This window comes from Zingiber officinale, chromosome 2A (assembly GCF_018446385.1).
Source record: "Zingiber officinale cultivar Zhangliang chromosome 2A, Zo_v1.1, whole genome shotgun sequence".
Classification (NCBI taxonomy): Eukaryota; Viridiplantae; Streptophyta; class Magnoliopsida; order Zingiberales; family Zingiberaceae; genus Zingiber; species Zingiber officinale.
This window is the reverse complement of record NC_055988.1, coordinates 99,776,278-99,848,366: the sequence shown is the minus strand read 5'-3', so window position 1 is coordinate 99,848,366 and position 72,089 is coordinate 99,776,278. Positions and strand designations below refer to the sequence as shown.

Genomic DNA, 72,089 nt, shown 5'->3' with positions numbered 1-72,089 from the left:
GTCTAACTATAGGAACGGTTAAAACCGCTGCTATTATTGAATTACCAATTTTATAGAAAAAATCTTATTTTCAAATACTCAAATTAAATCAATTGACAATATTCATATTTTATTTCACAAACCTAATTTATTTCCACAACACATAAATATAAATTGGATTACCAAATTAACACATACAATTTGTATTTCATTTCAAAATATTCATAACATATAACATTTAACTCCACACTATAACACAAACACAATATTTTCTTCAATCTCCAAAATATATACAACCTTCAATAACAAATTTTCTCCACCAAAAAAACATCAAAAGACATGTGCTCCAAACAACAAAAGGCATGTGCTCCAAACGACAAAAGACATTTGCTCCAACCTTCAATAGCAACCTTCAATAGGACCACCAAATTATAGTCTATCAACATATTTCAATATTTAATGAAAAAAATATTTAACAAAAGCTTGTATCAAATTAAAAAGGTTGAATTAAAAAGGTGCTCCTCCCCACCTACAACACCAGCCCACAACTTCCATAAATGCGATAATCTTGTTTGATAATGCATTAATGGCACATCAGTTTAGTCCCCCCCATTGCAAGTTGATGCTTTATAAAAAACACCTTACATTTTTCTTCATTGTATAGACAGAAAACATTAAACAAAGGTCCTGGCTATCGAAAATGCATCAGAAAATAATGCATTGCACCATATGTTAGCTTGTACATGGAACAATTATTGCACATCTTTAGCAAAGTACTTCCAAATACCACTATGTAGCAATTTGTGATGGTCATACCTTCATGGATTTGAAACAATAACCAAATAGAGCAGTTGCAGCTCTGATGACATTAAAAGATATTTCGTTTATGGCATCTTGTCATTTTCAACTTCAAACAAGTAATAAAGAGAAAAGATTATATAGGTGTACTACACGCTATTAGCCAGATGTATATATGCTCTTTCATACAGTGAACTTGCTTACATGAAAGAAAAAACATGGCAACAAAACAATGGCCGGATTATATGAAGTTCAAAGAAACATAGCAACTTAGAGAGTGTTGAAACTAGATGCAACAGGCAATTGGCTGTATGATTTTTTTAACTTTGAAAGGAAAGAATGGAAAATCACATATCAAAGAAAGCACATACATTTTTGCTTCATCCAAGCTTCGACAAAATCTTGCCTTCTTGCACTTCAGATGCAAAGAGGAAAAGACAAATACAAAATTATGATATTCATGATAGTAGTCCCAACTGTTGGTATTTCAATCTAGCAATCAAATGTGAAGCAATGTATTAGAAGCTACTTAGATCAAGAAAAAAGTTGGCCTCATAATTCATTAACGCAAAAGCATATCTGTATTGTGCTCCAGTTTGAGCAAACGTATCCAAATCCTACCAGTGGCAGATTTAAAATGTTCAAGCACAGGTGACTAAGATAAATATGAAGTAATCACACATATTTATTATAGTCTAGCTTCCTCCATGAAACTACATTATAAGAATAGCATATTCAATCATGTTAGAAATTCCTATTATAAAACAAGAATGAAATACTCAATGTTGTGCCTTCATGGCAACTGGTCCTTTTTTAGTACATTATTTCAACTAAATATTACTAGCACCAAAATGTGGATTTAATAAATAATGTCAAAGATAGATTTGAGAACAGATGGTCATAGGGTGAGAGCAAGAGAAAACACAAAAAGACTATGTTGATGGATCTTGCAGCATCTTGATGGATCTTGCAATATTCAGTCTCAAGATAAATTGAGGATATAGTAAGTTTTTACACAATTTTCATGGTTGTAGCCACTAGCTACAAAGCATGTAACGCAACAAAGTAAAGTATTAAATAATAAATTTACATTACTATCATATTAAATCTTCAAATAGTGTCGAGAACTTTCATCAAATTTAATCCCAACATCTACAATACTAACATTTTAAATAATTATGAAGATAATCATAACGAAAATATTTTCAAAGTTCAATCAATTTACTGCACATAAAAATACCTAATTTGTCATCAGCAAGAAACATATAAGATAACTACACCATAAATTTACACATACCTATAAGTTTTGCCCATACAAGTTCACCTGGTTCAAGACCTTGACAATCATGAAAGTTAAGTGATAAAGGCAGCAATTCATTGTAATTGAGGCCTTTCTTCTCTAAGTTGGGGACACCACATTTCCAACATAAATCCTTCATTTCTACACAAGATAAATGAAACTTTATTTTTTCATTTGAGAGAATCAAATGCTCGACATCATCATCCACATATTTAACCTGCACTAAGTTGAGTTTGTTTGAGTTAAAAGATAAGGCATAATGTGTATTGAGTAACGATTTAGGGATACGTAGGAAAATACATATTAACTGTTAACATATCAACAACTAATCATGAAAAAAAGAAAATCAGAAGAACGAAAGAATATAAGCAAATGAGCTTTCAAACTTCCATAAGCGAACTAGAACATATAACAAGCTCCTTATTTCATTTAACGGAATACCACGAAAGAACTAAACAAGAGAAATGATGTACAGCAAGCAAAAGGTGAAGCTTCCAAACTGATGGTTTTTGAGAGGTGTTAGGAGATTAATGAACGATTGACCAGACAAAATTCAATACATACTCTATGATGCTTGGTGTCTGAATTGTACTCCGTGATGGAACCCTTGTACCAATCATCATCTATAGGCCAGAGAACCTGAAAAGGCTCAGTTAAAAGATGATATCCACAGAAGATCATTTAGTCGGATACTCGCAGTCATGGGAATTACTTGCCTTGCATTCCAACCCAATCAATGCATGCGGATCTACGCCTTCAATTTCCAACCTACAAGAACAGAGGAAGCACCTAACTTAGCTTCCAATTACTCAGCATCTTTCAATTCCATTATACCAAGTTCTGTTCAAACATTCCCTTGCCAGTAGCATGAACTAACTTAGCTTCCAATATCAGTCATCATCTTTCAAATTTACTTAACAAAGCTACATCAACAAACTGACCCAACATTTAAGCTAGCCATGCATACATTGTTAGGATCCTTCGTACGGAGGCTAGAGAGGGGGTGTGAATAGTCGACCCCAAATCGTCGCGTTTCTATAAACCGTGTTAGCGCAGCGGAAAATAAACACAGAAACGAAAGGGAAAGAAGACAAACCTCAAACAAACCGATGTAACGAGGTTCGGAGATAAACTCCTACTCCTCGGCGTGTCCGTAAGGTGGACGAAGCCTATCAATCCGTCGGTGGATGAGTCCCCGGAGAACCGGCTAATAGATGCTCCTTGTGGGTGGAGAAACCTCGCCACAATACTTGTAACAACAAGAAAGGAGTACAAGGAAAGCAAGAAGCAAATACAAACAACAATATGAATGCAACACTCGCTTGCCTTCTCTGTCGATCGGAGGCGATGAAGCAGCAACTTCCCAACCCAACGCAAAAACCAGCTCGAAGCTCACGCGAAGCTTCGAAGCGAGCTCAACAAAACTCAATCAAAGAAGCAGAAGCTTCAATCCAATGGAAGAAGAAGAAGAAGAAGAAGAAGAAGGCTCGCAGCAGCAAACCTGCGAAGAAAGCGAAGAAACACAGAAGAAATCTGGCCGTTGCGTCGCAACGGCTAGTGCTGGATCGGTCTACGGACCGATCAGGCATGGATCGGTCCACCGATCCATTCCCTACCGTTATGTTAGTCTCGATCGGTCCATGGACCGATCAGAACCTCCTGATCGTGGACCGATCAGGAACCTCCGATCGGTCCGTAGACCGATCAGCTTCTCTCCGAACTTCTGCGCCTCTTGATCGTTGCGATCGGTCTCGGGCCGATCGGATAACCCTGATGAAACTCTTGGATGGTTCGATCGGTCCGATGGCCGATCGGGCTATCCAATGTATCACCGATCGATCCCGGCACCGATCCAAACTCCCGACCCTAAACCTCATGCTTCTACACCAACATCCCAACCTTGACATGTTGGTTCATCATTCCTAGCATCCGGTCACTCCCTCGACCGCTAGAATTCTCCACCAAGTGTTCGGTCAATCCTTTGACCCACTTGGGCTTTCCTCTTTGTGTCAAGTCACTCCCCCTGACCTACTTGACCTTCTCAACACCGGATGTCCCGATCACCCTTGATCCATCTGGATTTTCCTGCCCGGCTTCACTCACCGTGACTTTCACCTAGCTTCACTCACTAGGGTTTTCACCGGCTTCACTCACCAGTTTTCAATCTGGCTTCACTCACCAGGACCAAATGGCTTCACTCACCGGGACTTTCAGATGCCTGGCTTCACTCACCGTGACTTCCACTTTCACCTAGCTTCACTCACTAGGATTTTCACCGGCTTCACTCACTAGGATTTCCACCGCCCGGCTTCACTTTTTTCTCCGTGCCAAACTCCCTGTTTGGACTTTCCCCGTGCCAAGTCTCCATACTTGGACTTTCCGCGTGCCAAGCTACTTGCTTGGACTTTTCCCCGTGCCAAGTCTCCGTACTTGGACTTTTCCAGTGCTAAGTCTCCATACTTGGACTTTTCGCGTGCCAAGCTCCCTGCTTGGACTTTTCCCGAATCAGGTCAACCAGGTCAACCTTGACCTAAGGTTGCACCTACAATCTCCCAAACACCTATTCTTGTCAAACATCAAGAATACAACTCTCTTCTCGTCAAACATCGTCAAACATCAAAACACAACTCGAGTCAGGTCAACTTGAGTCAGGTCAACCAGGTCAACTATGACCTAATGTTGCACCAACAATCTCCCCCTTTTTGATGTTTGACAAAATCCAAAATCAAGTTAGGTTAACCCGATAACCTAACTTAGGTTTTCCAATGTTCTTCCTTGAACATTCTTCCAAAACCTACACTCTCCCCCTTGGGACATCTCTCCCCCTTTTTGACACACATCAAAAAGAGGGAATCAAGGTCAAGAATTTCTTCCTAATGGAAGTCTCATACCTTTCATTGAAACCCTTAATTTCCCCCTTGATACTAAACTCAACACTCAACTTAGTGACAATCTCATATCACTGATCCTCAAAAGTCTTAAAACTAAAAACTCCCCCTTGACAATTAGTTAAGACTCCCCTAAAGGTTAACTCCCCTTGACCATTGCACCAACAATGTCTTGGAGAGTTTCAAACCTTTAGAAACCCGAAACTCACTCCCACACTGAAATTTCAGACACCGAAATTCAGAAATTCACGCACTGATCGGTCCACGGACCGATCAGAACCCCCTGGATCGGTCCCCAGACCGATCCAGCTTCCTGATCGCACTGGATCGTCACTGATCGGTCACCAGACTGATCTCCTTCCCGAAATTCAGAAACTCACAACAAATTCCAGAAAATTCAAAAAATTGTGAAATTTTGAGGATACATTCCTCATACCATATACTATCAAGGAAAAATAGTTTTCTATGAAAATAACTTCCATTTTCAAATCTTGATACAAAGTTCAAAAACTTTGAAATAGTTCAAAGTTAAGTCAACTTTGTATCAATTTGCTCAATGATGAATGCTATCACTAAAATGGCTTCATCAAGGTTTTTCAAATCAATTTCAAAATGATTTTAAACCTTTTAATTTAGGACCATAATCTTAGGGCTAAATGTACATGACTTGTACAAAAGCTTTCCCTATGATCCCCAATATCGAATTAAGCTCATCTAGGTACAAGAACTATGCACCTTGATCCTAACTCATGATCCTAATATCTCACACACATCTAAGGTGTATAAAACACATCCAAGTTAATTTTGATGTGAGATATGGGTTTAGGTTATCTTAGGCTAAGTTTTCATGCATTTTCTAAAATAACAACTTGATCTCCATATCAAATTGTGTTGTTTATCCTTAGATCAATTTCATTGATTATAGATGCAAGAGATGATGACATGACATAAAATGATGTCATAAATAGAAGCATATTCCAATTTCATGATGTCATGGCATAAAGTATAAAACTTAAAATAAGCATGACATATAATTAGCCTAAGCATGATCATGACATTTCGAATGATAATAAGTTAAACATGATGTCATGGCATGGCATATGGCAAACAACCATGGTAAGTTAGCACAAATAAAATACCTAGATTACCTATCTAAGTATCCTTAACACCTTAGCTAACTTAAAATCTAAACCTAGATTGCTCAAAGTGCTTCAAGAAAATGCCCAAACCTAAGTTGGCATTCCTATTTTTCTTGATTAATTTATGCCACTTAACATTAAGTATATCCTCAAATATTGGCATATTTCATATTTCCTCAAGAATAGCACCTTTTTAATTAAGGCCTAGATTGTCTTAAATTCCTAAGAGAGTACCAAGACCCCAACTTGGTATTTCTCTAGGTTTTCCTAACTTGTGCCAATAAAGGTTAAAGTCGATTTTTTTTTCAAATATGGCACAATTTACTCTTCAAGGAGTAAATGATAAATCCATTTCATTTTCAAAGATGGGTTATTGGGTTCCTTGAGTGTCAATTTCCTCAAAGTTGGGTTAACTACCCTTCTAATCGGAGTTGACACTCTCTAACCCATTTATGGGGTAGAGAAGATGCTCCTAGGAACCCAATACCTATTAGAGCTCATTGGGTTCACTAAATATTCACTAGTAATAACTTCCCTAGCAACCCTCCTAATGACCCTCTTAGGCTTTAAAGCCTTGGCCATTTGGGACTCATCAAGATCAACTCTAGGGGTGACTCCCCTTGTGACCTTGGTGTTGGTCTTCCTAGCCCTAGGTGTTGTTCCATAATCGAATGGAACATTATGATAGGTGGGCTTGACCATTTGGGACTTAGGTTTGTGACCCAAACCTTTCTTGTCCTTGGGCTTTGAAATTTGACCCTTAGACCCTAGAGTTGACTTCTCTAAATTCTTTAGGGCCTTTTCTAGAGTGTCAAGTCTTGACCTCAAGACTTGATTTTCTTTCTCTAAAACCTCAAGTTTTAATTTATCATTCTTTCTTGAGGTGTTCCTAGGCATATGTCTAGTTGTCTTGGGGTTTCTACCTAGATTTTCCTTAACCTTAGATGAGTTGATCCTAGGGTTGGCTTTCCTAGTGTTATCCTTATCTAGGCTAACATGTTTAGCACCTAAGCACATATATTGGTTCCTTAAGTTAACATGCTTATCATTATTAGCAATTGCAATAAAACTACTAGCATGTGTCTTATTAGAATTGCAATAATGAGCTTTAAATGTTACCTTAGGGTTTGCCTTTGCTCCCCTATTGACGTGCTCGGTCTCTTGTTCTTGTGAGGTTGCCTCCCCCTCGGACATTGACTCCTATAGTGTCCCCTTCGCTTGCATTGGAAGCACACCACGTGCTCCTTGCCTTTGCGTATCGGGACTCCGGCTTCCTTGACCTTTGGCGCCGGTGGAGACTTTCTAATCCTCTTTGGACACTTACTCTTGTAGTGCCCAAACTCCCTACACTCAAAACACATTATGTGTAATTTGCTTGAAATTAAAGTGCTTGAGTTACCTAGGGTTGAGGATGAATGTAGACTCTCTCCTTCATCCCTTCCGGAGGTAGATGCTTCTTCTTGCTCCAATCTTGAAGAAGTGCTCTCCTCCTCTTCTTCCTTAGATGTTGAGTAACCCTCAACTTCTAATTCCTCTCTTCCATGGTGTGAGCTACTTAGCTCACTTGACTCCTCTTCATGGCTTGAAGTGGAGCTCTCCTCATGGAACTTGGCCAAGTTGTTCCACAACTCCTTGGCATTGTTATAACCACCTACCTTACACAAAATGTCATTAGGTAATGAAAATTCAAGAATTTTCGTTACCTCATCGTTGATTGTGGATTGGTGGATTTGCTCCTTTGTCCACTTTTTCTTCTCTAGGGTTTCTCCGTCTTTATCCACCGGATGAGTAAACCCTACCTGCACACAACTCCAATTTTCAAGGTTAGTCATAAGAAAATACCTCATTCTTACCTTCCAATACTCGAAGTCGCAGCACTCGTAGAATGGTGGAAACGTGATGTCTTCTCCGAGTCGATCCATTCTCTAGCTTGTGCTCCCCCGGGTGTTAATCCGACGAAGAGCAACCTTGCTCTGATACCACTTGTTAGGATCCTTCGTACGGAGGCTAGAGAGGTGAATAGCCGACCCCAAATCGTCGCGTTTCTACAAAACGTGTTAGCGCAGCGGAAAATAAACACAGAAACGAAAGGGAAAGAAGACAAACCTCAAACAAACCGATGTAACGAGGTTCGGAGATAAACTCCTACTCCTCGGCGTGTCCGTAAGGTGGACGAAGCCTATCAATCCGTCGGTGGATGAGTCCCCGGAGAACCGGCTAATAGATGCTCCTTGTAGGTGGAGAAACCTCGCCACAATACTTGTAACAACAAGAAAGGGGTACAAGGAAAGCAAGAAGAAAATACAAACAACAATATGAATGCAACACTCGCTTGCCTTCTCTGTCGATCGGAGGCGATGAAGCAGCAACTTCACAACCCAAACGCAGCAGCTGATCGACGACTGGAAGCTCACGCGAAGCTTCGGAAGCGAGCTCAACAAAACCCGTGAATCAAACACAGAAGCAGAAGCTTCAATCCAATGGAAGAAGAAGAAGAAGAAGAAGAAGGCTCGCAGCAGCAGCCCTCCTTTTATAACCTGCGAAGAAAACGAAGAAACACAGAAGAAATCTGGCTGCGCAGCTGGTAGTGCATCGATGCGTGGACCGATCAGTTTCCATGGATCGGTCCACACCGATCCATTCCCTAGCCGTTTCGTTTCTCGATCGGTCCATGGACCGATCAGAACTCCGGTCTCCACGACTCAGTAACCTCTGATCGGTCAGTAGACCGATCAGGCTTCTCTTCTCGAACTTCTGCGCCTCGATCGTTGTCGATCGGTCTCGCCGTCGATCGATAACTCTGATGAGGGCTATCGATGGTTCGATCGGTGCGGTGCCGTCAGCTATCGATGTATCATTGGATCGGTCCCTGCATCGATCCAAACTCCCCACCCTAAACCTCATGCTTCTACACCAACATCCTACCTTGACATGTTGGTTCATCATTCCTAGCATCCGGTCACTCTTGACTGCTAGAATTCTCCACCAAGTGTTCGGTCAATCCCTTTCACCCACTTGGCTTTCCTCTTCATGTCAAGCATCCGGCCACTCCCTTGACCTACTTGACCTTCTCAACACCGGATGTCCGATCACCCTTGATCCATCCGGATTTTCCTTTCCCGGCTTCACTCACCGTGACTTTCACCTAGCTTCACTCACTAGGGTTTTCACCGGCTTCACTCACCAGATTTCCAATCTGCCTGGCTCCACGACTTCAAACCGCCTGGCTTCACTCACGGACTTTCCCAATGCCCGGCTTCACTCACCGTGACTTCCACTTTCACCTAGCTTCACTCACTAGGATTTTCACCGGCTTCACTCACCAGATTTCCGCCTGGCTTCACTCACCGGGACTTCTCCGTGCCAAACTCCCTGCTTGGACTTTCCCGTGCCAAGTCTCCATACTTGATCTTTTCGCCAAGCTCCACTTGACTTTTCCCCGTGCCAAGTCTCCGTACTTGGACTTTTCCAGTGCCAAGTCTCCATACTTGGACTTTTCGCGTGCCAAGCTCCCTGCTTGGACTTTTCCCGAATCAGGTCAATCAGGTCAACCTTGACCTAAGGTTGCACCTACAATCTCCCAAACACCTATTCTTGTCAAGCATCAAGAATACAACTCTCTTCTCGTCAAACATCGTCAAACATCAAAACACAACTCGAGTCAGGTCAACTCGAGTCAGGTCAACCAGGTCAACTATGACCTAATGTTGCACCAACATACATAACAGAAGTAAGTGCAAAGCAACACTAGAATCAAATCCTCAATAACAAAGATAATAACAACTAAAAGCTTGCAATACATAAATGAGAGCTAAAGGAAAAGAATTCAGCACCTATAACAGTTATCAAACTAGAAGAATCCCCTTCGAATTCCCATCACAAGGTGCAAACCACAGAAACATTCATCCATGAAAGAGAGCGATAAGAAATGGAAATTCAGCACCTAACATGTATCAATATTTGAAAGGAAACAACCGAATTATGCACCTAAATAAATACTTGCAATGAAATCCGAAACTAGCCCTACCCTACGAGAGCAATCCAAAGCCTTCACAAGGAGAAAGAACTACATTGAAATCAATTCATAACCCACTAAAACTATCCACAAAACCAAAGATCATGATAACGACTTCTAATTCAGTTCTCAACACACACAACTAATCAAAGAACAACACAACGAAACCGAGGTCATTCACAGGAACAAAATAGCATCAAATTGCATCCCCACCAAAACCACAGCTATCTGCAAAACTGTACAACCTGGCAATGAAATCCTCATCATCCCAAGTTATGAAATAAAGCAGCACACCTCGAATTAAATCCACAAAAAAAACCACAGTTAACCAGAGAAACAACACTTGATCGAATTGAAACCACACATTCCCAAATCCGTTCAAAGTTACCGAAGCAATAAATCACAAGAACATCATTGATCAAGGTCCCAAAATCTGTTCAACATTTCCGAAGCAATGGGTCAACAAGTACCTCATCGATCGAGGCTTAAAACTTCCACAACAGGAATTAACTGAAACCCAACCAATGAGAACAACACGACACATCAAATTCGTTCAAAAGCCCCCAAATCATGGCTGGAAACAAAAATGGATCGCAAGAGGAAATGAGAAGTTACGGAAATCTGCAAGGAACCGCACGATATGACAAGAACAAGCATGAACATAAAGAACATCTTTGGAATGCCTATCAAATCCTCCCTAGCTCTTATCCTCTACCTCACAGTACCCAAAATCCATTGCCAAAACTCGAGAAGAAACCTAGGGCGGAGCAAGAACAACACAGAACTTCGATTCGCAGCTCATTCAACCAAGAAACCATCATACCAGACCATCACTATAAATCCGAGGATCTATCCTCTACTTCATGGAGTTCATATCAATATATAGGATGTACTTGCCTTTCGCTTCTTGTGCCTGCAGCCGCAATCCTCGCTCTGTGTTACCGTGCGGACGGTGATCTTGCCGGATCAGTGTCCTCCACGGAAGATGTCTACGGGTTGCCAAGCTCAGCCCACGCTTGAGCTGCGGTGAGGTGCTCCGTCGGTGTGGCGGAGAAGACGCGAGGCGCAAGATCGGCAATTTCATGGAGAGGAGCGATGGTTTCGGCGATTTCGGGGATGTGAGCTGGTGGCGTGATGTCCCGTATATACCTATACCTAGGTTACTTCGGGTAACTGAGGTCAATTAACTCCCGGTATATGATGTGTTCATCTATTATTGTTCTATCATCTTAAAAGGTGTCATATCCATTCCGGTTAAATCTTAAAATTTTCCTATAATTCATATAAAATCTTCCGATACATTCCTTAGTTGTTCGTGTGACCTCTATTAATTTTATTTTTAATTAAATCCCTTAATTAATGTTTGGGAGACCTTACAATTACATATTCCCACAAGCCCGACATCCGAGGGCTTATCCTTCCAACCCGCCTCCTCGCCCCCCGCCCGTCGACTTGTCGGTCATCCTGGCCTTCACCTTCTTGGACGTGACGGAGGAGGATCCGTTAGGGTTAACGCAGGGAACGGAGTAGGAGTACACTCGGTCGAGCGACAGGTAGCGCACGGGGTGCTCGACCTCCTCCTCGTGGAAGAACTCCTCCGCTGCGAGCACCATCGGCGATGGGGCGAAGCAGAGCCGAAGGGTTTCGGACCGCCTAGGGTTTCCACAAGACAGAGAGAGGGAAATAGGAGGTTTCCTAATTTTCACCTTCAGACCTCCCAAAATCGCCCGTTTCCCGCCCCGACTGAAACTCGGGTACACAAAGGCATTGTCGCAAATATTTTTTTCAATATGCATAGGGTCCAAATTATATCGGATCAAATTAAATTTCCAGTATGGAAGGCTAAAAAAATATGCTTTGTTTTCTCCACATTTGTTCAATTTATCCTGTTTTTATTCTCACATTTGGTTTTGATTCATTACTCTTACCAAAAATCACATTCTTATTTAAGGTACAATTAGTTTTTCTCCATGAAAATTCCAGATGTGATAATCTTGTAAGATACCATTTATCAGCAGATGTTCGTGTACTGTCTCACGATCATGACTCAATGAGTTTATGCATTTGCAACAAGGACATGGTCTCGTGACTTCTAGAGCTGCATCGCCAAATGCATAACCTAAAAAATATAGGATTCTCACCCGATACTCAAGACTATCATGTGGCGCAACCATCCATTGCTTCTGCATAATTTGATGTTGTTCAATAATTTATAAAAGTTAACACATTGAAAAAAGATTTATCAAAATTAAAGAAACTTTGTAGATAAAATTTCAAAGAATTCAACAAACATATATATAAATACAATTTCTAAATATAAAATTTTAAATATATAAATAGAAGGATTTTAAAAGAAAAAAAATCATATATATATATGCTAATGGTCTTATGAGAAAGCCATGATATTATTCAACTTAGAGAACAAAAATATGAAATGAAGTTTAGCATCATAGACACGCTGTAAGCAAACTACAATAATAAACTTTAAAAAAATAATACGAATAACTTATAGAAAAAGACAAATTAAATTAAAGGGATTTATTAGAAAAATTTACAAATCTACCGGCCAACACAAATTAAATCCTAATTGATTATAATTTTTATCACCATTAACATATAAAAACATTGTTACCATATGAAAACTAAACCAAGAAATTACCTCGAGAAACAAAATCAAAGGTGATTTATGATGTGGATGTCGAAGGATGATGTTAGGGTATAATTAATCTGATGGGTCGCTAGAATAGAAAGGATCGTTGGAACATAGATGATTGATAGAAAAGAGAAGGTCGCTGGAACAAAGAGGATCGCCGAAATAGAAAGGTTTGCTGAAATTGTGAAAATAATATGAGATGCGAGCATGTTTTTTTTATTAATCTCGTATGTACCCTTTAGAAGCGGTCGTATGTAACATTTAAAAGCGGTTTAGAACCGCTTCTAAAAGAAACTTATAGAAACGGTTCTAATAACCGGTTCTATATGTGTCCAATAGCAACGGTTTACCAACCGCTTCAAAAAAACTCAATTGAAGTGGTTTTAAGAGCGGTTACACTTGACCGATTCTATTGGGTATGCTTTTACAACCACTTCATTAATCGCTGCTAATATTTTGGTCCTAATGTCCAATTTTTTTGTAGTGGCACTCGGACTGGTTCGAGCATCAGGACCGTTGACATGGGCTAGCCAACCAATGAGTGCCACGTCAAGCTGTCGTCCGGGGCACCTATCCATTTGTCCTGGTTCTTTGAACACCTCCGGGTGCCTGGACGTCCGGGCGTCTGGACAAAGTCCGAGCACCTGGAGCCCCGTTTTCCCCCTTTTACTTTCTTGTATCATAATATTAGGTCGACAAGCAATAATAAAAAAAAAGTAATATATTTGATAGTTTCTGGACTGTTTGATCCTAACTTTGAGTTTTACTAAATCCTAGGTCAAACCAACGTCTACTATTCTCTCAACCGGGAGTGCGTCCTCACTGGATCTCTCCTCTAGTTGCTTACCTCCACTTACCAATCGCAGACTTCCTTGATGTTAGGTCCCTTGACCCACCATGACTTCCTTGCCAGATCTCAACTAATCTGGAATTTAGTCAATCGTCTAGTCCTCCCTGACCCAACTAAACTTCTTGCCAACTGTCTAGTACTCTCTAACTCAGCTAGACTTCATGCCAATCGTTTGGTCCTCATAACCCGACTGGACTTCAACCTAGTGTTTGGTCTTTGATACGGTGCATGATAGTGGGGTCGGACAGCAGACGTGGTCGGAAGTCAAGCCCACGGGGTGGTCAGAAGTCAAGCACACGAGACAGTCAAAAGTCAAGCTCATGTGGTGGTCAGAAGTCAAGCCTACGTGGTGGTCAAAAGTCCGGCCTACGTGGAGGTCAAAAGTCCGACCTACGTGGGGTGCAAAGGGCTAGGTTACAGGATGGTCCTGGTCGGGCACAAGTGATATTCCAGAGTTAAACCTACATGTCAAGTAGGAACTCTGAAGGTAGGACATGCAGAACAAGATACACGGATAAGGCGTACAGGTCAGGATAGGCAAACCAAGGATTACAGGTCAGGACTTACGGACTTGCGGAACAGGATACACGGACGAGGCGTATAGGTCGGGATAGGCAAACCAAGGATTACAGGTCAGGACTTACGGACTTGCGGGTCGGGATACCCGGACAAGGCGTACAGGTCGAGATAGGCAAACCAAGGATTACAGGTCAGGACTTACGGACTTGCGGGTCAGGATACGCGAACAAGGCGTACAGGTCGTGATAGGAAAACCAAGGATGACAGGTCAGGACTTACGGGTCGGGATACCTGAACAAGGCGTACAGGTCGTGATAAGCAAACTAAGGATGACAGGTCAGGACTTATGGATTTACAGAACAGAATACACGGACAAGGCGTACAGGTCAGGATAGGCAAACCAAGGATTACAAGTCAGGACTTACGGACTTGCAGGTCGAGATACACGAACAAGGCGTACAGATCGTGATGTGCAAACCAAGGATTACAGGTCAGGACTTACGGACTTACAGAACAGGATACCCGGACAAGGCGTACAGGTCGGGATAGGCAAACCAATGATTACAAGTCAGGACTTACGTGTTGGACCCCGTGGTGTTTTGATGTGATCAACCAAGTTGGTTAGGTCCTGTTTTGTGTTTGATCCATGTGTCTGAGTGTGCAGGAGGTTAGGAGCACAGGAAGTCGAGCGGAAGACGCAGCTAGCGAGAAGGACGGCACGGGAAGGGAGCCAACGGGCTCAGTGCGTCCGAAGGACGAGAGAGCTGCGGAAGAGTACTCCGGTGGGAGTGAAGAGTGTGCGCGGCATTCGAGGGACGTTAAGCCGGGACGGAAGGCTGCTTGAGGAAACGGCCGGGAATTGGGTTCGGGTGAGCCCTATTCCGGTTGGCCGGAATCACCAAAAAGAACGAAGCATCGGAAACCCACGCAAAGGAGCTGGAAAAAGGAGCTGTGTTGGGAAATCCAGCTCAAGGCGCCTTCAATAGTCTTGAAGGCGCCTTCAAGGCTTGTTCAAGGCGCCTTCAACAGTCAAAGTTGACCGTTTGCGCAGCGGATAAAGTTTTATCCGCTGACCGAGCTGGAGGCACCTTGAACCCAATTGGAGGCGCCTTGGACTCTCGGGATAAGATTTCCATGACCTATATAAAGACCCCTGGACCTAGGAAAGAAACAACAACTCAAGCAATCAATTGTGTGGCCATTCCTAGCAATAGTTCTAAGCTTCCAAAGTATAAAAGGCTTCTCCGCCTTCAGTAAAGGAGATTCTTTTTAGTGCGCTTCTCATTGCCCTGAATTAACAACCTCCTTGGTTGTAACCAGGTTAAATTTCTGTTTCTTTTCTACTTGCTGCTTTAATTACTTTACTGCTTTATTTACTATTGCACTAATTGAGTTGAAAGCACGAGGAAGGTATAGTTTATTTTTGTTTTCAGCAATTCACCCCCTCTTCCCGGCCTCCGCTGCACCAACAATTAGTATCAGAACCTGATCGCCTCAGAAGGACTAACCAGCAACTGAAGCACTACGATCAAGACGATGGCCTGAGCGAATATCCATCCCCCGAAGTTCGACGGAGATTTCGCTACATGGAAGCGAAAAATGAAGGTATTCTTTAAAACAGACTTTCATATTTTAATTACTATGAAATATGGTTTTGCAGCTCCTAAAGACAAAGAAGAAAACACGTGAAGCAAAAAGGAGCAAGCCGATTTCATCGCCAACGGAAAAGCTGAATTCCACCTCCTCAGCGTTCTGCCACCTCAGGAGGTAAGTCGGATCGGAAGCTACGACTCAGCGAAAGATCTCTGGGAGAAATTCCTGGAGCTTCACGAAGGTACTTCTGAAGCGAAATTGGCGCGACGCAATATCCTCCGGACACAACTAACAAACCTCCAGATGAACAACGACGAGAAGGTAGCGCAACTCCAAGCGAGAATCAAGGAGCTGATAACGCAACTAACGAACCTTGGAGAAGAAGTAACCAACCGGGATTCCATCCGATACGCGCTCAATGTTTTCCCGAGAACTCCAGAGTGAGCCTCCTTAGTAGATGCGTACTACATCTCTAAGGACCTCGAGGTAAGTAGTTTAGAACAATTATTTTCCACTTTTGAACTTCACGAATCTCGAGTTTCAGAGCCCAATGGAGTAGAGAAAATCAGTCTGAACATTGCCCTTAAACGGTTATGACGAACATTGCCCTTAAACGGTTCTGACGAACATTGCCCTAAAGGAAAAAGTAAACGGTTCTGACTCTGAAGCCTCAGTCGACGAATCCGAAGCGGCACTACTGGTAAGACGCTTCAATAAGTTTTTCAGTACTAATAAATTTAAATCGCAGAGGCATCATCGAAAGAAGAGGACGGTTCGTTGCTACAACTGCAACGAAGAGGGGCACATCAAAGATGACTGCCCAAAGCTAAAGAGAAAGGAAAAAGAAAGAGAAAAGTCAAAATACAAGAAACCAGAACCCTCCAAGCACAAGAACCTGAAGGCTACCTGGTCAGATTCGTCATCCTCTGAGTCAGACATCGAAGAATTCTCGGGGTTAGCGCTAATGGTGAACCATCAGCCGGAAGAAGACTCAAGCACCGAGATGAGCATCTATGAAGGGGGAGGAATATCAGAAGAAGAGAGCAACAGTGAAAGGGGAGCGTCACCAGATCAGGTAAGTAAGGTACGCAATCTAACCCCGACTCAATCTTTTAAATTTATTAAAGTTCTTTCTAAAGAGTTAGATCAATTAGAAAAAGAAAATGAGCATTTGAAATCAAAAAATGAAAATTGAAAATTGAAAATTGAAAAATTGAAATATGATGCATGCTTAAAGATAAATGTTTTTCCAAAATCAAAACTTAAAATTTATGGAAAATTAAACTGGTATATAAGGAAGCATCAGGGTCAACTTAGGAAAATTTCTAAGAATTATATACCCCTAAGTTTTTGACTAATTCTGTAGGAAGGAACCTTTATTGGGTTTCAAAATCTTTGCTAGTTTAGATTTCTCTTTTAGTTAAAAACTTACAGTGAGAAAATTAAACATTGAAATTCTTTATGGAAGCTTTGTCTAAGGAAGTGGTTGTTGCTCCAATAACCAAAAAGGTCTAGTGCCTCGCCACGACCTGGAAGCTAAAATATTGAAAGAAAATGTTTAATTAACTTTCTGAAAAAGAATTAAAAACAAGAATTAAATAATGTTTTGAAAGTTTATCAAATATTTTTTTAAAAAGAAGCAAAAATTTCTTTTACTTAGAATTTTTTAAAAAAACTCTAACTTAAAATTTTTTTTGTTAGAATTTTTTTTTTTTTTGGAGAAATTCTAGAAACTTCATTTGACTTAGAATTCTTTTGGAACATTCAAAAATTAAAATTAACTTAGATATTTTTTTTTAATTCTAAAAATTCATTTTTTCTTAGAAATTTTTTTTATGCTTAGTATTCTCTTATTGGTACCTCATTTTTGCTATGATCAAAGGGGGAGAGAGAGGTACAAGTTTAAGGGAGTTAAGTTTAGGGGGTGTTAGGAAAATTATAATTTTACCTATTTTATAAAAAAAATGTGTTGCAATTTTATTTATTGCAAAAGTTATGCTTAATTGTTTAGTTTAGTAATTTTTTTTTAAAATTACTTTTTATGTCTATTTTTTCCCTAACTTGAACTTGAGTTGATGCACATCAAAAAGGGGGAGATTGTTGGACCCCGTGGTGTTTTGATGTGATCAACCAAGTTGGTTAGGTCCTGCTTTGTGTTTGATCCCTGTGTCTGAGTGTGCAGGAGCTTAGGAGCACAGGAAGTCGAGCGGAAGACGCAGCTAGCGAGAAGGACGGCACGGGAAGGGAGTCGACGGGCTCGGTGCGTCCGAAGGACGAGAGAGCTACGGAAGAGTACTCCGGTGGGCGTGAAGAGCGTGTGCGGCGTTCGAGGGACATTAATCCGGGACGGAAGGCTGCTCGAGGAGAAGGCCGGGAATTGGGTTCGGATGAGCCCTATTCCGGTTGGTCGGAATCACCCAAAAGAACGGAGCATCGGAAGCCCACGCAAAGGAGCTAGAAAAAGGAGCTGTGCTGGGAAATCCAGCTTAAGGCGCCTTCAAGGCTTGTTCAAGGCGCCTTCAATAGTCAAAGTTGACCGTTTGCGCAGCGGATAAAGTTTTATCCGCTGACCGAGCTGGAGGTGCCTTGAACCCAGTTGGAGGCGCCTTGGACTCTCGGGATAAGATTTCCATGACCTATATAAAGGCCCCTGGAGCTAGGAAAGAAATAACAACTCATGCAATCAATTGTGTAGCCATTCCTAGCAATAGTTCTAAGCTTCCAAAGTGTAAAAGTCTTCTCCGCCTTCAGTAAAGGAGATTCTTTTTAGTGCGCTTCTCATTGCCCTGGATTAACAACCTCCTTGGTTGTAACCAAGTTAAATTTTTGTTTCTTTTCTGCTTACTGCTTTATTTACTATTGCACTAATTGAGTTGAAAACACGAGGAGGGTATAGTTTATTTTTGTTTACAGCAATTCACCCCCCTCTTGTCGGCCTCCGTTGCACCAACATTACGGACTTGCGGAACAGGATACAAGGACTAAGGCTTACAGGTCGGGATCTACAGGACAAAATACATAAAACAAGATACATAGACCAAAGACGTGCAAGTCAGGATATGTGGACGAAGGCTTACAGGGCGGTAGGTGCAGACCTAGATCTACCGAGATAGATCTAGTGGCAAATGCAGGGTGAGACGTACAGGTATGGATTTACGGGACAACAAACAGGCTAGGGAATGCGCCAGGGAGAGCAGGTCTGTGCATACAGGTCAAGATTTGCGGGTACAAGGACCAAGTTGCAGGTTAGCAGATCTGAGCGAGCCTACACTATACGACAAGCAAGCTAGAGAATTGTAACAACCCGTCAGAGAATAATCAATGTATGCCAGGGAATATGCTAACGGTCTGGGGTTCACTGCCCACCGATTCCTCCTTAAACCTATAGGAAGATGTCATGTGCCATTCACCGCCAGACAAATTCTGACACCCGACATTCCCTGACACCCGTCAGACTCTAGAAATACCCCCAGCCATATAAAAAGGGGGCCTTTGTCTCTACGCATGTATGCTCACTTGTCTTTCCATTCTCGTCTTTTACTTTTCGTCCTTTCACTGTGCTTCTGGGGAAAAAGTACCTAACTTGAGTGTCGGAGAGCCTGACCCGGGGACTTTTTCCTTGGTTCTTGGTCTCTAACGTAGAGGCGGCTTGTCTGAGTGTGCGCAGGACCCTCGCGTCGTCGCCCTCGTCATCACCCCCTGTCATCCGCTCGTGGGAACCTTTCTAGGAGGTACCCGGTCACTCAAGCGTCTCAGCGACTCTCCGTCAGCACCAACGACAGCGCAGCCAGCCTCTATCCGACTCAGCTTCCGGACGGGATCAGTCTTGTAGACCCATCAAGTTCATATTTTGTACACTTGGTAAAAGGATTAGATCACAACATAATCTAACTTTAAAACATTTGTCATTCATCAAAACTTGAGTTTGATCATTAATAATAATTGTAGCAACAACCCGGAGAAGGTCAGAAGTGATCGGATGCTCGCGGAGAGGTCTGGAGCATGTTAAGAACGATCAGATGCTTGTAGGGAAGGCTCGGAATATGTTAGGGTGACCGAATATTCGCGGAGAGACCCGAAGTAGATCAAGAGTGATAGAATGCTCGCGAGGAAGTTCGAACCATGAGAGTAATGGTGGTCTTTTATTTGAGAGGAGGATTGTTGGGGATACAATCAAAGTCCCACATTGGAAAGATATAAAAAAGATTATGAGTTTAAAATGATGTAAGATATTTCTATTAGCATAAAGCCTTTTGGTTGGAGACCAAAAATAAAGTAATAAGGATTTAAATTCAAAATGGACAATATTATATTATTATGAAGATATCTGAATATCCTTTGTACATAATATATAAATTATTGATTAGAGATGAACGACCATATTATAAGAGTTATGAACTATTCTTGCTACAACACAATGCTGGACTTAAATACATGAACAATTTATTTTCATAAAGATAAACAATTACAAAGATGTCTAGTAATTGATCTTTGTGCTTGTCGTCGAAAAGACTATTACGAGTGAACATCCCTTCACAATATTCATGAATTAATCCCTTAGCACTTAGTGTTCTTCTTTATTGAGAAAATAGAGAGCCTTCTTTTTTCATCTGCTTGGACGTTTAAATAAGGAAGATGGGATGTTCTCCCAACCGCACATTGCAATTTTTATCAACTGCACGCCTACTACCAATATCTTTTACTCATCCAAGAAGAGCCATAAAGACGAAGAAGAATATCCAATTCATACTCAAGAAAAAATATATGACTCATGCAATAACAAATATATTAAGTGATTAATGCTAATAAAATTATTACACCTTACATAGTCACTCTTCAAGACAAATTTGAAGACATCCGTAGGAGCACTAGAATTAAACCTGAGTTTTGATGTTATCAAAGGTTTAAGTTAAATCTTATTGTGATTTGATGATTTTAACAGAGTGTGCAGGCTGCTTACTCAACTGAAAAAGTCCTAGTCGCGGCTAGGTAGGGAAATCTTAACAGATTATGGAAGCCAGACAAGAAGTCCAGGTGGGTCGAGGACCTAACATCTGGCAGTTGGATTCGATAGGTTAAGAGGACCTGATATCGAGAGGAAGTCCTGGTGAGCCAATTTGATGCTAGGCTGAAGTCCAAATAGGTCTGGGGACTATATGTTTGGCAGGTAGATTGAAGTAAGCAACTGGAGTGGAGCAATAGAGAGGTCGTGTCCCGGGAAGGGACAAACTCTAGGTCGTTGATCCAACTGAAGAAACCGGGAGGTTTTCAAGTTGAGATTAAGATAGGCCTTACTATCTTTTCCTATTCAAGCATTATTCTACTAAACTAACTCTATTTTACAAGAATATTTTTATACTTGTCAAACTAACTATGTTTTCCATAAATCAAAAGGATCAGTCGACCGAACAGGAGGTTCGGTCGATCGAACAAAAGGTTCAGTTGATCGAACTTAGCTGACTAAGCACAAAGTTCATGTTGAGTAGAACGAGTTTGGTATACATGAAGATTGGTCGACATAACTCATTTATCAGTCGACTGAACCTATTATGGCAAGCACAGTGGTAGATCATGATCTCTACAACAAAGGAAATACAGGGATCGATCAACCAATCAAGGTGATTCGTCGATCGATCATTAAATGCTCTTAATTATGCGAAGATCAAATCTCAGTAAAGAAGGAAAGGAGTGTGTTCTGTTGACCAATAGTGAGATCAGTCGATCGAAAGGATCAGTTGACAAAACGACTTTTTGATCGACCGAACCTGACTTATAAAAGGACCTCGAGATTTGAGTCAATAAATCAACTTTTTCAGTGAAAACCTCTGCTACACTCTATTCATGCTTCTACTATTTTGTGTCATAACTTCACGTGCAAGCTGCTACATTGAGAAGTGCATACGAGCTTCATCTGTTGGCACAGCGAGGCTGGCAAGAGAGGAGTGAATTACCTACAAAATCAATTAACCTCTTCTCGATCTTTCAACTTGATTATAACACAATTAAATCTAATAATAATAAAACTAAACTAAAGAACTTAAAAGAAAGATTAAGAGGCTAGAATTTTACTTGATTACAATCTAGATGGTTGTTAATCCAAGAGAGTGAAAGACACTAAAAGATCTCCTTCGTTGTAAGTGGAGAAGCCTCTTACAATCATTGAAGAGCTCAAAGAAATGCTAGGAAAGTGTTACAAGAGTTGTAGTACCAGTTGTTGATTATTTCCTAACTCCATGGGTCTTTTATAACCTTTGGAAAACTCTATCCAAGGCTGGAAGGCACCTCCAAGATGGTCCAAGGCGCCTTCCATGAGATAAGTTTTATCCATCGAAGATAAAACTTTATCTCCGCTAATAGTCACTAGAAGACACCTTCTATGGGCTGGAAAATGCTTTCGCACTGTTCATCAAAGGCTCCTTCCAAGCATTTGAAGGCACCTTTGACACTGTTCATCCGAGAATGGTTAACTTCCCTTATTACCCATTTTTCACTCCGCTCACTTGGGTGATACTCCGACCGTCCAGAATTGAGCTCACTCGAACCCAACTCCAGCCTTCTCCTCTAACAGCCTTCCTCCCCAGCTTCTTGTCTCTTGGACCGCCACGCGCGTCCTTGTCGTCTGCTAGTGTACTCATTCGTAGCACCTCGTCCTTCGAATGCACCGAGCCCATCGACTCCCTTCCCGTGCCATCCTTCTCGCTAGCTATGTCTTCCGCTCGACTTCTTATATTCCTAAGCTCCTGCACACTTAGACACAAGAATCAAACACAACAGGACCTAACTGAACTTAGTTGACCATATCAAAACTACCCTGGGGTACTTACATCGTCATCTATTTTTTGTTTATATACTTTATGTTTTAGCTTGCATTATTTACAAGAAGATAGTAGGGTGTTACTCTTATTCTTTTTTCTTTGTATGAATTATTTTTTTTCCAAAGATTTCAGAAAGAATGATTATAGTGAATTGCCCAACGGTATGATCAAAGATCGTTGATCTTGGAGTAAGAATTGACATAGGCTCCGAATTAAATAACCAAATGAGTCACTTGTATTGCTTTTACTATTTTATTCCGCCACTTACTTTGATAAAAGATAAAAGTTTTTAAACGAACGATATTCACTCCCCTCTATCATTTCTGTTTTATCCTTCAATTGGTATTAGAGTCTGGTAGCTCTAAAGTAACTTAACAGTTTTTTCAAGCAATTTCAAAATCTTTTTCTTTTTCTTTTCCTTGAAGATGTTTCTTAAATCATAGTCATATACTTTTTCCTTTTATCTTGCACTGCTAATCCCAAGACGAGAGTTTTGGAAACCTTCCTTTGTTAGTTCCTTTATATAAGAATGTCAAACTCCTACCAAAAGGGCTACAACATAGTTCGTCCCCCACTATTCAAGAGAGAAAACTTTAGCTATTAAAAGAATAGAATGGAGTAATACCTCAAGTCTGGCATCAAGCTCTGGTTTTCTATACTAAAGGGATACACACCACCAATGCAAGATGGAAAGCCTATAGAGCTGGAAGATTAGACCCCCCCCCCCCAATGATCAAGAAGGCACAAATGAACTACAAAGCCATAAATGTCGGGACACTTCGGAGCTAGGGGAGGGGGGGATAGCTCGCTCGCTTTGAAAGACGATTTGCAATTGAATACTTGAAGTAAACTTCTCCAATACTAACAAGATAGATTTACTTGGTATCCACCTCAAACGATGTGACTAATCCAAGGATCCAGTCCTCTCTCACACATCCACTATTAAAGAGCTCCTTCTCAGAAATAATGTGGAGGCAGAGAAGTGTCATACAAGCTCACACACATAAATGATACAAGAAGAGAAAGATACAAGCTAATACAAATGAAATCTTACAAGATTTTCAATGATGAAATCCTAACTTGCTCTCTTCTTGTTTGTAGACACTTCTTGATCAACTTGGAAGTACAGCAATACTTCTTTCTAAGTCTCCAAGAACTGGTGTGTAACTGTCAAGAATCTGTGTATGGAGCTCTGATGAAACAATGCATGCAAAACCCTTTTCTAGGGCTCTTCGAGCGCCTTAATCGCTTAATCTTACTCTTAAGCGATTACCACTTCAGCAACCTGCTTCAAACGACTATATTTTTACAGCTTGATCGACTAACCCAGTCGATTATGCATGTCTAATTGGTTAGCCTAATCAATTAGGCATGCTTCTATTTGCGTGAGAATGACTCGTAGCTTAATCGCTTACCGTAGCTATTGTTTTCAACAGAAACAACCTTAATTGATTGGCCTAATCAATTAAGGCTTGCTAAATTAATTACCCTAATCAATTCAATTTCATTCTGTTTCTCGCGACAATGAGCTTAAGCGATTATAGTAATCACTTAAACTATGGTAATTGATTACCAAACTCTAACTTCCAAACCTAAGTCTAGAGTTCCTTTACCCAACATCCGGTCAACCGTGACCTATTGGGACTCCTCCTTGCCTAGCATCCAGTCAACCTTGATCTACTGAGACTTCTTCACCAAGTGTCCGGTCAGCCCTTTGACCCATCTGGACTTTTCATCTCGTGCCAAGTGTCTGATCATTCATAACCCACTTGGACTTCCACTTACCAGATATTCGGTCAACCTTGACCCACCTAGATTTCAATTGTCTAGCTTCACTCACCAAGACTTCCTCATTGTCTAGTTTCACTCACTAAGACTTTCACTCACTAGATGTCCGGTCAACGTTGACCCATCTGGATTTCAACTGCCTAGATTTACTCAGCAGGACTTCCATATTGCCTAGATTTACTCACTAGGATCTTCCATAGATCTAACCATATCTAGAAGAATTCGATTTCTTCTTTCAGCAACCCATTTTACTGTGGAGTGTCTGAGATTGTTAATTGACTAATAATTCCTTTATCATTACATATTATCTTGAACTGATTAGACTAATATTCATCCTCACGATCAGTGCATAAGGTTTTAACCTTATGATCTAGTTAATTCTCAACTTCGTTTAAATAACGTTTAAAGCAATCTAATATTTCATATTTATAAGAAATCAAATACACATGACCAAAATATTTAAAGTCATCAATAAATGTATTGAAATACAAAACTCCATGTCTAGCATTTACATTCATTGGACCACAAATATTTGAATGAATTAATTACAATAGTAATTCAACACTAATAGTCTTACCAAATGATTTTCTAGTTGTTTTTTCAATAAAATAATACTCACATACAAATAAGTTAATCTTAGCATGAGTGTCTAGCAGGATCTCTTTAGTTAATCTATTTATTTATTCTTATTTGATATGTCCTAAGCTAGCATGTCAAACTTGAATATTAATATCAACATCACTAGCAACAACAATATTTGAAAAAGTGTTGGATCAGGTTGAGCAACTAGACAAGGGTGAATAAACAACCTCCAATTGAGCTAAACAATCTCTTGCTTCTATCTTAGCAAGGACACACAAATTAATTAAGTAGAAATAATATAAAAGAAATAAGAGACCAAGAATTACTTGGTTACAACATGAGTAGTTCTTAATCCAAACAATAGAAAGCTCACTAAAAAGAACTTCTTCAATCAAGATCGGAGGCGGAGTAGCTCCTTACAACAGTTGAACGTACAAGAAAGGAATTCAGAAGTTTAAGAACAAGTGTATATTTTACAAAAGGCTTTTTAGCTTAACAGTGTTGGAACCCCAAGGTTATTTTTTGTGTGATCAACCAAGTTAGGTTAGGTTCTGTTATGTTCTAATCCCTGTGTCTAAGTGTGTAGGAGCTTATGAGCATAGGAAGTCGAGCGAAAGACGCGGCTAACGAGAAGGACAACATGGGAGAGAGTCGACGGGCTCGATGCGTTTGAGGGACGAGATGCCGCGAAAGAGTACACAAGTGGACGAGAAGAACGTACACGACGTTCGAGGGACGAGAAGCCAGGGAGGAAGATTGCTTGAGGAGTAGGCCGAAAATTGGGTTGGGTGAGCCCTATTCCGGTGGTCGAAATCACCCAGGAGATCGCAGCAGCAAAGGAGCGAAATGGAGCTGCAAATGCTGCTGGAGGCACCTTCAAAGGTTGTTGAAAGCACCTCCACGCCTTCTATGGAAGACATCTTCTATGAACAGTGCGAAGGCGCCTTCCAAGGCAATGGAAGGTGCTTTCGACCAGGCTGAAATGAGTCATTGGTCATGGATAAAGTTTTATCCACGAGCGCCTCGCTGGAGGCGCCTTCCAGCCCTATGGAATGCGCCTTCAGCCTGCGGATAAGATTTTTCAAGGACTATAAAAAGACCATTGGACCTAGGAAAGAAACAACAACTTGTGTATTCACTTTCCTAGTCTTTTCTGAGCTTTCATTGTGTGTAAAAGGTTTCTCCGCCTTCAGTGAAGGAGATTCTTAGTGAGCTTTCTACTGCATTGGATTAACAACCATTTAGGTTGTAACCAAGTAATTATTGGCCTTTTACTAATTTTATTTAAGTCATTATTCCTGTTTAATTTTATTTGCTATTGCTGCTAACCTGAGTTGAAAGATCGAGAAGGTGTTTGTTTTAGTGTTTCAGGCAACTCAACCCTCTTCATCCTGCCGACCTAGTCCAACAAACGGTCAAAGTGACCATTTTATTGACGTGGTAGTTCGGGGCACCTTAAACAGTTGAAGACACCTCCAAGTGGATAAATTTTATCTACAGACTATTCATATATCTGTCTAGCGGCATTGAAGGCACCGCGGTTGTTACTGACGTGGATTCCTGCTTCTTATCCATATCACAACAGTTTTGATCATTGGAGGTGCCTCTAGTTGATCTGAGATGTCTCGGCTACTGTTCATCCAAGGCGCATCCAGTTACCTGAGGCACCTTAAGTCTCTTCTATGGCAATTGCTCAGCTAGGTATCCGAGGCACCTCAAGACAACTAAGGTGTCTCGGGTCTTCATGGTCAACTATTGAGTTAACCATTTTCGGTCTCCACTCACTTGAGTGATTCTCTAGACGTCCGAAGTTGAGCTCACATGAACCCAACTCTGATCTTCTCCTCGAGTGGGCTTCCTCTCGACTTCTCGTCCATTGGATGCGCCGCACGCGTCCTTCTCGCTCTATCACTGTACTCTTCGCAGCTCCTCATCCTTCGGATGCACTGAGCCCGTCGACTTCCTTTCCGTGTCATCCTTCTCAATTACTTCACCTTCCACTTAACTTCTAATATTCCTAAGTCACTGCACACTAAGACATAAGACATCAAATACACATGACCTAACTTAACTTGGTTAATCATATCAAAATTAATCTGAGGTACTTACAAAAAAGAACCATCAATTCCATAATCAATATCAGATTCTACATTAAGATTTTTCAAGGAATGCGCCTTCAGCCTGCGGATAAGATTTTTCAAAGATTATAAAAAGACCACTGGACCTAGGAAAGAAACAACAACTCGTGTATTCACTTTCCTAGTCTTTTCTGAGCTTTCATTGTGTGTAAAAGGTTTCTCCGCCTTCAGTGAAGGAGATTCTTAGTGAGCTTTCTACTGCATTGGATTAACAACCATTTAGGTTGTAACCAAGTAATTATTGGCCTTTTACTAATTTTATTTAAGTCATTATTCCTGTTTAATTTTATTTGCTATTGCTGCTAACCTGAGTTGAAAGATCGAGAAGGTGTTTGTTTTAGTGTTTCAGGCAACTCAACCCTCTTCATCCTGTCGACCTAGTCCAACAAACGGTTAAAGTGACCATTTTATTGACGTGGTAGTTCAGGGCACCTTAAACAGTTGAAGACACCTCCAAATGGAAAATTTTATCTACAAACTATTCATATATCTGTCTAGCGGCATTGAAGGCACCGCGGTTGTTACTGACGTGGATTCCTGCTTCTTATCTGCATCACAACAGTTTTGATCATTGGAGGTGCCTCTAGTTGATCTGAGATGTCTTGGCTACTGTTCATCCAAGGCGCCTCCAGTCACCTGAGGCACCTTAAGTCTGTTCTATGGCAATTGCTCAGCTAGGCATCCGAGGCACCTCAAGACAACTAAAGTGTCTCGGGTCTTCATGGTCAACTATTGAGTTAACCATTTTCGGTCTCCACTCACTTGAGTGATTCTCCAGACGTCCGAAGTTGAGCTCACCTGAACCCAACTCTGATCTTCTCCTCGAGTGGGCTTCCTCTCGACTTCTCGTCCATTGGATGCGCCGCACGCGTCCTTCTCGCTCTATCACTGTACTCTTCGCAGCTCCTCATCCTTCGGATGCACTGAGCCCGTCGACTTCCTTTCCGTGTCATCCTTCTCAATTACTTCACCTTCCACTTAACTTCTAGTATTCCTAAGTCACTGCACACTAAGACATAAGACATCAAATACACATGACCTAACTTAACTTGGTTAATCATATCAAAATTAATCTGAGGTACTTACAAAAAAGAACCATCAATTCCATAATCAATATCAGATTCTACATTAAGAACCATGAAGTCAATCATTAAAAAACTATATACCATTAACATAAAGTTAATAATAAGTTCTACACACCTACCATAGAAGTTCAAATTGTATCCAATTCAAGAATACATGTTACAAAAATCAAATTCTGTTGAATTTTAGTAGCATAAAGGATATCATATAGAAACAAAGTATATTCACCACATAGTTTGCATGTGTCAACTCCTTTGATTTCAATTCTTACATTATTTCCCACATATATCCACTTATTATCAATCGGTATCGGATAGTATTCCACGAATGTAGCTCGTAAATGAGCTACATAGTTTGTTGCTCTGAATTTATAGTTCATAAAGAATAAGAATCAATTAACAACACTATACTAGCAACATAATGTTCATAAATAGAAGATAAACATGGATTTACCTTTTTCGGCTCAATACATTTACAAGCAAAGTGACTCTTCTTGCCCTAATTATAGCAAGTTAATTTTCTTTTAGGTTTCTGTCCATACTTCTTCCCTTTGAATTTCTTCTTGTTTGGGCCCAACCCAGTAGCAACAGTATCAACTTTCTTTCCCCTTCCCTTCTTGAACCATTTGTTCTTACTCTTCTATCCAACATAACCTTCGGCTACCAAAGTCTATTAAAAAATCCTTGTAATTATATTCTCTCCGCCTCCAGTTCAACATGGCATGAGACATCAGTGAAAGTTTGATACTTTCACTTTTAGTAAGATTCTGTTTCAATGTTTCCCAAGAATCAAGAAGAAAATGAATTACTGTCTGAACTTGTTGTTTATTTGTCAACTAATAACCAAATTTTATTTCCTGAATCATATTCGTCATTTCGCACAAGTGTTGGGTCATGGTGACATTCGAGTGCTTCTTGCAACTATCAACTTAATAGTCAGTTGTCAAACTTGCTTGGGCTCACTCTACTATATTTCTTTCGAAGGGCAACCCAGACAACATGAGTCATTGGTAATTGCACATACTCACAAAATAGGGCATCATCTATGGAATTGATAAAGATTCCCTTAGAGTAGAGTCCTTCCTTATAGGCATCAAGATTGTGCCCATGTTATGTGTAGGATCATCAGCAGATTCTTCCATAACCTGATTGACAACCTCAAAAATTTTCTAATCCTCAAGTATATATCACAACTTGAGGTGTCATATTTTATAGTTATCTCTATTTAATTTCATCATTTATTTAGTTCAGCTATGATATTCTTAATATTCATAATCTAGCATAAATAAACACATTATTTAGTAATTTAGTAATGTATGTATGTAATTCATGTTTAATTCAATGTTAATCTAATTTGATTATAAAATCAAATGATAACTATATTTCTACTCATCATTTGTACTATCATATCTAACTAACATTGTTCAATCATACTACACACAACCCATCTAATTTATGATAAATGAACAAATCATTTATAATAAATATGTAATTAACCCCCAAAAAATGAATAAATCACTTTCCAAAAAAAATCATAAACCTAATAAAGTACGAAGATGAGAGTTGGGGGTGGGCGCAATTGCTTGTGCAACCCTATGAGATATTGCAAGGCAGCGGCCACCTCACGAGGTGTAGACAGTGTTGGTGCAACGAGGTCGGCAAGAGGGGGTGAATTATCTACAAGAAAAATAAATCTCTTTCTTAAAAAAAAATGATAATCTCACTTAGTCTCATTGACTATCTCTGGATCTTTTGATTAGTAGCACAATAACAATAATAAAAGAAATAATAACTTAAAAGGAGTAGGTAAAACCAAAATTTTACTTGATTACAACGTAAGTGATAGTTAATCCAAGGCATTGAAAAGCACTAGAAGATCTCATTCGTTAAAGGCGGAGAAGCCTTTTACACACGTTGATAGCTAAGAATGACTAGAAAAATTAATACAGAAGTTGTTCAATATTTCCTAGGTCCAGGGGTCTTTTTATAGCCCTTGGAAAAGTGCATTCAACCCTATTGAAGGTGCATTCCTACAGCAAGGTGTGGAGGCGCCTCCAACCAAATTGAGGATGCGTCTAGTAGCTCCGCAACTCCCCGTTAGCTCTTTCGTTGCTCCAATCGCTTGGGTGATTTCGTCCATCCGGAATTGGGCTCACTCGGACTCATCTTCCGACCTTCTCCTCGAGAAGGCTTCCTCCCCGGCTTCTCGTCCACAGGTGTACTCTTCTGTAATATCTCGCCCCTCGAAGGCATCGAACCCGTCAATTCCTTTCTCATGTCATCCTTCTCGTCTTCTGCTAGACTTCTTATGTTCCTAAGCTCCTGCACACTTAGACATAAGGATCAAAAACACACAGAACCTAACTTAACTTGGTTGACCATATCAAAATTATCACGGGGTACTTACAAACAGTGACGTCGACAATCAAATGGGTAATGATGGAGTTGATCAAGAACCCCGACGAGATAAGGTGCATATAAGAAGAGTTGGTCGCCGTCATCGGCTTAGACCTATTGGTCCAGGAGAGTGTGTAAAGAAATAGGGGTGTTCCATCTTGCGACAATAGTGAGGTAGCAATGGCGGACTTCAATGGGAACTTCATCGAGTTCCTACCCTTCAGGTCGGAGTGGTTGTCCTACCTAGGGATGTAGTTGGGGCATTGTGAAATGAAGCTGGTGGTGGCACTGATGACCCACTACTTTGAGTGGGTGTTGGTCGACAGCATGAGCCTAGTGAACAAGACTTAGGAGATGTCTCTGAATTAACCTCGGTCATGGTGATGCGACTAGTTGATGCCCCACCTTGCACCACACCTATTTTCTTTATTGATATTGATAGTGAGGATTACAATGATTAAAATATTAAGGAGGAAATATCTAGTTGTTTCTTCTATAGAAAATATGATTATTATAAATAATTATGTGTAAAAAGGTATGTAATATATTTTTGTATTTTATGGCATGGTGTGGGCAACCCCCCACTGGGATGGGTCAACTAAAAATAATAAATAATAAAAAAATATTTATAATAGCAATGAATAATATATATATACTATTCCACTCACTCAGATAAATGGTCGACGTTAAATTTTAGTCTTCATCGACCGTCGGACAACGACGTTAAATCCTAATATTCGTCAACCGTCGAGCGGCGATGTTAAACCGTAGTCTTCGTCAACCGTCGAGCGGGGACGTTAAACCCTAGTCTTAACCGACCGTTGAGCGGCGACGTTAAACCCTAGTCTTCACCGACCATCGAGCGATGACGTTAAACCCTAGTCTTTGTCAATCGTCGAGCGGCGACGTTAAACCCTAGTCTTCACCGACTGTCGAGCGACGACGTTAAACCGTAGTCTTCGTCAACCATCGAGCGACGACGTTAAACTGTAGTCTTCACCGACCGTCAAGCGACGACGTTAAACCCTATTCTTCACCGACCGTCAAGCGACGATATTAAACTCTGGTCTTCATCGACGGTCGAGTGGCGACGTTAAACCCTGATCTTCACCGACGGTCGAGCGACGATCTTAAACCCTCGTCTTCATCAACGGTCGAGCGGCGACCTTAAACCCTCGTCTTCGTCAACGGTCGAGTAGCGACCTTAAATCCTTGTCTACGCATGTCAACAGTCGAGCAACGACCTTAAATCCAAGTCTACGGCTCCAACAGCCGAGCGATTGCTATAAACTCGAGACCAACGAAAAACCACTTATCCAAGCGAGTAGGGATATAAATGAACCAAACGGTTCGCGAGCTATTCGGAGCTCGATTCGGTAAAAAGCTCGTTCGAGTTCATTCGTTTATCTTATCGAGCCGAGCTCGAGCTCGATTTCGAGCTCGACAGTTTTATCAAGCCGAGCTCGAGCTTAAGAATATTCGGCTCGTGAGCTCGCGAACATGTTCGTTTATAGGCTCGCGAGCCAAAAAAACGAGCCTTAAAATGAGCCTTAAATCGAGCCTTAAAACGAGCCTTAAACAAGCCAAAAAACGAGCTCTAAAACGAGCCAAAAAAACGAACTCTAAAACAAGTCTTAAAATGAGCCAAAAAATGAGCTCTAAAATGAGCAAAAAACGAGCTCTAAACGAGCCCGAAAACGAGTCCGAGCTCGCTTAACGAGTTAGGCTCGTTAACTTTGATAATTGAGTTAATAACGAGTCGAGCTCGAGCTGTTCACGAGCCTGATAATTCTAAAACGAGCCGAGCTCGAGCCTTGTGATAAAAGCTCGATTCGAGCTCGAGCCGAGCTCGAGCCCGAATATAACTTAAACAAGCCGAGCTCAAGCCTGATACTGTTCGGCTCGGTTCGGCTCGTTTACATCCCTACAAGCGAGTAGTACGACGTCGACCGGTGGGTCAAGACCATTCATTAACACTTGCATAGTTTTTACAAGGTCGGAAGGGTAATACAAAAAATAAGGTATGCAGGAGTAGGCTCACTCGAGGTAGTCGAGCACATCGTCGGACATCGATTCAGTCATCTTGTCCTAGCTGATGACCTTGTTCGTCAGGATGGTCAGAATATGGCCGTTGCTCTTCAGTTGGTCGAGTGTCCCATCGATGGCAAGGTTGAAAAGACGGAGCGCCCGATCAGTGACCTTGTCATTGAAGGTGTCTGAGCGGAGGTAGGCCCGCTTCATGAGCTCAAACCGGTTGGACTCACCATCATGATAAGTCTCGAGGGTTGCTCGGGATGCCTCCAGCCCCGCCTTCAACTTGGTCAGCTCCTCATCCTTGGCGTCAAGTTGGGCTTCCGCTGTAGACCGATCGGCCGACCTGCCTTCTTGCTCGGCGTTCAGCGAAGCCTCCGCCTCCTTCAAGTTATGAGCCAACACCCGAAACTCTTTATTCTTGATTTCCAGGTCTTCGATTGCCCGAAGCTTCCTAGTGTTGGCCGAGTCGATCTTCGCCTCAAAGGAGGTGGTTTGCTTATTAAGTCGAGCCAATTGTGTAGCCTGCTCAACGCTTTTGCCCCTCTTTGCTTCCAGCAACTCGGAGCTCTTATTCAGATTAGCCCTTATCGACGCTCATCTACTCCACTTGCGCTTGTGAAGCGGCAGATTGGCCGCTCGAAGCACGTAACTGCTGGACTTCGTGCTCCAAATAAGTGAGGCCGTGGCACATGGTTAGACTCTCAACCTAAAACTAGAGCAACAAGAAATGTGTAAGAGTCGAACGGATGAAAAGTAAATATAAAAGCAGCATACATACCCCAATGAACATCTGGGTGTGACTGTTGGTGAGATCCCTTGGAGAGATGACTGTCGCGTGAGCCCGAGCATTGGCCCATATCGGTGCGAGCGACCATTGAATCCTGATCTAATACATGGGGGTGAGGGGCGTTGGGGCGTCTGCGCTGCGATACTTGTCCGTGGGCAAATGGATGATTGTCGTTATTTGCCTCTGGCTACTCGAGCTAGAGGAGTCTGAAGTCGCCCTGCCAGAAGACCGAGATGCTGAAACTGGTTGGATGCGGGATACCTATGCCGCTGGCAAAGGCGATGGTATGAATGCAATCAGCGACGCGTAAATCATCCCTTGAGGCAGCTCGGATGACGATGGTGTCCGGTCGGATTATATGGACGGAGGGAGTTCCACAATTCCCTGCTCGAGAGGCAGAAGCGAGGTCTCACCCCGCTCGGAGGAGGGTCGGGAGACGGCCGAAGTTGGGGTCTGCAGGGTCGAAGTCGTAGATCGGGAAGATCCTTCTACTCGGCGTCTCTTGCGTTGTCGTAGGGGTTCGTCGAAAGCGACTGACTCTGAGGCGACCGCGATAAGGACCATTGACGGTCATTCCGGAGGAAGGTTAGCAGTAGTTGCTGCTCCACTGGCTGCCGTCTGGCTAGCTCCACCTCCATTCCCCAACACTTGTGTTCCCTCCTCGTCGCCGAGCGGATCTTTGTTGGAGTTGACCGGCTGCAAGCCACGTCTCTCCAGCTCAGCCACAGTCATAGATCTTTGCGTCCACGAGCTTGCACTTGTCGGCCAGACGCGCTTACAACATGATTCGAGCTGCACAAAAGGAGAAAAAATCAGTTAGATTCAAAGGTTGGGAGAAGAAAGAGCATATCTAGGCTGAACGGAAGCTTCATGCGGATCGGGCTCAAGCCGAACACGTAGAGGACGTCCTCCAACAGCAACTTGTGGATATGGTACTTATGACCAGCCAAGCTTAAAGTTGCGTGGAGGTAGTCCGATCAACTCTTGTACTTCTTGAGCTCCGGAGGGTTTGGCACTTCTAGCTGCCAACTGGTCAGGAAATCTGGTCGCTCGGGAAAACGTACAAAAAAAAGTAGTTTCTCTAGTGCTTGTTGGAGGATGACATTTTATCAAAGAAGACTAAGCCCACTCGGGATTGGAAGAGAAAAGTCTCCGGCTCGAACAATTTTGGATAATAGAAATAATGGAAGAGCCGAAGAGTCAGAGGAATGTTGTGCAGGCGGAACAGGACAACAACCCCGCACAGTAGCCGAAAGGAGTTCGACACTAATTGATGAAGAGAAATATGAAAATATTTACAAACTGTGAAAAAAAAGGTGGACTAGGAACCGCAGACTGACGGTGAACTAGTCCCTAAAGAAGCATAAAAAATCGGGCGGTGGTTCATGCGACCGATTAAACGCGGAAGGAAGACCAATTTGATAGTCGGGGGAAAACTCATAAGCAGATTTCAAGCTTTCAACGTCGCCCCCGTCGAACCTAGACTCGGTGGAAGTATACCAGGGTCCAGGGATAGGAGCGGGGGGTTGTGAGGAGCTTGCCATTGAAAACAAGGAGGATGACGAAGAACAACGAAGAGATTTGAATGCAAAGATGAAGAGTCTTACAGGAAGGATCGCCGGAGAAGTAGAAGAAGCGAAACGTCGCCAGGAAGCTCGAAGACGAAGGCACGCGATGTGAGGAAGACGGCGAAGCACGCGGGGTTTATAAACCTCACGGTCGATCGTCCGATCTAGGGTTGTGAAAAACTAGGCGAAGATCTAGCCGTCGAATTCGAAAAGTCGCCTATCACGTCGCCAGCGGATATCCAACTCTCACGTCAAACGTGTGACGACAAAAAGGAGGGCACGTGGCGCTCAATCACCAGACGACATTAATGAGGCTTAATTAAAAGTATGGTCGCGTGCTCAACCATAATGATCAGAGATTTGTACGATTTTCAAGAAATCTGGATGACGTCAGGGCACTCGGCCGAGGAGCACAAGAAAAGGAAAAGGAATTGTTTCGCCAAGTGTTGCCGCCCATTGCCCGAGCGGCACAGATAAGCGATTATCACATAGCCGAACGGCTGAAGCACAGTTTACTTCGAAGGACTTGGGCCGAGGCGATTGTATACCCAATCTGGCAATGTGAAGCCGAACGGCAAAGGCGTGGAAGCCATCGAAGATTCTACTAGTCCAGTCAGTCGGACTTGCAGCCTCCTTCGACTAGACTTGAGAGAGAGTCTTGTGATGCGGCGATGGAGGGAGGCCTACCTGGCACGAGATCAACTGCTAGGGTGGAGGTCAAAGTCAAGGTGGTCAACACCCGGGTGTTAAAGGGTCAAACAAAGGACAATTACAATGGTCGTCGGGCGATCAGGCCCCAACCGACAGAAGATGGGTCCGAGCCAACCCCCATTCCGGCTCGGGATGATATGCAAGACAGTCGACGCTCAATACGGAACAGCAGAACGTTAAGGGAGACCATATAGTTGGTCTGAACGGGGAAAAATATATTACTACATGGTCACCGCATAGAAGAACCACGGAGGCCGACAAAGCGGAAGAGTCTCAGCCGAACGGCTACCCCGCTCAGCCTAGCAACAGGACCTAGCCATGGACGGAGCGAAGTCCCGATCGAGCGAAGTCCCGATCGAGCGAAGTCTCGGTCTAGCGGAGTCCCGGTCGAGCGGCTAGCTCGCTCAGCCAAGCAACGAGACCACTGTAGTATCTCTTGACATCCTTTTGGGAGATGGTGTCACTAACACGAGGCATGGTCGACAGACAAATCATACGACAAAAACTCCTACTATCATGTCATGGATAGCATGCCCTGTTAAGGTATGTTGTCAAAGGTACTTTCCTGACAAAGACTTTTCATGGGACACATGGGAGAACGTGCTCATGCCTTGAGAAGCGCGCATGTTACTACCAGGACTCTATATAAAGAGGGTCCATCACCGACGAAGGTACGCATTATCTACTGTTTGTGCATAGTGCTATTGTTGCTCTACTTCTCCACATTTTCCGATGACTGACTTGAGCGTCGAAAGGCCAACGTCGGGGACCCCTTCCCTGACTTGACAATGATGTTAATTGTTTTACAGAGAAGAGCGAGGTCCACAACCGGTTAACGTAGTCGTCACCTCCTAATTTTTTAACTTCACGCTTTCGGACAGGATCGATATGAAAATAACAGTCGGAATACAGTCACAGAGAGAGTTTGCAGCATAACATCCTCCAATCCATGGATTCAAGAAATATGAGGCTCATAGATGCTGGGAATAGACTTGGCTCGGATGAGCTGCTTGAGGAGAGCTTTCTCCTCTTCAATTTTCTTCTTCTCATCCAGAGTATTCGGTTTGACCTTTCTCTTTTCCTCGAGAATCCATTCAAATAGCTCTCGTTGCTCCTGCTCTGTGATCGGAGGCAGCACCTCGGTTGGAGGTGTAACGGTTGCAACCACCGTTTTCTTATCAGGAGTTGCAGGTTCAAGGGTGACAGAAGCAGCAGGAACCATTTTCGCAGCTTCTTCCCCCTCCTTCTCGGATGGCTCTTTCTTTGATGTTGTCAAGAGGGCATATACTGCACAGAAAGGATTTGTTGAGTTGGAGAAGACGATGCAAGAATAACAATTTCAGATGTTCTAACTGTGGGCAACATGTTATCCACCATTGAAGAAGACGCGCTAAAGATAGAACATTATATATTCAAGCAGCCATTGCCGTCGACAAGTTTGAGTGGCTTAATAATCAAGTGGATCAAAACTCCTTAGTCACCAACAACCATGATAGATGAATCTATCAAAATTTTAGTTCCATCATCTTTAGTTAGAATTCTCATTTCCAAACCATCTCTAGCTCCTTAAATAGACCATCAACCTATCCCTTCGAATGGGTCTAGTGGCTAGCACATGAGGTGTTGCTACAATGAGGTCTGGGGTTCGAATCTCGGCAAAACCGAGGTAAATACCCTCCTTATGTGCTAATCACTATTCCAAAGGCTAGTAGCCGCCCGTGATTTACCTCCTCCATGTTGGTCTTGGGACGGATTGGCGGAGGCGCTGGGGGCGAGCATATTCGCCTTTTGCCACAATTAAATAGACCATCAACCAGGAAGAAGAAGTTATAGGCCTCTAAAATTTGATATGGAAGCTTTTGCACATTAGAACTAAGAAAAGATTAGGCTGGGATAACCGAAAGGTGTTACTAACAATAGCCAAGGAATTTAAAAGTAAAATACTAAACCATTTAATTTTCAGGATCATACATCTATATTTTTCCAAAACTTTAAAAAAAAAATGCAATTAGGATGGAGTCAAAAGACCCAAAATTATCTCACAAAGTTACACGAGTCGATAACAAAAATTAGCAGTGAAAACCACAATGCTGCGTGAATGAGTGCATATCTTTTTTCTTGCATAGTTGCATTCACTGTCCCTTCCAACTACATTGAACTATGATGAGCACTTTGCAGTCTTGGTAACGAAGTGACGACAATGCAAAGAAAAACCAGACATTTGGTAACAACTATAACGGAGAAGAAGATGTACATCAATCAACTGGCTTATACATGAAGTCTTATCAAGGAGTCCGATAGGAATATGTAAATAGTTCATGCTTACTGAGACAAGTGAAGAACTGCTGAAAAAAGCCACCTTTCATTCTTCATATTAAACATTAGCATTCCGTGTGAAAGAGTTTGTTGCATAAGCCGCAAACTACAATTCGTAAATATTTCTATGCATGAAACTCAAAATACCTAAGAAACCACAAATTAGGGCTTAAGGTAATAATTGAGAACAATGCACTAAATCTACGGTTATTGGAAAAATTTCTCATCTTAGAGTCTTTTAAATATAACTAGTGCTTAAATCTAGATAGGATTTCGATACAACCAGGCACACTGAAGTACTAAACCAAGCTTAATCATACCGCAAAATATTCGACAATGACCAAATAATCATGGCAAAGAGGAAAAGAGGAAAGCAGCCAAACCATTCCAGTCCAAAGACCGAATTCTTCGATGAAAACGAAAAAAAAAATACCACTCTAACAGTGAACAAGATCCGCTTAAGAGATCAAACCCAGCATCACCATGGATCGCCAAAGGAGGATCCGACTCCCCTCGATCTTGTAACGAGCAGAAAATAAGGCGTTTAAATTGCAGATGGAGAGTTGAGATAGAGAAAAAACCTCCGAAGGCGATATTAGCGGCGAGAAAGAAGCGCAGGGATCGGCGAAGGAATCTCTTCTCTGCTGGCCCAGGCGGCGACGGACGGTTAGGAGGCGCCGGCGTGACGGCCATGGCGTGAACGATCGGGTTCGCGATGGGAAGAGCAGCTTTTGACGGTGGGCTTTCTTCCGCGACGGATCTTATCCAATGCTAGCTTCATTTTAAAACGTAAAGTTTACGTATGGTATCAGAGTCTCTTGCAAGACTTTTTGGAGAGGATCCTACAAAACATTTCTTTTTAATAATTATTATTTTGGCAAATTGGCAGCTGCTGATTTTGAATAAAAATTACATCTTTAAATTAATTTTTTATTTTATTTTATTTTTAATAATTCAAATATCACGGCTAATTCCTTCATTTGTTTGGCCTAAATTCAAAGCACAATTTACACACTCAAAAATGTTTTATTCTCATTTAAAATTCAAATTTTATTTTCTTATTTATTCTTTTAAATAGTTTATCACTGTACCACACCTAAAACCACTTAGAAGAAGAGCTAGAACATGATATCATTCGTCATTGATTTGTAAATTGACAGAATTCTACAGAAGAAAGTTTGGAATAAGTTGCAGAGAGAGCAACATATTAAGCAAGAGGAAAGTGTTTTGGTAGTTTCATGGAAGGAACTAGTGTTCCCACATTGCATATGTACAACCTAAAGTAGTGACCAGGGGACGGTGCAATGGTTGCCAATGTCTTAGGCAGTAGCAGCTGCATCTTCTTCAGCCATTTGCGACACAGGAAGAAGAGTGCAGATGAGGTTTCGGTCGCCGTACACATTATCGACACGCCCTGTTAAGTAAACCACAGCAAACACTGGTCACAGTCTGTTTCTCTTGATGCCAATCAAAGAGATGACTGGGTAATCAAGTACCTGTAGTTGGCCAGAACTTGGCGCCTCGGAGCCATGCGGCAGGGAAAGCTGCGTACTCCCTCGAGTAGGGTTTGCTCCAGGTATCGGCCATTAGCAATGAAGGAGGATGAGGAGCACCCTACAGATAGCATTTGTTGTTAATATCAATCTCAAGGGAGAAACGATTACTCAAAATGCTCCGATACCTTCAAAACATTGTTGTTAATATCAGCTTTTCCACTCTCAATCTGTGCAATTTCTTCCCTGATGGAAATAAGGGTGTCGCAGAACCTGTCTAACTCTGCCTGAAGGTATATGAACATCATTGCTTAAAGTGATGGTCTATAAGATACATTTGAGGAAGCAAGAAATGGTAGTAGATTGATACCTTGCTTTCGCTCTCTGTGGGTTCGATCATGAGTGTCCCTGGCACTGGCCAAGACATCGTTGGCGCATGGAATCCGTAATCCATTAGACGCTTGGCAACATCTTCAGGCTCAATACCAGCAGTAGTCTGCAATGGTTGGAATTTATAGACATCAGAATCAAACGTATTTTACAAGTTCGTATGGATGGCGATAAATTCATTTTAAGAACCTTGAACCCCCTCAAGTCTACAATGAATTCATGAGCAACGGTTCCATTGACTCCTCGGAAAAGAATAGGATAATAGTTCTGCAGTAAATATAAAATGGTTAGAGAGCCTAAAACAGAATGGCTGAAACAAATATAATTTGGAAAAAAATGATTTTTAGTCATCATCTAGTTTCTTTACATTTCCTTGTAGAGTTTCAAATAAAATCAGCATTCTTTGAAGGACATGAACATTCACACGGCTTAGCACTAAATAGTGTAAATCAAAAGTTACCTCGAGGCGCTTTGCCATGTAGTTCGCATTGAGTATCGCAATCTTTGAAGCTTCGGTTAACCCCTTGGAACCCATCATGGCTATGTATGTGTATGAGATTGGCAGAATGAGTGCAGATCCCCATGGTGCTGCAGATATCGCACCAAGTGGCTGGGTCTTCTCAGGGAGAGGTATCCCACCAGTAGGCACCTAAGGTCACAAAAAAGAGGGAATCAATCAAATATCGAGTATTATAAAACAACACAAAGCATAAATCCCTTTATTTTACTCAGATGTCATCAAGAGAATACAGAGATGAGACATAGAAAACGCAGTGTCTCAAACAACTGTGCAACAATAATACAAAGTCCAATGCTGAGAGCTGAAAAAAGCATACCACGGGGTGTGATGGTAAAAATGGAGCCAAATGCTTCTTCACTCCAATGGGTCCCATTCCTGGGCCACCTCCGCCGTGTGGAATGCAAAATGTCTTGTGGAGGTTAAGATGGCAGACGTCGGCTCCAATAAAGCCTGGACTAGTGAGGCCGACCTGAATAAAACATAAGAATGGACATTAAGATTTGCAACTTCCAGAAATACATACCGTCAACACCTAAGAAGGCATGTATTAATCCCAACTGATCCTTTTTTAAGCATTATGAGACGGAGCTAAATTTTTATCTTAATTTCTAACATACTACATTAAAACTAACTAATTGAAGAGAATAGTAGGCTTTACAAAAAAATTAAACTACTGGACCAAAATGATCAAACTTAAGATAGTCATATTGTTTTAACTTATCGCCATTTTTTCAGATGTCTAGGAAGAAAGTTATCTTAAGAGAAATTGAACAAAAGGAGAATTAGCAATCCTCATTTTACAAAATAACTTAAGTAGACTTCCAAAACATTACTGAATTGGAATAACAAGTAGGGCAAGGCATTGTCACGCCATGAGCTATGCACAATGATCCCAACTGTGCATTTGCCTAGAAGCCATTGGCCAAGGCATTTAGCATACAGTTTATCTACAACTACGTTATATTACTTTCTAGATAATAGAAACTCGAACAACTGGCTTCAGGGCATCCAAGGATTGAATGACAGACCTGAGCATTCATGTTAGCACCATCCATGTAAACCTGTCCGCCATTGTCATGGATAATCTTGCAAATTTCATCAATGCCTTCTTCATAGACTCCATGAGTAGATGGGTAGGTAACCTGGAGCGAAACAAATCAATACGTGAAGCACAAATATAATAAAATAAAATACTTCTGATAAATGATAGAATTAAATCCTCTTAATGCCTAATATTACAACATGCAAATCAAGGGTACATCTTTCTTACCATCAGAGCAGACAAATTGTTCTTGTTGGCCTCAGCTGCTTTTCTTAATTCTTCTATGTTAATATTACCCTTGGAATCTGTTCCAACAGCAACAATCTTCATTCCACACATAGCTGCACTTGCCGGATTTGTCCCATGAGCAGAAACGGGAATGATGCAGACATTACGATGGCTATCTCCTCTTGACTAAAAGATTTTACCAAGGAAGCACATAAATGATAAAGTCTAAATCTTAATAGTTAATTTCTTAACTTAGTTGTCTCAACTTCCAGATGACATACAAAATGGTAAGCACGAATGACCATGAGCCCAGCATATTCACCGGCAGCACCAGCATTTGGTTGCAATGAGAAAGAATCAAATCCAGTGATTTTACACAGAAGCTGACCAAGATCATCAAACATTTCCTGTCACAAACCAAACAACAAGGGTAAGTAGAAAGTTGGGCTCATACTTCAAACAGGATAGAGAAAATAAAATACATATTACTTGGTATCCTTGAGTCTGGTCAGTAGGGGCAAAAGGGTGAAGATTCGCAAAGCTAGGCCAAGTCACAGGCATCATCTCTGCAGTAGCATTGAGTTTCATTGTGCAAGATCCAAGAGGGATCATACTGTGGCATAAAGAAAGATCTTTGGATTGTAGCTTGTGGAGATACCGCAGTAGCTCATGTTCTGTGTGATACCTGAAGAATAAAGAAAAGAATAAGTGTGAATAAACTATATGAGGCAACTAATTGAAAGGGAGCTTTGGCGTAATAGTAAAATTGTTGTCATGTGACCTTGACTTGAGGTCATGGGTTCGAGTCACGTAAATAGCCTTTTGCAAAATGCAAGGTAAGGCTGTGTACAATTGACCTAATATGGTCCAACCCTTCCCTGGGACCCCGCATTAGCGGGAACTTTGTGGGGCTGCCCTTTAAACTCTATGAGGCAACTAGCTTTTAGAGAAATAATAAATTGCATACAAGTTAAAGATTTGGTGTGTCAAAAATGGACTTTCTCTGACAAGGCCCTTTGGAATAGATGTCTGTATTTCTGGAGCTAGTGACTCTGCAGTGAAGTTGATCTGAGAATTTCAACCAAAATTAGTTACGTAACTCACATAGGAAAAAGTATTTTCACTGTAGATACTTACAGGCTTGCCACGATTAAAAACTTTGAGAAGCCTATCAACATCCTCAATGGTTGTTGTCTCATCAAAGGACACAGTTATCTGAAAATATAGAAAAAATACTTAAGAATTCAGTATATAGAGTATGTTGCATACTTATATCTAAGTGTCATATGTTCAACTAACAGATTTGATGATAGAACATACCGTTTTGGAGTTGACGACCCGGAGATTAATTTCATTCTTGCATGCCTCTTCAGCAATTGCATTTGCATCAGAAGAATGGACTTTTACTGTATCAAAGAATGGAAGGTCTTGAACAGTCACAGTCCCTAGCTTCTTTAATCCAAGTGCAAAGGCTCCAGCAAGACCATGGACCCTCTGGGCAATAGCTTTGAGGCCTTCAGGGCCATGGTAGACAGCATACATTGCGGCCATGTTTGCAAGCAATGCCTGTTACACAGTTCAAGATTTGCATTACAATAAATATATTAATAGATGAAACATGTAAAACAAGAACAAAAAGAAAGCCACAAACAATTAATCTGAATACATTTGGAGGTTCCTATAATTCTAGGTAAACTATATCACTGGAATCCTATACTGAGCTCTCATTTGTCATTATCGACAACATTGAATAATTATTTTCATGAATGAAGGATTGCAATCATGTTAAGTGAAATGGAACAAATATTTATGGGAGTAGCTTGAAGAGATTTGAAACCTGAGCAGTGCAGATGTTGCTGGTGGCCTTGTCTCTCCTAATATGCTGCTCCCTTGTCTGCATTGCCATCCGCAGTGCCGGCTTGCCAGTGGAGTCAACACTGACTCCAATGATTCTGCCGGGCATCATCCTCTTATACTCCTGCGACGTCGCCAGGAACGCTGCATGTGGACCACCGTAGCCCATCGGAACTCCAAACCTCTGTGCAGATCCAACGACGATGTCGGCCCCGAGCTCACCCGGGGGCTTAAGCAAGGTCAGTGCAAGCAGGTCTGTCGCCATCACCACCTTGACGCCGTGAGCGTGCGCGTTCTTGATGAACTCCCCGTAGTCCAAGATCTCACCTTCAGTGCCGGGGTACTGAACAAGGACTCCGCACACATCGTTTGACCTGTAATCGAAGTCCTTGAGGTCGGAGACCACGACCTTGATGTCGAACCCGTCGGCCCTGGTCTTGCAGATGTCGATAGTCTGTGGGTGGCAGTTCGAGGCGATTATGAAGGTCTTCTTCTTAGCCTTCTGGATGTTGTTGCACATCGCCATGGCCTCTGCGGCAGCGGTGCCCTCGTCGAGGAGGGAGGCGTTGGACATCGGGAGGGCGGTGAGGTCGGAAATCATGGTCTGGTAATTGAGAAGCGATTCGAGGCGTCCCTGGGCTATCTCGGCCTGGTAGGGGGTGTACTGCGTGTACCACGCCGGGTTCTCCATGATGTTGCGGAGGATGACGGCGGGGACGAAGGTGTTGTAGTATCCCATCCCGATGAAGGACTTGAACACCTTGTTCTTGGAGGCGAGGCGGCTCATATGATCGATCATCTCAGACTCCGTGAGTCCAGCGTCGAACTTCGAGAACTTCATTCCGGGGAGGCGGATGGATTTGGGCACGGTTGCGTCGATTAAGGCTTCGAGTGAGGGGAAGCCGCAAGATGTCGCCATGGTGGATTGCTCCTCGGGCGTGGCGGAGTTGTGGCGGCGAGGAAAGGTGTCGGAGGGGCGGAGGGCTTCGACGGAGATGGACCGGGATTGGCCATTGCGGAGCAAGGACTCGGCGGCGGTGGGCCGGAAGAGAGAATTTCCAGCCGGAAAGACCGAAGACGGCGCAAGCGAAGATATCTGGCGCGTGCCGGCGGGCGTCCCCGTCGACGACCTTGTCTGCGAGATCAAGCCCCGTAGAATCCCCCGACCAGCCAGCTTTCGCGCGCGCTCCATCGTAAAACCTAGAAAACACCGACAAAGATTTCCTTTTTACACCACACAAGATTAAATCTTTCCTCCCAATAAACAACAATCTCCCTGCCCCGCTCTTCTATAACACTCAAGAGACAAGCGGTGAGAAAGAAGAAAGAGCGATAGCCACAGAGCTCTTCCTCTCCTCCGACTCCGCCTGCTACAATATCGCCAACGCCCCTCCTTATATTTCGGCAACAACAAATCCTCAAAATCGCCATTTTTAAGAAAAAAATACCAATTTTTGAGGTTTCAGATCCAGATCTAACTCGAATCTGGGTGAGCAAGTAGGTGTGGAGCGGTGGTGGGGTTCAACCACTGGACAAAGCAAGTGGTAGGCATTGGCGACAGAAGGCGACGAGGAAGGCTGACGCAGAGCGACATCACGACATGCGTGTGCGCGCTGCGTTCGAACGCATGAGGCGATATGCCTCGTGCGGAACGGGAGGCGGAGCGAATGGATGGGAGATGGATGGACGAGGAGCGACGGGAGCCGAACGCCATGCACGGAACCCGTCTGCCAAAATGCCGAGCCGGAAAAAACCAATCTAGTGGACGGGGGCCGGGGGGAGCAGTGGGGTGGTGGCGCGGCGAGTGAACGATCACAGGCGGCTTATCGATTTCGAGAACCGCACAAAATTTGGGTGGAGGAAAAATCCTCCCATGGTCTATCCCTGGATTGGGTGGAGCCAACCCAAGCGAGATCCGAACAAAATCCAGTGGTGGCGCACGATCGTGAAAATAAAAACGATGTATCTATCTTATTTTGGGAGAAAGTTTCAGTATTAATTGCCCGTGAACAAACTTTCATATTTCTAAAAACATTTATCGTTATATCCCTCCTTTCAATTTTTTTTTATTTACCAAATTTTTTATTAGCCCGTTCAAATCCAGACTAATGCACTTCTGCAAATCTTTTTAATTTATCTATGTCCTGGTATCTAAATTAAATTTAAGAACAGTACATTTTTAAATTTATTAAGACTTAATAAATTTTATCACTAACTCATTATAAATCTAGGACACTGATGCTTATTAATAAAAAATAATAAACTTTAAAAAATTTTAATTGTATAGGTCCGTTAACTAGTCTAGTCCGAAATTAATTGATGATCTAGATGATTCTGAATCAATTCAAATTAAAATTAATATATTTTTGAAAGCCTCAATAATGTATTCATGCCCTTTAACATAAATTTAATAGCATAAATTAATAGCAATGAATTTTTAACCTGATAAGGTCTTGGACAATAATGATTTCTTAGCACTCTCCTGAGTTCAAAAAAATATTAAACGTTTAAAATTTTAAATTGTGTAGGTTTATCTATCAATAATTTCAAACTAAATTGGTTGATGGACTTAGAGAATTTTGAATTAATTCAAATCAAAACTAATGTATTAATAGCCTTAAGTCACGATCTAAATTGAGAGCACTAAATTTTTGAACTAGTTGAGAAAAAAATTTGAACATAGCAAGGAAATTTTGAATGTGAAAAAAAATGAGGGTATAATGAAAATATGATACATATTTTTGGAATTATGATAGTGGGGTACGTAAAATAGCTAATACTAAAACTTCCTCATGCGGTTAAATAAAATACTGTATTTTTATTATTGGCACACAGAGGAGGTAAATCACGGACGGCTACTAGCCTTTAGAATATTAACTAGCACATAAGGGAGGATTCAAATCTCATACCTTATTGTGACAACACCTCATGTGCTAACCATTAGACCCATCCGAAGAGACCTAAAATATGACATCTTATTGAATCATATTTAGGGATTTCTCTTTTCATGTATCTAACTTTCATAATATCCCAATCATGTAGCATATTCTCAAAATACCTCTCCTCTTTCTTTCGTACTATTAGCTAATTTTGTCTAAGCTAATTATGAATCTAGAAAACTCAATAACTTCAAACTAAATCAATATACTTTTGGAAATCTCTTTAATGTAATTTTGCCCATGGACCTAAATTCAATAATTTTTTCCATGAAATAATCATGGGATTTTTTTATATATTTTTATTTTACTCATTCAAAAATTTATTGTTCTCAATTTGCACTATCAAATTCAAATCAGACCGCATAAATATACGAAGGATGTTTCCGAGAATATATTGATTTTGGTTTAAAATAATTTAGAGTCCTTATGCCTATCAACTAGTTTCGGACAGAACTGATTTATGAATCTACATCATTCAAAAATTTGAAAATTTGATTCTCAGGAACTGACGACCTGGGGTTTACCCCGCCATGCGCCTATGTCCTGTGTACCTGCATGAACCTCCCTCCATATCCGTGGGGCCGACACTAGGGGGGCCGCTAAGGTAGCGGATCTACCTTTTTTTGAAAGTTTGATATCTTTTGAAACAGGGGAATCCTAGGAACCTGTTTGATGGTTGATCCGGCAGTAAGGATGGGGGCCCCCTTTGTGGGGAGCCAATGACACATGAAGGTCAGAAGTCAAAAGGGTCAGCATGAGGTCCATCCGATCGGAGAAGGATCGGGTCAACCGGCCGAACGGATCCGGGCGGAATCAAAGACAACCCGACGGGGAGTCGGGTTTCCGACGCTTATGGTGAACAGGATCGCCGGGCCGAGCAAGTAGCGGCCGAGGCGTAAAGCATCAATGCTGTGAAGAAACAGTCTCAGTCAAGCACGCGATGGAGTGAAATCTTTCCGGTCGGACCGATACCTATGCCCGGTCGGACCGATACCTATGCCCGGTCGGACCGATACCTATGCCCGGTCGGACCGATGCCTGCCAAGCGGATGGACGCTCGGCTCGGGTAAAAAAGAGGCAAGGACAAGGGGACATTGGGAGCATCTTCTGACAACATGCATGTTCGACGACCAAGCCATACGCAGAATCCTACGACGGAAGGTTCTGCTGTCCCATCAGAGAGGTGCTCGGACTGTAGCAGTATGGTGTCAGGCATGCTCCTCTGGTAAGCCCATACTAAGGTATGGTAAAGGACATGTGCACTATCAAATTCAAATCAGACCGCATAAATATACGAAGGATGTTTCCGAGAATATATTGATTTTGGTTTAAAATAATTTAGAGTCCTTATGCCTATCAACTAGTTTCGGACAGAACTGATTTATGAATCTACATCATTCAAAAATTTGAAAATTTGATTCTCAGGAACTGACGACCTGGGGTTTACCCCGCCATGCGCCTATGTCCTGTGTACCTGCATGAACCTCCCTCCATATCCGTGGGGCCGACACTAGGGGGGCCGCTAAGGTAGCGGATCTACCTTTTTTTGAAAGTTTGATATCTTTTGAAACAGGGGAATCCTAGGAACCTGTTTGATGGTTGATCCGGCAGTAAGGATGGGGGCCCCCTTTGTGGGGAGCCAATGACACATGAAGGTCAGAAGTCAAAAGGGTCAGCATGAGGTCCATCCGATCGGAGAAGGATCGGGTCAACCGGCCGAACGGATCCGGGCGGAATCAAAGACAACCCGACGGGGAGTCGGGTTTCCGACGCTTATGGTGAACAGGATCGCCGGGCCGAGCAAGTAGCGGCCGAGGCGTAAAGCATCAATGCTGTGAAGAAACAGTCTCAGTCAAGCACGCGATGGAGTGAAATCTTTCCGGTCGGACCGATACCTATGCCCGGTCGGACCGATACCTATGCCCGGTCGGACCGATACCTATGCCCGGTCGGACCGATGCCTGCCAAGCGGATGGACGCTCGGCTCGGGTAAAAAAGAGGCAAGGACAAGGGGACATTGGGAGCATCTTCTGACAACATGCATGTTCGACGACCAAGCCATACGCAGAATCCTACGACGGAAGGTTCTGCTGTCCCATCAGAGAGGTGCTCGGACTGTAGCAGTATGGTGTCAGGCATGCTCCTCTGGTAAGCCCATACTAAGGTATGGTAAAGGACATGTGCACTATCAAATTCAAATCAGACCGCATAAATATACGAAGGATGTTTCCGAGAATATATTGATTTTGGTTTAAAATAATTTAGAGTCCTTATGCCTATCAACTAGTTTCGGACAGAACTGATTTATGAATCTACATCATTCAAAAATTTGAAAATTTGATTCTCAGGAACTGACGACCTGGGGTTTACCCCGCCATGCGCCTATGTCCTGTGTACCTGCATGAACCTCCCTCCATATCCGTGGGGCCGACACTAGGGGGGCCGCTAAGGTAGCGGATCTACCTTTTTTTGAAAGTTTGATATCTTTTGAAACAGGGGAATCCTAGGAACCTGTTTGATGGTTGATCCGGCAGTAAGGATGGGGGCCCCCTTTGTGGGGAGCCAATGACACATGAAGGTCAGAAGTCAAAAGGGTCAGCATGAGGTCCATCCGATCGGAAAAGGATCGGGTCAACCGGCCGAACGGATCCGGGCGGAATCAAAGACAACCCGACGGGGAGTCGGGTTTCCGACGCTTATGGTGAACAGGATCGCCGGGCCGAGCAAGTAGCGGCCGAGGCGTAAAGCATCAATGCTGTGAAGAAACAGTCTCAGTCAAGCACGCGATGGAGTGAAATCTTTCCGGTCGGACCGATACCTATGCCCGGTCGGACCGATACCTATGCCCGGTCGGACCGATACCTATGCCCGGTCGGACCGATGCCTGCCAAGCGGATGGACGCTCGGCTCGGGTAAAAAAGAGGCAAGGACAAGGGGACATTGGGAGCATCTTCTGACAACATGCATGTTCGACGACCAAGCCATACGCAGAATCCTACGACGGAAGGTTCTGCTGTCCCATCAGAGAGGTGCTCGGACTGTAGCAGTATGGTGTCAGGCATGCTCCTCTGGTAAGCCCATACTAAGGTATGGTAAAGGATATGTGTACGCCTCGGTAGGTGTGCATAAGCCCCCCCCCCCCCAACAGCTTTATATAAGAGTCCTCAGACTTCGCCGGAGGTACATGATCTCTTATCTTTGGAGCCACTTCATCGTTTTCCTCTTGCCTGATTTGAGCGTCAGAGAGTCGTCGCCGGGAACCCCTTCCCGGCTCGACTTCCTTGCAGGTTCGCCGGAGATCTGTTCAGCTGGTCGAAGATAGAGGAGAGCGCCACGTCCCCAGCGTCCGTTGACTCAGCGCCCGGACAGGATCAATGGTGTTGAATAATGACTATCATTGTCCAAGGCCTGATAATGAGTTTGTGATAAATTTTTATCAAGCCTTTATAAGTTAAAAAAAAATTACTACTCTCAATTTATTGTATCGAATTTAAATCTGGGGACATAAATATACTAAAGAGATTTACAAAAATATATTAATTTTGATTTTAAATGATTCGAAGTTCACTACTAAGTCTTTTAATTAGTTTTATCTAAAAATAACTGATGAACCTAAACTATTTGAAAATTCAAAAGTTATATATTTTTTTAATCAAATGAGTCATAAGAATCCACCTAGTAATGTTGGTTAGTAAACATCACTGTCTTAAATTTTATAATGAACTTGTGATAAATTATATTAAATCTTTATAAATTTTAAAATTTATTACTCTTAGTTTAACACTATAAAATTCAGATATATAAGGTAAAATTTATTGAGAAGGTTTTTCGGAAGTTTATTGATTTAATTTTAAATGATTTGAAATTCTATAGTTTCATCAGCCATAGAGTATTATTATGAGAATATTAATTGATTTGAGTATTATAAAAAGTTAAATACGTGAAATAACACGATTGTATTTTAGAAAACATAAAAAAGACATCTGAAAATATTATTTATTTTCAGTATTATTATAATAATTGTAATCAAAATTATTATAATTTATAGAGATTGACTAAATTTATTTGAAACCGGAGTAGTTATAATTAAAGTTACTTTTATATTATATTAATTCTGACAAAAGCAATTAGAATAAAAGAATTTTTAAAATGAAAAATTGAATGAGGTGTATTTTAAAAAATATATATATTTTTTTAACTATAACAAAAATAGGAGGATTCTTTTAATTTTTGCAAAAAAAAACTATAAATAAATAAATAAACAAACATTAAAACTGATGGAGATTCATTGGACTAGGAATAAATCACGTAATCTATCGGGCTGCGGCCAATGCCACACATTTCCAGGGACCATCAACAATAAAAGCAACTGACACTTCAAGAGACATCAAATGTCTTTATCGAGTAATTCAACATTAGGCGTGTTATTACTTCGTTATTGCGATGCTCCCAAGACATTAAATTAATAACCAGAATACCGACTAAAACCGATTTGATTTGTTCTGAGCTTAAAAAAAAAAAAAAAAAAAATCCCAATTAGTCTGATTATATCTGGGGTGATTGATCTGATCCTCTGAAAATTTTTCACCGGTCATCAGAATAAATCGGGAAGCACACGTGACGGTCAGTTCAGAAGCTCAGTATCCTTTAATTATGCCTTCTATTTGGAGAAAAAATTCCTACAAATATATTATAATTGGAATTCGAACTACAGATATTTGGGAGACAACGTAGATATCCTAACACTTTTAGATTAATATAATAGTTGTTCAATCCATACGCTAATGTAAATGTCCCTTATCATTTATCCACTTACAATATCTTGGGATCAGGTCGTGGTCTAGGTGCGTATTAAAGCCACGAGTTCGAATTTGCCAGGAGGAGGATTGGCCCGTCGGCCTGCAAAAGCTACTGGGCCGGGCTGATTAAGATATAGCCCCTCTATCGCTTAGGCGCATCGAATCTGACACAACTCAAAAAAAGGCGAAACGGCTTCCTCGGCCATGTCGCCCCTCACGATGCTCAGAGCTGTGTGGGAGTCAACATTCGTCGTCCTCTCTGTCCTTCCTGTCGTCCGCGCCTCCCCTTGGTCGCTCCTCCCCCGACTGCCGCCCGCTCCTCCCTCGGCAGGCATTTGAATAATATCTCCCACCTGCTTCCTTGTCCTCTTCCTCAGCTCGCATTCGAGGGAGGAGACGCCTCGCCCTCAGATCGGGAATGTCAGGGCTTGGATTGCGCAGATGGGGGAGAAGAAGAGCGTGAGGCCGGTCCGCTCTAGGGGCTTTTGGGGCTCCATGTCGCCGCGGATCGGGCTGGCGCGGGGCTGGAGCTTCCTCGGCCGATCCCCCTTCCCCGTGGCCTTCCTCCTCGGCTCTATGACCGCATCCGGGCTCGTCGCCGTCGTCTTCTACTGGTTCGTCGTCTCTGCATCTCGACGCACCCCCGATCCGGCCCTCGTCGGGTGCCGTCCGGACAGCGAGGGCTCCTGGTCCGTCGGCGTCTTCTACGGAAAGAGCCCCTTCTCGCTTTCCCCCATCGAATTGGTACGTAAGGAAGCTCGTCTATGTCTAGAAGCCGGTGTCTTGTTCGAGCTTGCGGTTATGATGGCTTTTCTTTCCTACAGCATGGGAGCAGCAACCCTAACAGTTCCGCTTGGCCGATTGCCAATCCCGTGCTAACTTGTGCGGCGCCATCAAGTGCAGGATATCCTAGCAATTTTGTTGCGGATCCGTTTCTTTATCTTCAGGTTCGAGTTCAGTTTTTCTCCACTGTTTGTTAATTGGTAAAGGTCTTAACAGTTTACACCGGTACGATTCATCAAGTTGCTTAGAGTTCATTTACAAATAAAGAAAGCTCATTGATTGGGAATACAAATTTAGGGCACACCTTATACTTCAGATACCATTATCTAAATAGTCTACTTTACTTTTATATACCTGAGTATAAGATGCCGCTTCTGAGTTGGAACCTAAAAGAAAAATGAGTTCTTGACATCTTTTTCAAATCTGATAAAGTGTATGTCTGCTAAGTCTAAGATATATCTTCTGTGCTTTGAATCTAAAAGAAGAACGGTTTGATGCCTTGGCCATTAGTGAAAGAGTATATATATAGGGGGTTTATTTCATTCTTAAGTTTAGACATGCAAGGGTTTATTTTGGTATGTTCTCTTGTCTAGGAGGTTAAGTCACTGAAGATATTTTTTAAATTGGTAATTGTCTTGTTTAGGAGTGTAGCATAATTTTGGTAAAATTTTAGTTTAGGTTGGATTTCTTTCCTATTTTGTTATCTAATCTATGTCCTAGTTTTTTTTTGGGATTAGAGCCTTTAAAAGTGAATCAATCCCTCCATGGATATCTCATTGGTTGCATAATAATAATTTTTAATGTGTTTTGATTTACATATGAGATTATTTGATTTTTGTACTGTAACAATTTGGTAGTAAAGTCGAGTTCTGAATTTAGTTTGTTTATGTGTTCTCCATGCCTTGTAATGCAATCTTTTTGTTGATCGCTCACACATCACACAGAGATTGACTAAAGAGCCCTCTAATAATCCTTTGAGTCTTCTAAAGAGTCCCCTTATAGTTCATCATCTTTAAGAAAATTTAACATTCCAGTAATCATGACATAGACTCGGACTATCAACAAGAGCAACCTAAATTATATCAACATAAGGAAAAAAAATTAGAAATACAGATTTCTCTTTCATCAATTGATAAAATAAGCATTTAACATGCCATTAATTCTGATGTAGCCTCATATTACCCTAAGAGCACAAAATAACATACAAAATTAGATCAACATACAGATAAATTACAAATGCAAGTTTCTCTTTTATCAATTGATAAAATTTCTTAGAGCAATTCTATTAAACTATCTACAAGTATGTATATATTATAGTTACATTCTGAGTCAAAGATTTAGTTTTTTCCCTACCTTTATCCATCATGTTGAGTGTTCTACTCTATATACAAGAGAGACACGTTGATATTAGAAGAATTGCATTAACTAATGGTTATTGTAAAAGATATGCTAATGCACCCTGCAGACTAAAACACAGCTATGTAAGATATGTGAATGCAAACTATGCATTCATTAGCCTAAGTAGTCCCATAATGACTCAACGAAAAACATTTATATTGATTCCCACTGTCACTTATTGTGTGATAAAATAGATTCTAATGTATATTTGTTTAAATTTTGAACTTAATGAAATATTGGTTTAATTTTCAAATTAGAGAATTGACTAATTTAGTTTTGAGATTGTCAAAGGTCACACATGGTGCCATCAATCTCAATGCTATCATATTTATACTCAGTGGCAGCTGTGTAAATGAGACACCTTTTGCTCCTCATGGTTAGATGTGTTGTTTTCTTATTTATTGAAAGGGGTGATCCAAAAGGAAGAGAATAAGGGAAGAAAAAGAAAGAAAATATATCGGTTCCTCACTCTTTGTGCAGGTGACCAAAGAAAGATGACCAAAAAGGTATATTGACTAGACCTAGAGATGCAATGGTTCCTTGCGCTTGGAAACAATGAACTAACAAAGATGTTGGCAATTGGCGTGAAGGCGAGGTCTCCTTGGTGGGTGAGAGTAATGCAAGTCAGGGAATTATTTATTTTAAATTTTAGACAAGGGTATTTTGATAGATTTTCTCCTAGTTTTGTTTTGGCTGGAGCTTTAAAAGGGACTCAATTCCCCCATGTTATCTCATCTTTGCATAATAACATTTTCTTCATGTTTTATTCTTTGTATAAGATTATTCTAGTTTGGTACTACATCAATATGTCCCTTGCCAACTGTAATGAGGCTTTTTTTGTTATCTCTAAGGTTGAAGCCACAACTAGGTTTGATGGGAAAAACAAGTCTTGCATTTCCATATTAGAAATCCATGTGCTCCGGTCTCATATCTCTCAAGCTATTCCTAGTTGAAGTTTTTGAACTTGTATGCCACGTAGAACAATTGTTATCCAAAATCAGACAGTCTGGTTTTTTTAGTTACCAAAATCTAAAATAATGTTATGTTCGCATATTGGTAAATGATGACTGATTAACAAACCTCGAATTCCGATCAAGAATATTACTTTGAAGTAAACTTTGTTATAGTTTGCCTCTCTTAAGTCTTAAATGCCTCACTCCTAGCTCCCGCTCCCGCTCCCGCTCCCGCTCCCGCTCCCGCTCCCACATTTTAGATTCTAGTAAGTTGTCATTTGTTCTGTTCAAAACTGTTCTAAATTGCTCTAATTTTTTATTAGTGACGGTCGATTCATTGGAGATATAGACAGTTCTAATGCAATAAGGAAAGGAGTTAAATTTGGAGAAATAAACTAAATTAGAAAAAAAAAAATTAAAGACAATATGAGATTCATTGACGCATCTATGATTAAAGGAAGCAAACTGAAGAGTCATTTGAGATTGGCGTCTAATTGCAGAATAATATGAGATTAACACATCTGCAATTAAAAATAAATTGATGAATCATTCAAGATTGGTGTCTAATTGAAGCATAGTCTGAGATTGGCACATCTGCAATCAAAGGAAACAAATTGAAGAATTATTCAAGATTGATGTTCGTAACAGAGTTTAAATTTGTTTTTTTTTTCATTTATTAATTTAAAGTCAATTAGCATTTTCCATTTTGGTAGTAAATAGGGAATAATTATAATTACAATTAAGTTTATCAGATTTTCACGGGTTCGAATCCTGGAAGCAGCCTCTTGTAAAAAGCAGGGTAAGGTTACATACAATGGATCCTTCCCCGGGGCCCCGCATGGCGGAAGCTTCGTGCACCGGGCTGCCTTTTTTTTTTTTTAGAATTATTGTTTTTGCATTTGTTGTCGGAATAAAAGAAGTCTAGAACCTTGAAATTTATCTTCTTTGAATTAATATTATGTCTTTCTCTATGAGGTTCGATGACTTGATTTTCGTGATGCATCAAGTTTATTCTTATTTGGCTAAACTTGAGAGGCCTAATCGAGCTCACTTTAGGGGCTAAGTTCTACCTTTTATAAAAACTATATTCACTAAGGCAATCTTTTTAATTGCGAGCACATATTGTAAGAAATCCAGTATGGTGGGTATTTGCTTGAGCATCTACCAATTATTTCCTGCATTTCCTTTTGTAGAATAACTCCAGTGGATTGGCACAAACATTTTTAATCCCAGTTAAATTATAACATCTACTATGGTTATTCTTCTCTCCTATCACAATTTACCATCTTACCTTTGAAGATATTCTTTGAGGCTTGCTTTTAATGCAATTGTGCACTCTTGGGCAACCCTTGGATATGTTTTTCAGAATGGAATGTGAACTCCAATATAGCAATTGCTGGTTGAGTACCTTCATCTGATGTGAAGTTCATCTTGAAAAATAATTGTATGATTGCGTCTCATGAATGAGCTTTTGTCAATCTTTGATCATAGTCAATTGTGCAACAGATAGAAGTGGCCTAGAACAACAAATTGTCATGAAGAAACTGCTATACCATATGAACTTGGACTGTTGGGCTGGTAGGTCATGTGTGTGCCTTCAAAATGAAATCTTTAATGGATTATTTTAGTTCCTAATTCTTTTTTTCCCCAAAACTCTTTACTGTGTTATTTCTTGGTATCAGTATATTTGCTTGTTTTCTCATATATTCAAATTTGGTTCTCTTTATATTTATCTGTACATTATTATATGCTGTGTGCTTCCTTGTTTTCCTTTGGTTGGCTCAACATAGTTCAGAATATGAACTCTTAGCTGGGTGTAAATAAGTCAATAGAAGCAAACACATGCAAATTTATGTGCTTATCTTTTGATGTCAGATGATCTCTGACATCCACAGAGTGCTAATTTCATTTTCTGCTATTCGTGATTGATTTTGAAGAATGGTGTTATGATTTACAAGTCCTGGGAATTGTGTTCTAATTGTTCTTTTACTGCCTAACTCTGATATGCATGTATCATTGGATGTTCTATGTCTGTTTTTTTAATGCTATGTAAATGTAATTTTATTTGATGCAGTTCATTTTGTTCAGGACTCTGTTCTGTACTTATTCTTTGAGTCAAAAAGTACCACTGCTATGAAAGGTGATATTGGTGTTGCAAGAAGCTTTGATCATGGAGGCACCTGGGAATTTCTGGGCATTGCTTTAGAGGAGCCTTGGCATTTGTCTTATCCGTTTGTTTTCAGCTATCAGAACCAAGTAAATAAAACCTGTCATCTTTGTTTTTTCACAATAATGACCTATTAGGATTAGGAACAAATCATAAATTGAAGATATGTTTATTTTCAACTGCCATGAAATTAATTGTCAATTGTGTTTTATTAAATTAATCAAGTAAAGATAGGAGTATTTTTTTTTATCATTTTAAGGTAGTTTAGTATTTTTTTTTTTTTTTTATCATTTTAAGGTAGTTTAGTATTTTTTTTTATCATTTTAAGGTAGTACAAATTATTGGTTTTATGAAATTACTGATAGTGTTCCTTTGTTAGGTTCATTCTAGCGTGTTCAATAAACAAAAATATATTAACCATTTAATTAACTTGAATTGTAGCACTTTTCATAACAAAGTTGTAGATTATTCTCAAATGTGAAGTTCAGGTTAGCTTCAAAAAGATCATTCCCTTGTTCTAGAAATTAATATCATAACCAAAATACTATTGGTGTTTATATATTGTACCTAATATTCCACTTCAATGATCTTTCAGATTTATATGATGCCTGAGGGGAACAAAAAGGGTGAACTTCGACTCTACCGAGCTGTAAAATTTCCACTTAAATGGACTTTGGAGAAGGTTATCATAAGGAAGCCTCTTATAGATGCTTCCCTGATTCAGTATGAGGGTAACTATTGGCTCTTTGGTTCAGATTTTAGTAGATTTGGTGTTGAGAAGAATGCTGAGCTTGAAATCTGGTACAGTAGCTCACCTCTTGGCCCTTGGAAGCAACATCCCAGAAATCCGATCTACAGAATTGACAAAAGTTTAGGAGCTCGAAATGGTGGAAGACCCTTTATATATGAAGGTTCTTTGTACCGTTTGGGCCAGGACTGTAGTGAGACATATGGCAGAAGGTTGCAGATTTACAAAATTGAAAAACTAAATAAAGAAGAATTCCAGGAAGTTCCTGCCAATCTGAGGATTGAAGAATCAAAGAAAGGTCGAAATGCCTGGAATGGCATCAGACATCACCACTTAGATACTCAGCAGCTTCCTTCAGGAAATTGGATTGCAGTTATGGATGGAGACCGTGTTCCTTCTGGTGATTCCATAAGGCGTTTTATCACAGGTTGCACATACACCCTGCTGTTGTTTTTCCTGGTCATGGTCATGTCCATCCTGGTAGGTGCAGCAAATTGTTGTATGGCATCTAATAGAAGACATGAATATTCTTGGCTTAGAACTCGTATGCATATGAACTTCAGGGCCCGAAGATACATTACATGCATTAAAAGCTATGGTTCTTCCATCAGGTCAAGGGTAAATCCAAAAACATGCACCGGCAAGCTAGTCCTCAGCTTACTTGTTCTTCTTGGCATATCTTTTGTGTGCATGTCTGTCCATTTTCTAACGGAAGGTAATGGAGCTGAAGAAGCTTACATCTATGAGGGCCAATATTCTCAATTTACAATGGTCACAATGACTTACGAAGCTCGGCTTTGGAATTTGAAGCTTTATGTGAAACACTACTCCCAATGTGAATCAGTAAGAGAAATTGTAGTTGTATGGAATAAAGGAAAGCCCCCAAGCGAGAGTGAGTTTGACTCAGCTGTGCCTGTGAGGATACGTGTGGAAGAGCAGAATTCTCTTAACAACAGATTCAAGGTGGACCCTCTAATCAAAACAAGAGCAGTTCTTGAGCTAGACGATGATATATTGATGACGTGCAATGATATAGAGAAGGGCTTTAGGGTGTGGAGGGAGAATCCTGAGAGACTCGTTGGTTTCTATCCACGATTAATTGATGGCAGCCCATTGCAGTATAGAAACGAGAGATATGCCAGGGGGAAGAACGGTTACAATGTTATCCTCACTGGTGCTGCTTTCATGGACAGTGAGTATGCTTTCAATAAATATTGGAGCGAGATAGCAAGAGAGGGAAGAAACTTTGTTGATCATTCTTTCAACTGCGAGGACTTGTTGATGAATTTCTTGTATGCTAATGCCAGTGCAGTGCGGACCGTGGAGTATGTTCATCCTGCATGGGCTATCGATACTTCAAAGCTGTCAACTGCTGCAATTAGTCGCAACACCCAGGTGCACTATGACATTAGAACAAACTGCTTATCCAAGTTCTTATCCTTGTATGGTTCTCTTCCCTCAAGGTGGGAATTTGGTACTAGGGTGGATGGTTGGGATAGATAGACAACGATCTGGAATCTACTATATTTGGTTCGATACTAGTGTTGTGTTCATGCCAACTCCAGAACAAAGATTTCGCAAAGATTAAGTCCTCACACATTTCCAAGATGAGTAGCAGATCATCTGATGAAGGTTGGTTAACTGATCTCAAAGACAGATCCTTATTGCGACATGAGATATGCACTGATGCTCTGTCCTTCTCTTGTTCTTGCCGGAGCTGCTTAGGTTTCCGGTTTAAGATGTAGCCTCTACTTATAAGTTGCTTGTATTTCTACCGTACTTTGTTGCTCTCATGTAATATTTTTTATCGGCCAAAATACATTATTATTTTTTTCTCTAATGTCATGATTTTTTAATGCAAAGTAAAATCAGCCACATCAGAACTCGGTTGTTGCGTGCATTTACTCAATATTCTCGCCTTTGATTCTGGTTAGGTAACTATTGCATAATTGTAGTATTTAGTACCATTTTTCAGCTTTAATTGTGGTGATTTAAACTTGAAGGCGTCAGCAGTTGTAAATTATCCAGCCAAATCATTATTATTAAACTGTGTTTATTTAATTGTTGTGGATTTTACTTTGACAAATTCTCACGTAAAAGTTGAGAATTTTTCAACAGATGTTCTAAATTTTAATTTTTTTTTAATGATTTAAATTTATTTTAGTTTAAATGAGTTAGTTTATATTTGGTTTGAATGGTTTTTTTTTTTATGAATGAAATGCAAATTTAAAGACATTTTTTTAGAAACATACTGTTTTAAATGATTCGAGTTTAGGTGGGACGTTAAATTATTTTATATTTTTTCTATTAATTTTTTATTTTAAATATCGCCATCAATAATAATCTCATTAGATATTATATGTTTTATGTAAAGTTAGATGATAACTTCTGATAGAATGGTAAACCACGGAAAAAATAGGTAATAAAATGAGAGAAATAAATTAAGATGTTATAAATATATTTTATAATTTGAAGATTTTAATTATAAGAATTAAAGTTAACTCACAAATGATCATAATAATAAAAATTAATTATAAAACAAAATTCGCTTAATTCCTCATTATATTATATGTTCATTTTGTTGGATACATATGAATGTAAAAGTGATAGAGTAAAAGACACTCCATTGTCAATATGATTTTAACCATATATTGGAGTAAATATGATTTTAGTCCTATAATGAAAGTTTCAAGGTATATTAACTAGTTTATATTATTTCATAAGTATTATAGTTGTGAACAAATGTATAAAGAGAGACTTTCTTCCACGCGTAGGTCCATAGGCGGTGTAAATCTAAGGTTGAGATTGCACTGAACGAAGTTGACTCATGTTCGAGCATAATCTATGTGCGTTGAATGCCGGACTGGTAGAGGTAAAATTTATCCAAGTGAATGAACCAACGTTTTGCCACTTGAATATTTCTGCTTGTCGTTCAAATGTAATAGATGCACTAATCGATGATTAATAAAGAATCTGTAACCTCCATATGTTTGAGCTGGACAGGTTAATGGACAATAAATGGCTTTAATTCGACCATTGAATACTACAAAAGTCTCAGTTCCTATCTAAGGAGGTTGCAATCAAGAGTTAGACAAAACTAATAACAAAGATTTCCCTCCACCTTCGTTCCTCCAAATCTTCTCTTCGCCGTGCATTTCTGCTCGGTGGTTTGTCCGTAATAGCAATTGAGTACTTTCTCAGCTTGCCACGAACTGTTGGAAGATTGTTAGTGCAATCGTTCCTTGGTTTTTGGTCGACTAGTTTGACTAAGTTGAAGTGAATTTGAGTTTGAGTTTCGATATTTGGCCAATATGTTTAGAAAATATCTGAAAGAAATCAAATAGGTTAAGGTTGACCAAATACTTGATGATATATAAGAGAAAAATCAAGTAGGCCGTGAAGGACTGAATATTTGACTAGCAAAGTCCTAACTAGAGGGTTAGACAAGAGTAAAGTCCTAACTGGATGTTAAGTAAGGCAAAATCCTAACTGAAGGTTATGTAAGGGCAAAGTCCTAACTCAGAGGTTAGGCAAGGCAAAGTCCTAATTTGAGGATTAGGCAAGACAAAGTCCTAACTGTTGATGAATCCTAGGAAGATCATACCGGTTCCACTGTACAAAAATTTTGTACAAGTGTTGAACATTTCCTAAATAACCTATTGGGTTCTTTAGAAGTTAAATTAGGAATTGCAAACGGAACTTAACATTATTGATTCCAAATTTAACTTATCTGTTATTAATGATTTAGACTTGGATCGCAAGCGGAACTTAACATTATTGATCCAAATTCACCTATGTTATAAATTCAATTAAATATTAATTTCTAAAATTGACTTCCAGGTTAAACATGACGAGGCACTAGGCGTTCTTGGATATGGGAGCAACCACTACTTCCAAGACAAAGCCTTTTAAGGAAAGCTAATATTTAATTTCCTTATATAACTCTAGGTTTAACCAAAAGGAACAATCGAATCATAAATTCGAAAAATAAAAAAAAACATAAACTCGAATAACAAATTCGAAAAACTAGAATCTAATGCCTCTTGTGTTTGGAGTTCATACAAAGAAAAATAACTAGCATGATGCGGAAGAAAATTACTAGTTATACCTTCTCTTTGTATGCTAATGACCTCGAGATCTTCTGTTGTATTCCTCGCCTTGGACGTCGTGTGGGCGACGAACCTCCAAGATGAACACCACCTAAAAAGCTTCTCCTTCTTCTCTATGTTTCGGCCACAACCACCACCAAGGAACAAAAGAGCAAAGGGAAAAGGAAGAGGAGAGATCCGGCCACAAGGGAGAGCACAATCAATGCAACAAGAATAGATGCATACCCTACTTCTCCTCTTCTTCTCCTCTTTGTATCCGGCCACACCAAGCAACCACAAGAGGTGGCCGACCCTAGCATGAAGAAAAGCAAGGGTCAACCCTTAGGAGAAGACTTGAAGAGAAGAGAGAAAAAAATAGATTGCACCATGAGGCCTCTCCTCCCCTTCTTTTATATTACTTGCACAAGGTAAATAAGGAAAGACTTTTTACAAAAATTAAAATCTTCCTCTTGTTTTTCCTTTTCCCCTTTTATTTTTCCTTTTCCTTTCTCTTGATTGATTCAATCATCAAATCAATGATTGATTGGTTTATTTGATTGGCCGACCCCTTGCTTGGGCACCAAGCAAGGGTGGCCGACCCCTTAAAAGGAAGGAAATACTTTTGTAAAAAATTTATAAGCAATGAAGAAAAGCTCTTATAAAATTTTACAAGTTCTCTTTTTAATTTCCCAATGTGGATGTTAAAAAATGAAAATTTTAAAAATTAAAACAAAGTTTTAAAATTTAAAACTACTCTTCTAAAATTTCCTTTTTTAACATGGTTACAAAAATAGAAAATTTTCAATTTTAAAACTTCTCTTCCTTTTTCCTTAAAACCATGAGGATGATTAAAAAGGGAAAGTTTTAAAACTTTTAAATTTTCTTTTAAACCATATGACCTAATTTAAATAAGAAAAGTTTTATATTTTAAAATCTCTCTTTTAAAACTTGTAGATATCTATAAAGAGAAGATTTTAAAAATTCAAAACACCCCTCCTTATTTGAAATATGTGGCCGGCACCCTTCAAACTTCTTATGGTCGGCCACCTTAAGGAGATTATGGCCAACCCCTTTGGCTTGGTCACCAAGCCATGGGCCGACCCCTTCTTGGACACCAATATGAGCTTTTCATGAGTGTATTAGAGGCATTAATGAGACTACGATAGGGACCTAGAGGAGAAATTGATTTTGGCCTTCCGACGAGCTTGAGTATCCCGTATTCGCCCTGAATACACAACTCAAGTTCATCAATAATAACTCATTCCACTAGAGAATTATTATTGCACTACCGCACCCATCCCAAATTACATTATGAGCTCCTTCTTATCATGAATATGTTAGTCTCTCTGTGTTTAAGATATCGAATGCCCATTAATTTAATGAGTTACTGACAACTCATTTAATTAATATCTAGCTCCAAGCTCCAAGAGTAGTACCACTCAACTTCATCGTCATGTCGGACTAAGTCCACCTGCAGGGTTTAACATGACAATCCTTATGAGCTCCTCTTGGGGACATTCTCAACCTAGATAACTAGGACACAGATTCCTTCTATAATCAACAACACACACTATAAGTAATATCATTTTCCAACTTATCGGGCATATTGATTTATCGAGCTAAATCTCACCTTTTGATAAGTTAAAGAAATAAATACTAAATATATGTGTTTGTTATTATATTAGGATTAAGAGCACACACTTCCATAATAACTAAAGTCTAGTTCTTTTATTAAGTTAGTATAAAAAGAAATTACCTAAAATGGTCTTACTCAATACACTTAGAGTGTACTAGTGTAATTTATTAGTCAAGATAAACTAATACCTAATTACACTATGACTATTCCAATGGTTTGTTCCTTTTCATCTTAGTCATGAGCAACTGTTTATAATTATAAAGAATTGATAACATGATCTTCTGTGTATGACACCACACACCATATTATCTATAATATAAATTAATTGAACAACTACACTTAACAAATAAATGTAAACATTTGACCAATGTGATTATTTTATTTCTAAAATGAATATTTACAAAAGCTAAGCTTTTAGTATACACTCTAACACTAACTCGAGGGTTAGACAAAGAAAAGTTCAAGTGGGTCAAGGAGGACTGCATGTTGGCAAAGGGAAGTCATAACTATGGTTATACAAAGGAAAATTCAAGTGGGTTAAGGAGGATAGTACATTGGCAAAGGGAAGTCCTAATTGCGGTTAGGTAAAGGAAAGTTTAAGTGGGTCAAGGAGGATCACACATTGGCAAAGGAAAGTCCTAACTGCGATTAGGCAAAGGAAAGTCCAAGTGAATCAAGAAGGACTGCACGTTGGTAAGAGAAAAGTTCTAACTGCAGTTATGCAAGAGGAAAATTCAAGTGAGTCAAGGAGGACCACACTTGTTAATCGAAAGTTTAAGGGAAGTTTGCATGAGATGGAAAATCTAAGTGGATCAAAGGTTGACTGGACACTTGGTGAAGAAGTCTCAACATGTCACGGTTAACCGGATGTTGGGTAAGGGAACCCTAGACTTGGTTTAAGTGAGTTAGGGTTAGACAATCAATTGAATAATTGATTAGGCCAAAGTCAATTAATCAGGTGATCGATTAGGGGTTGTTCTCACGAGAACAGAGAGACGCTAAATCAATTGGCTAATTGATTCAACCCTCTTCAATCGATTGGGTAATCAATTGAAGTGGATTTTTCGCAAAGCATAGTATTTTATTGTGCTAAATCTATCGGGAAAGTGCCCAATCGATTAGGAGAAACTTATGACAAATAGTAGGCTTCTGAATCAATCAAATGATATATTGTGCCACATAAATCGATCAGGTGATAGATTGGGAGAAGTTCGCAAATGAATATTTGACTTCTAAATCGATTGAGTGATTAATTAAAAAGCCGTGTAATCGATTGGCTAATGTATTAAGAGAAGAAGAAAAGAGTTGTTGCGAGGTTTGGACAGCTAGATTTGCTTGGATCTGACATGGTAATTATTTGGGGGTAAGGTCAATCGATTGAGAATCCTTATCCGTAGAAAATAAAGGTGTTTGAAGATTCAAATAATCACATCTTCTCTACTCTTTACCACCAATTCTTGGACGATTCAAGACGAAGTGTTACGCACTTCCGAGTCTACAAGAGGCGTTTCTAAGCAAGAAGAAAGCAAGAAAGGTTCTCATTGTATTGTATATTCATTTCCTTATTTTTATTATATTTTTCTTGTTGTGATCTTGTATGAAGTTTCTCTATCTCTGGATTGTTTCTGAAAAGAAGTAATTTTCATAGTATAGCATGTGCACTATGTGGATCCTTAGATTAGTTACCTCAAGGAGATGGATATAAATTAAATCCTTAGCATTGCTTCAAATTTTTCTGCTGCAACTATTTAACATGATGAAATAATTGGAGTTAATCATCCCCTCTAGCTTTTGGAGTGTCCTAACACGAACAACCAGAGCTTGATTGTGTATGCGATTTTGTCGTTGTATCTTAGAAAATATACATTCATTATAACCTCAAAGAACAACCGGAGAAGGATGAATTTATTTTAGGAAAACTGCTTGAAAGCATATCTCAGCATCTTCTTTTTTGCAACTTAGACTCTGTAGTTGAGAGTCTACACTCAGACTCGAGAGTCGGGAGTTTGGAGTTTGTATTCAAAAGTCTGTAACTCGGATTCTACAGTCGGGAGTCTACACTCAGACACGGGAGTCTACACTTGAAAGTCGAGAGCTGGGAGTCTACAACTCGAACTTTGCAGTTGGGAGTCTGTACTCGGGAGTTTGTAACTCAGACTCTATAGTTGGGAGTCTACAAGCCAGACTCTGCACTCGGGAGTCAGGAGTCTGCATTCGGGAGTTGGGAGTCTACACTCGGAAGTCTGCATTCGGGAGTTGGGAGTCTACACTTGGGAGTCTGCACTCTAACATATAAGGTAGCTAGCCTAGCTAACTCAGTTGTCCCAATTAGCTCTTCCTTCCTTGCTTGGTAGCCTAAGATTATCAGCTCAAGTCAACTCAACAGATAAGTCTGATTTGATCTATAACTTCAATTCAGACTACTTCCCCTCTCTCTTTGGCAAGATTGTCCAACAATCTTAAAATAAATTTGGTTATGTTGAGATGATCACAGAAAGTGTTGAGGTGCAATAGACTCATCATATGAAGGTCCCCTCCCTCTGATTGGAAATGTTCTAATCAACCACAAGGAAAGGTTAGAAAAATTCATGGATTGAACTTCTAGAGGTGGCAGCAAAAGATGTTCTTCTACTTGATTACCTCAATCTGACTCAATTCTTGACAGAGAACCCTCCTAAGCATACTAAGGATACTGATGTTCAAACTATCAGTGCAGTGGAGGCATAAACTCATTCTGAGTTCCTTTACTGAAACTATATCCTCAATTACCTTGCCAACTTGTTATACACAATATATAATACAAAGAGAATGACTAAGGAGCTATGAGAGTCCTGTAAAGATCTTGAGTGCAAAAATAATACCAGCATAGCTGAATAAATAACAAGATCCTTTCCAGAATATTCATGCGAAGAAAACTATATACTAGTTGAGTTGAGAGTTCTACCTTTGTTGCGTAAACGCAAACTCCCAATAGAAATTTTATCCTCAGTGAATCTCAGCACGATCAAGTGTTCATGCCTCTTTTGGTATCCACATGAACATGTTCCATCTATCTCACAAACTCACAAATATGGAGAAGAAAAACCACCTAAGGTTATGCTAGCAACCAAGCAAGAGGGTCTTGACCAAGGAGGAAGAAGAAGGAGAAAACAAGCCAACACACAAGTGTCATCCACGAAAATCATCAAATATCCTTTTGTACTCTTCCAAGAATACCAAAGGTCTTTTGACTTTTGGTCTTCTTTTGATTAATGATTCATTAATCTCTATTAATAGACATTAACCTTGTTAAGTGGTTAAGTCTGATCTAATAAATTTGATTCGGATTATACTCAATTCAATAGTCCAACGATTGGATTCATTTGAGTCAAAGTCAATGAGTCTAATTCGTATTAGACTTAATCCTATAGCCTTATGGTCCATCATATTTTAGTTAAACTAAAATAGTTTATTTCCAAATCAATATGTTCTTTATGTGACCCAATAGACTCTCGTAATATTGGTAATATATCTAAAACCACTTAGATACATAAGCAATGAGTGACATCTAGCAAGGCATCATTTCTACTCAAGTGACGAGAATGTCGAGATCCAACCTAACCTTTCTGTGTCTATTATCTTATATGACTTGGTCTTTCTATCCTCGATATATAGATTGATTAATGAGTCATAGGTTGTGTCATTCTCTTATCAATATTTGTGTTTCTTAGTCGCTAAGTAGATACACTCAATCAAATAAGCTGAATATCTCATATTGACTAATTTGAGCATGACCATATATTCTTATGTCCTATTTAATCAATGGGTTCACAGATATCACTTCCATCATATGGAAGGGATAAATCACACATACATCACTCACATCTCTCTATATAACTTATTACATACAGTGATCAACTTTATAGTCCACTTTGTTACATGTGACATTTGATAATACTAAAGTATACAACTCCTTATGTAAAGAACCGTAGTGATTGCAAGTTTAAGGATTATTCATACCAATAGTCACTATGAGAATGTTTATGATACTCATATAACGATCAATGAAATATCTCATTGCGGGTCAATTGAGCACATATTCTCTAATATATACCTATGTGTCTGTTGGAGTAATCCCAATGGTCTGTGCGACCATGTGTTTTGATGTTTGGGCAAAGAGTTAAGTAAGGTTCAGCCTTGTATTGATATACGTATTTGAATTATGCAGGTTTGCAGGATACATATATGACTCAGTTTGATGGCTTCAGGTTCGGTGAAGGATGGAGCATCCGAGGGATAGTGGACAAGACAATAAGGATAAGGGCCGAGGGAAGCGACTTCGAGGCATACGCGAAGGATGACATTGGGGGTGAGCCGCATGCTTGAATACATCCGAGGGACAAGAACCAAAGAAAGTAAGCTTGAAGGCAAGAGGTCAAGGCTACAAGGAAGAGTCAAGTGAGTCATAAGGATGAAGGTCTGAGTGCTAAGAGATTGTACTCGGGTACCAGTCAACTGGTGATTTCATCAATCGACTGGTGCAGTCAACTGGGTAGTCAACTAGGGAGCGAACATAATATCTCTGTTCTCTCAGCCAGTGTGGAGCAGTCGACTGGTATTTTCACAGTTGAATGGTATCAAGCTGTTGGGATGTAACAGTCGAATCTCCACAGAGGGCAGTCGATTGACACTTTCACTAGTTGACTGGTGGATGAGATTTTCCAACCCGTGGCCTATATAAACAAGGCTTTGGAGCTTGGTTAATATTGATGAAATTAGTGGTGGTTAACCCTAATTAGTAGTCAACAAGTGCTCAAGAGTTCTTTGTGTTCCAAGAGATCTTGGTTGGAGTTGTGGTGAGGTTTCTCCACCCATAAGGAGACTTGATATAATTAGATTTGCGGGGAGCTAATCCACCGAAGGATTGATGGATCATCCACCTTATAGGCAACTGTGAAGTAGGATCAAGTTATCTCCGAACCACGTTACATCGACGTGCATTGGTTTGCTCATTCTTTCTTAGTATTTAGCTTGTTTGTTTTGTATTATTTCGCTGCGCAAACTAACAAGTGTAGGAAGCTATTGACTTTGGAGCACCACCTATTTAACCCCCCTTCTATCCGATCATAAAAGATCTCCAACAGTGTCAACTTGATATCTCATATCTATGATTTGTGAGATTAAGTCATCAATTGACCTACATGCTAGTCTCAATGTATTAATATTGTCTTTGCATATTAATGCTTGACCAAGAATAGTTAAGAGTAGCGTCATATATATCTATAAGCCTCCACTATCAATTCAACCAATTGATATACTGTATACTAGAACCTACTATCATAAGATATTATTATATTTATTTATCTGAAGTAAATATAATAATAATTTTCTTTTATTAATGAAATATGACATAATATGTCCTAAGTCAACCAACTTTTGATTAACTCTTAGAACTTACACTAACAAGTCCTTAGACAAAAAGTACAAGACAAAGGATGCAGGGGCCAAGAAATTTATTGTGGGCATATTCCTTGACTACAAGATGGTTGACTCTAAGACGGTGATCAGCCAAGTCCATAAGCTTCAGGTGATCTTGCACGAGATTCACTCGGAAAGTATAGTTCTGAGTGAAACCTTTTAGGTGGCTGCTATCATTGAGAATCTGCTTCCTGGCTAGAAGGACTTCGAAAGCTACTTGAAACACAAGCGGAAGGAGATTAACATGGAAGAACTCATTATTAGACTTTGAATTGAGGAAGACAACAAGAGTTTTGAGAGAAAACTGTTCTCTCAACCTACTGTGAAAGCCAATGCAGTTGAGCACGGTCAAAATTTGAAATGGAAGAACTCTAAAGCTTCCAATATAGGACTCAAAGGAGACATAAGAAAGAAATTCTCTGGAATATGCTTCAATTGTGGATGAGTCGGTCACAAATCTTTGAAGTGCAGAAAGTCGAAGAAGAAGTAGGAGACCAACCTGAGCGAGGAACCATAAATGGACAATCTTCGTGTTGTGGCTTCCGAAGTAATGGTGGATTGATACTAGAGTTACCAGACATATTCGCTACAACAAAGAACTGCTCAACAACTTTGAAGAAATCAAAGATGGAAAAAAACTATTCATGGAAAACTCAGCAACCTTGGACATCATGGGCCAAGAAAAAGTAGTGTTGAAGCTAACCTCAGGCAAGAAGTTAACTCTCAACAATATGTTGTAAGTTTCAGAGATTCAGAAGAATCTAGTCAGGATCACTGTTAAGTAAGCACGACTTCCGTATTATTTTTGAGTTGGACAGAGTTACTTTGTCTAAAAATGGAATATTTTTAGGAAAATATTATGTAATCGAGGAGTTATTCAAGCTCAGTGTAATGAGTATTACGCCTAAGGTTAATAAAATTAGAAGTTTTTTTACTTATGCGATCAGGTCTTCATATTTGTGGCATGATAGACTAGGACTTGTTAACTAAGATGTGTTACGTAGATTAATTAACATGTAAAACATACTTACATTCCTTCTTGACCAGAAACACAAGTGTGAAATTTATGTTGAAGCGAAAATGACAATGATTTCCTTTCAACATGTTGAAAGAAGCAACGAACCACTCAACCTAATTCACACAGACGTGTGTGGCCTAAAAGGAATACTGATACATGGTGGGAACAAATACTTTATCATTTTTATAGATGATAACATAAAATATTGTTATGTGTATCTTCTCAAGAGTAATGATGAAGCAATAGAGAAATTTGTTCTGTATAAGAATAAAGTTAAAAACTAACTTAATAAAAAGATTAAGGCGATTCAAAGTGATCGAAGAGGTGAATATGTATCACCATTTGCTGAGTTGTGTTCTGAACATGAGATCATGCATGAAACAATAACTCCTTATATTCCTAAGCAAAATGGAGTTGCTAAGTAAAACAATTGCACTTAAAAAAAATGATGAATGCTCTTCTATTAAGCTTTGGATTGCTAGAGTTCATGTGGGGGAAGTTATGTTAACAACTAATTATCTTTTAAATAAGGTGTCTTAAAAGAAAATAGATACAAACTCTTATGAGTTATAGAATGGAAGACAATCGTCCTACAAATATTTATGAATGTAGGGTGTTTTGCTAAAGTTTTGGTGTCTAATTTGAAAATGATTAAGATATGCCCAAAAACTATTAATTCCATATTTGTTGGATGCACATAACAGCGGTGCGTATCGATTTTTTGTGCATGAGTCACAAATAGCGGATATATATAAAAACTCGATAATAGAATAGAGAAATGTCTCTTTCTTCGAGCATATATATCCGTATAAGACATGAGAAGAAGCTAAATTCTCAAAACAGACATATGAAATACAAGAAGAAGAAGATGATGAACCAGTTGAGATTGAGCTCGGACAAAGTAAAAGAACTCGTATAGAAAAATCCTATGAAATAGATTTTATCACTTTTATATTGGAAAGTGAACTCTATAGTTATTCAGAAATAGTAAGCTATTTTGATGGACCCCACTAAATTAAATTGATGGTAAAAAAATTGAAAGCAAAAAGGAGAAAGATGGAACTTTCGAAGTAGGGGTGGTTTGATATGGTATATCAAACCATTAATTAATATACCGTTATCAAATGAAAAGTTTGGTATCAAAAAATTCATATTGATATTGTACCAAAATTTTGGTATATCGAATTTTTGGTATACCTAAATTCCAATATGGTATCAATTCTATACTATTTATAATAAAATTTTGGTATTGATATGGTATATCAAAAATTTTGATATAGATCTTATACCGATACTTGATATCGAAAATTGGTATATTTCGTTATATTTCAATATGGTGAGTATGATATACTTAATTTTTTATATTATTTCTCACCCTTATTTGGAACAGTATTTCAATTTTTTTTAATAGCCCCTTCATGTTGGAAATTTAGATTAAAAAGTGACGTTTTGGCTCAAACATACCTTACGATCTTTAAAGTGGTTAACTAAGTATTTAAGATTTGAATCCGCAGCAGTATATAGAGAAGTAGAAAACTTCCTTCAATAGAATGACAAATATAAGAAACTTGTATAGGCTTACTAATTGGGCCTTATCGAACGCGATATTATCCACGGACGCACCTGCATCGTTCTCACTCTCAGTTCGTGTTCATGGCGTTGGCGTTTGCCTGCTTCCCCTTAAACCCTTGCCCTCCCCTCTCGCCCCCTTCTCTCCTCCCCTCCTCTTCTTCCTCCTCCTCGATCATGGCCGTTCATTCGGCCCAAAGATCGATTCTTACCAGCTCCAATTTCTGTTGCTCGGTAGTTCGTCCCTCGGCCGGGCGTCTTCGATGCTCCGATGAAGAATTCCCGGAGGACGGCCCAATTGAATTTGAAACAAAGGAGAAAGATATGGAAAAGACGAGAAAGAGGAGGAAAAGAAAGCCGAGGCCCAGTTTCAACGCCCAGACCCTTGAGCGATGGCCCGTGAAGATCTCCTCCTCGAGGTCTGCTTTGGATCAAAAGTTTCAGACTTCTTTGGACGCTCCATTTAGTCAGCCTTTGGATGAGTGTGGGGCTCCCGTGATGGAGTTTGGAGCTTCAAATGAGAAAGTTGATGAAGAGCGAGGAGGGGGTAGGTTGCGCTTAATCATTGAGAAGTTAAATGCAACTGAGAGTGGGAAGTCTTCAGATTCAGACCTTTTATATGAATCCTTTGGGAATTCTGTCGACGCAGTTCCTCCTATGGCGAATCGTATCGTGGGCATTCCTTTTGGCATGCAGACGAAGAAGTCGGCTCCTTGGGCACACGCAGCTAAGCATGATGAAGATGGTATCCGTTATGCTAACTACAGCGAAGCTTTGGTAAAAAATATTGATTTTGGCAAAGATTATGTGAAGCCTAAAGAATTGAATTTGGTGGTGGATAAGGGTAGAAGCTTCAACTATGGTGATCCTATAAATGTCTCTCTGGAGGAAGAATTTCCTGTCCTTTCTTCTGACATGGACGCTCTAAGCTGTCCAGAAGTTAGTGTTCCATTTGGAGAAGAGATATTCAGTTCTCAGGAAGCTGATTTAGACTCTAAAGTTGCGGATAAGTCCCCGGTGAGAGATGATGAGTTGAGCGAAAAAAGAAGAGAGTA

At 40.4% G+C, this 72,089-nt stretch overlaps 4 protein-coding genes and 1 long non-coding RNA gene across 6 annotated transcripts in view; 2 read left to right on the top strand and 3 right to left on the bottom strand.

Annotated features, from left to right (window-relative positions):
* Window positions 1–158: 158 nt before the first annotated feature.
* LOC122041711 lies at window positions 159–2,719 on the bottom strand. Its single transcript, XR_006129051.1, has 4 exons — window positions 2,642–2,719; window positions 2,075–2,218; window positions 1,149–1,269; window positions 159–389 (listed from the first exon to the last, which is right to left on the bottom strand). It is a non-coding gene; the product is annotated as an uncharacterized LOC122041711 (long non-coding RNA).
* A 29,677-nt stretch (window positions 2,720–32,396) lies between these two features.
* Window positions 32,397–38,773, bottom strand: LOC122041710. Its single transcript, XM_042601489.1, has 2 exons — window positions 38,534–38,773; window positions 32,397–36,923 (listed from the first exon to the last, which is right to left on the bottom strand). The coding sequence occupies exons 1-2, from the start codon at window positions 38,643–38,645 to the stop codon at window positions 36,592–36,594; spliced, it is 444 nt and encodes a 147-aa protein (XP_042457423.1). The 5' UTR covers window positions 38,646–38,773; the 3' UTR covers window positions 32,397–36,591.
* A 293-nt stretch (window positions 38,774–39,066) lies between these two features.
* Window positions 39,067–44,867, bottom strand: LOC122041709 (glycine dehydrogenase (decarboxylating), mitochondrial-like). Its single transcript, XM_042601488.1, has 15 exons — window positions 43,463–44,867; window positions 42,946–43,191; window positions 42,763–42,840; window positions 42,593–42,693; window positions 42,115–42,310; window positions 41,907–42,032; window positions 41,626–41,811; window positions 41,384–41,497; window positions 40,672–40,824; window positions 40,296–40,484; window positions 40,025–40,102; window positions 39,816–39,941; window positions 39,634–39,732; window positions 39,449–39,566; window positions 39,067–39,366 (listed from the first exon to the last, which is right to left on the bottom strand). The coding sequence occupies exons 1-15, from the start codon at window positions 44,669–44,671 to the stop codon at window positions 39,272–39,274; spliced, it is 3,114 nt and encodes a 1,037-aa protein (XP_042457422.1). The 5' UTR covers window positions 44,672–44,867; the 3' UTR covers window positions 39,067–39,271.
* Window positions 44,868–51,394: 6,527 nt separating this feature from the next.
* On the top strand, window positions 51,395–59,106 carry LOC122041708 (glucosamine inositolphosphorylceramide transferase 1-like). The gene is made up of 4 exons (XM_042601487.1): window positions 51,395–51,961; window positions 52,042–52,164; window positions 56,440–56,607; window positions 57,114–59,106. Exons 1-4 carry the CDS (start codon window positions 51,659–51,661, stop codon window positions 58,767–58,769), a joined length of 2,250 nt encoding a protein of 749 aa, XP_042457421.1. The 5' UTR covers window positions 51,395–51,658; the 3' UTR covers window positions 58,770–59,106.
* Window positions 59,107–71,072: 11,966 nt separating this feature from the next.
* LOC122041707 (CRM-domain containing factor CFM3, chloroplastic/mitochondrial-like) overlaps window positions 71,073–72,089 on the top strand; it is a 14,103-nt gene continuing 13,086 nt past the window's right edge. For both annotated transcript variants that reach the window (XM_042601486.1, XM_042601484.1), the window contains exon 1: window positions 71,073–72,089. This exon is cut by the window's right edge and continues 427 nt beyond it. In XM_042601486.1, coding sequence (XP_042457420.1) covers window positions 71,119–72,089 — 971 coding nt within the window. In that variant the 5' untranslated portion in view covers window positions 71,073–71,118.

Excerpts from the sequence above, each read along its gene's own strand:
- LOC122041709 (XM_042601488.1), bottom strand. The coding sequence starts at position 44,671 with ATGGAGCGCGCGCGAAAGCTGGCTGGTCGGGGGATTCTACGGGGCTTG. Across the intron at positions 42,841-42,945 it reads GGGTCGTCAACTCCAAAACG|ATAACTGTGTCCTTTGATGA; the intron begins GTATGTTCTATC and ends CTATATTTTCAG. Across the intron at positions 40,103-40,295 it reads ACATGGCAAAGCGCCTCGAG|AACTATTATCCTATTCTTTT; the intron begins GTAACTTTTGAT and ends TATTTACTGCAG.
- LOC122041708 (XM_042601487.1), top strand. The coding sequence starts at position 51,659 with ATGGGGGAGAAGAAGAGCGTGAGGCCGGTCCGCTCTAGGGGCTTTTGG. Across the intron at positions 52,165-56,439 it reads ATCCGTTTCTTTATCTTCAG|GACTCTGTTCTGTACTTATT; the intron begins GTTCGAGTTCAG and ends CATTTTGTTCAG. Across the intron at positions 56,608-57,113 it reads TTTTCAGCTATCAGAACCAA|ATTTATATGATGCCTGAGGG; the intron begins GTAAATAAAACC and ends ATGATCTTTCAG.
- LOC122041710 (XM_042601489.1), bottom strand. The coding sequence starts at position 38,645 with ATGGCCGTCACGCCGGCGCCTCCTAACCGTCCGTCGCCGCCTGGGCCA. Across the intron at positions 36,924-38,533 it reads CGCTAATATCGCCTTCGGAG|TATATGCCCTCTTGACAACA; the intron begins GTTTTTTCTCTA and ends CTTTCTGTGCAG.